This window comes from Capsicum annuum, chromosome 10 (assembly GCF_002878395.1).
Source record: "Capsicum annuum cultivar UCD-10X-F1 chromosome 10, UCD10Xv1.1, whole genome shotgun sequence".
Lineage (NCBI taxonomy): Eukaryota > Viridiplantae > Streptophyta > Magnoliopsida > Solanales > Solanaceae > Capsicum > Capsicum annuum.
The window spans coordinates 196019471-196091559 of NC_061120.1; the positions used below are offsets into that span (position 1 = coordinate 196019471).

The following is a 72089-nucleotide window of genomic DNA, read 5'->3' on the forward strand; positions in this document are numbered from 1 at the left end:
AATTAACTCATTAACAGTAATTAGTCAAGTAAAACTTAGTTCAAAGGGAGATGGTCATATTATTGATCCGTATTGTGAACAGAGTCACACGTGAAAGACAGAAAAGAAAAAAAAAACTATTGATATGGGGCAATATACAAATAATCTCAAATTTTAAAAGCATAGATCAAACTAATTTTTATTGGATCAAAAAGTTGGGTGGATTCTTTTTAATGCATCAAAAAAAAATTTAAAAAAAATAATTTTAAAAAAAATTAAAAATGATGTGGACCTCTAATATGATGCCACATGGCAAAGTTGTTTTCTAAAAATCGGCTATTAAAAGTAATGGCATGGATGAGCCAGTTTTGTAACGGCAATGACATGAATGAGCCAAACTTTTAATGGATGGCATAAATGAGTCATTTCTTATAGTTCAGTGGTATATTTGAGTCTTTTCTCTTTTAAAAATAAAACTTTCATCTTATTTAGTTTTAATTTTTTACGTGTGCCTTTCCATGATTATGCCGTATGTGTTTTAAAAAAATCTTACTACATCTTATTTAGTTTGAAATAAAAACTTTCAACTTAAGTTTGTCAAAGTAAAAGAGGATTTATTGTTTATTTCATTTCATTTAAACACATATCGCTCATATAATATATTAAAATTTATTTTAATTGATATATACCATAATAATGAATTTTCAAGTGATTAAAAAATTATTTAATTTAAAATATGTAATTCAACAATGGTGTTGATATTTTTATTATTTTTTAGAGAATAATTATTCAAATAAATTTAACGTATAATCTATTCATAAATAAAAAATATATATACGGGGGAATTAAAAGAAATACTTTATATAAGGCGAGTCAATGAAAGCGGATAATTGGAGATAATGATGAAATAAGAATTTTGAATTTTAGATTTACATTTTTGATAAATTATTATATATTACTAATAATTTTTAAATTTAAATATAAAATTAATGTCAAAATTATTAAGTATTTAACTTTTATTAAAATTCATAATTGAAATACTAGAATATATATATATAGATGTGAGAAATGAAATCATAGATTTTGAGGGTATTTTAGTCACTGTATAATTTTATACCAAAGAGAAATAGTCTTGAGATTGTTATCCCACCAATTGAGTGGATAACTTATCCCGGGACTAATTATTAGTTCCGGGATAAGTTATCCCAAATATTTACAACCAAACGTGTGATAGACAGTTTAGCCCCGGACTATTATTTTTTTTCAGGATTATTGACTTTAATACCACAAACCAAACGGCACCTTAATCCTATCACTCCTAGCAATAACTCTATTACAAGAAAAAAAGCACAGCAACTCTACTGCACCAACACACCAGCTAACTCTAACTAAAAAACTAAGCTAACTCTAGCTTGAGAATCACCTAACTCTAGATGAATACAAAGAAATGAGGATTACACCACAACACCTACTAATAATCAATCAAACAGAAGTGGGCAACATTTAACATCACAATGCAAAGACTCAAAAACAACAAGAAAAGAAAATACAACTTCATGAGCCATCAGTTCCCTGTTGTAAAATGAATCTTTGATCCAAGAGCTTCGAGATATATTTAAGTTTTAAGAATATGGAAGCTTGGTTTTCTTGTTAGAGAAGATGAGAAATATATATTATGATACAAGAAAACCAAGGAGGAATGTCATTGATTGAGACAAAAAAAATGGCAGAAGCTTTTTACCAACTTTTGTACTTGTAACCATTGTGAGGTCGGTTGTGATAGTGATAGGTAAGCCAAACCTGTTCCCTGAGTAGTAGCATCTTTTTCACACACAATATTTGAGAAACAGGTCCCCAATAGGTAGTTTGTCAAACATCAAAACTAAGGACTCAACATATTCACTTAAGGGGTATCACTAAAAACTAAGGACTTAACATGTGTAACCTGTTCTTGTATTTTGAAGGAAATTAATGATCAAATCATCACCGAGTTAGATGAGAAGGTTGATATTGATCAAATTTTTCTATTTAGGAAGTTGCATCAGAAGGAAAGAGTTCTAAAATCTTGAACCCTGGAATTCCAAACTTGCCCAGCACAGATGTTTCTCCACATAGTATAATTATCGGGGAGTTAAGAGAAAGAGTAAGCATGAGAACTCAACAAAATAAAACTAGGAAAGGAGATGATTAACATGGTTCTCAAAGGGAAAAGAGGACCATTGTCAATCCTGCTACATAGATGAAAATTGTAACCTTATAGGGCCGGTTGTTGACGTAAAACCTTCAACATTTGAAGAAGCAAGAGAAGTCACAATAAAATTATTGAGATTTTCACCAAGAAATCATTCAAGGCTTCATTTGAGTTCTTATACGACAAGCTTGGGTTAGCTTATAAAAACTTACATGGGGGAGCGGAGGCAGGGTGTGAAAAATAAAATTGGTTTTTTGGAAAAGAAAAATACTCTACATTCTTAGTGGAGGTTTCCAGAATATTGTAGAGTAGTACCTGTAATATTAGTTATATTTAATAAATATGTAAATGTTCCAGAAAGTTAGATACTTACTAATTCATGAAACATTAGTTATAGGTTCTTGTTACATAGCTAGAAGATAAAGTTATCTAGATTGTTCTTATAGAAGTATCTAAAATAGTATCTAGATTCGTCCCTACACAAATATAAATAGAAATGACCTTATTCATTTATAATCAATCCAATCAAATTTTACAAAATGTAGTAGATATGAGAAAATTAAGCCCTGCAAAGGATTGAGTTCGGCAAATCGGGGGAAAATGAAGTTGATTTATTTAGAGGACTGGAAAAATCCTACATACATAGTGGAGTTTTCTAGAATCTTGTACAGTAGTATCTTTAATATTTGTTGTATTTAAGAAATGTGTAGATGTTTTAAGAAGTTAAATATTTAGTAATTCATAGACTAGTTCTAGATTCTTGTTAAATAGGTAGAACATAAAGCTATTGAGATTATTCTCATGAAAGTATCTAGAATCATCCCTACACAAGTATAAATAGGGTTGTCTTTAGTTATTTGTAAGTAATCCAAAATCAATCCTATTCAAGAAATCTTCTTCTATATCCAAGTTCTCTTATCTAAAATTTTCCTCCTCTTTTCATTGTTTTTTCTTCTTTAATTGAATCTTTAAATCTTAGTTAATGATCTTGGGCCAGAAGAATGTCTCCCAGTTATATCTTTCTTCTACTATTCTCTACAACTATAACTTAGAATTTTAACGAACTAGGACTGAAATTCAATATGAAACTAGCTCAGTTGCCTTGACTACTCAGACTTCGCCAAGGCTTACATCCTCGCAAACCTGCATCTACTCCATACTTCCCATATACTATTTAAAATTATGCTTGTTGACCTTTAATGGGGCATATCCATCTCATTTAAGCTCAATTTCACCATACAAAAATGCTCTAACTACGATGAATAGTCCATACCACCTTGACTTCAACTTGTCAAGAAACAAGCAAAGTCATGAATTATACAACAAACCAATATCACCAGGCCGGAATACGTTTTTCTCAATCTTCTTATCATGATACAAATTTATCTTCTTTTTATACAAGGCAGAACCCTCATAAGAGTAGAGAAAAAATTCAGCCAACTCATTCATCTTACTTATCCTCAAATTTGCAACATCACTTCACTCAAAATTCAACTTCTTCAGTGACTATAATGTTTTATACTCAAGTTCGAACATCAAGTGGAATGCCTTATCATACACAAGCTGAGAAGGGAGGCACCTATGGGGTTTTGTATGCTATATGGTAGGACAAAAGTGCACAACTAGCTTCCTTGACCAATCAGTCTGATTGGCATTCATAGTCTTCACCAAAATAGATTTGATCTCATGATTGGAGACCTGAACCTGCCCACTTGTCTGTGGATGGTAAGATGTTACCACCTTATGTTTCATACTATAATTCTCAAAAAGCACCTTTATGAGTGGAAAATTTCTCACTCATTTATATCCAAATTTGAGCATACTATGATTAAATAATTGTGTATATAAGGTTAATTATCTATTGAAATGCACTAATTTTCAGTGTTGGTGATCTTACCGGAAACCTGATGAAATCGAGTTGATACAAAGCTAGGAAAGATAAATGAGAGCAAGAGGAACCAAAGCTAAAATTCAGGCCCAAGAATCGACCCTCAGGTACTGCGATCGCGGCCTGAGGGTCGCAATCCCGACCAGTCGATAAGTCAGTAGGAGGCAATCACGATAGAAAAACCACAATCGTGAGAGTCATGAACACAGTCAAGTGATAGCGATTGCGGTGACTCAAAAAATCTATAGGGGCAGAATGGGAATTTTACAAAGTGAAATCCCAAATCTGAAAAGGAAAAAACCTTGCACAATTGCGGCATATTTTAGTCAATTTTCCAATTTTGAGTAGAGTGAAAACATTCAATTTTTGGAAAAGAATAATTGTTAGTAAATTTCCAAGAGATTTTTAGTTGTAATTTGAGATTGAAGTTTGGATTATTCTTGATTTTCTTTTCAATGGATGCATTGAATGTCAACTTGGGTATATCTCTTTTCTCTAATTTCATAAGTAGCTAAATTCTTATCATGGTGTTATGTTTTAGGTGGTTAACTTTGTGTTGGTGTTAATTGTTAATCCAAGTAACTAGTTAAGTTTTGCTATTACTCTAGGTTTAAATTGATAATTATAGGTGAAAACCCCAATTGACTTGGATCCCATATCATCCTTGAAAAAGGGATATGGCGATGAGAAATAGTGAACTACACTTTGAATTATCTTCTTTCATAGCATTATTTTAGAAATAGGAATGTGGTATGGATTTAATATGTTGATAAGCACCATCTTAGAAATAAGGATGATAGTATAAGGTATTGGATTGATGATTTAGTCACTCTCACAAGGTATTTGAAAGAATCCATGAGTGAAATTTAGTGTTTTGTTGAAAGACTAACACCAATACCTTAAATCTAGCCTACCCAACCCTTAACTAAAACTTGGGCTAACTTTTGATTACCCACACAAAAATGACCCTTAAGGTAGCATAACCCCAAGGTTTCTCTTAATTTGATTTACTAGTCACTTGTTAAACACCTTATTAGTGTTATTGTATGATTTCGCTTAACAAAGATTTACACCAACCCCCCCCCCCCCCGCCCAATTTTACTTTAACGTTTTGGTTAGTTGCACATTACGGATTAACTCCTTGTTCACTCCCAACACATGAAAGGTGTAAAGATAGTTTGCACTCATTGTGGATATGACTTTGACACTTATTGGGTTTTATATTAATTATGACCTTCTTGCATTGAAATAATGGTGTAATTTGAGCATTATCAAACCTTAAGAAGATGATTAATAAAATGGGACCCACCATCACTAATGATAGCATGTGAAGTACCAAACCTAGAGAATATATTCTTTTTTAAAAATATTGTGACATTGCGACCCTCATTATTAGGAAGCGCAATCGCTTTCACCTAATTAGACACATAGTTTACTGCCATGAAAAAGTACCTAATGTCATGTGAACTCACAAATGGACCTATGAAATCAATTCCCTATACATCAAACAACTCAAGATCAAGAATTGATGTCACGATGAGTTCATGCTTCCACAATATATTCCCTTGGCGCTAGCATTGGTCACAAGTCCTAGAATAATTATGTGAATATTTATAAATAGTTGGCCAGTAGTAACCGTACTATAAGATCTTTTGGTCCTTGCGAGTACCACCATGGTGACCCGCAACTGGATACAAATGACAGGCCTTAAGAATTCTCATCATCTCAACTTTGGGAATACATCTCTAAATCGCACCATCCACGCACACCTGAAATAAGTAAGACTCATCCCAAAAAAAAACATTCATACCTCATACATAGTTCATTTTCTCTACTGAAATGACATATCTTTTGGGAAAAGATCATTTTCCAAGACACGTTCATCTCGAAAAGTATCATTAATCTTATTATCATCCCCTAATTTAAGCATTGCCTCCTTTTCTAGGTGAGATAGATGGTTTGCAACCTGATTTTCTATACCTTTCTGGTCCTTATCCTCAAATTCAAATTCTTGCAACGATAATAATTGTTGAATCAACCTAGGTTTCATATCCTTCTTTGCCATAGTACTGTATAATCAATATGCACAATGACTTTGGTCCCAATCAAGTAGGAACAAAATTTCTTAAAAGCAAACACCACCGCAAGTAACTCCTGTTCAGTAACCGTATAATTTTTCTGTGCAGAGTTGAGTGATTTGTTGGCATAGTAGATGGGATAAAGTATTTTCTCACGTCTTTGGACTAGGACAGCTCCTAAGGCCACATGATTGATGTCACACATCACCTCAAATTGAAGAGTCCTATTTGAAGACACATGATATGGGCAAAAATCAACCTTTTTAGGCACTTAATGGCCTTGATACAAGCATCATCAAACAAAAACTTCACTTACATCTCTAATAATTTTCACAATGGATTTGCAATTTTAAATAAGTCCTCGATAAATCTCCTATAAAACCCTGCATGTCCCAAGAAACTTTGAATACCTTTAACAGAAATCGATGAAGGCAATTTTTCAATCACCTCAATTTTAGCCCAGTCAACCTCTATTTTGTTCTTCAAAATCTTGTACCCCCAGAATATCCCCTCGTTAACCATGAAGTGACACTTCTTCCAGTTCAACACCAAGTTGCACTCCTCACATATCTAAAGTGGATTACCAAGTGAGCTAAAAATTCATAAAAAGAGTCACCCACGACTGAGAAATTACCCATAAAAACCTCTATAATATCCTCCACTATATCATAAAATATAGACATCATACAATGCTGAAAAGTAGTGAGAGCATTTAAAAGTCTGAAAGACGTCCTCTTGAATGTGAACGTACCATATGAACATGTGAAAGTGGTTTTCTCTTGGTCTTCAGGGGAAATGGAAATATGATTATAACGTGAATAACCATCAAGAAAATAATACATCCTCTAGTTGCAAGATGATCTAACATCTAGTCTATGAATTTCATAGGAAAGTGATCCTTCTGTATCAAAGTATTCACTTCTAATAATCTAATCAAACTCTTCATCCCATAACTAGTCTCATGGGCACTAACTCATTCTTCTCATTAGGGACCATAGTGATCCAACTCTTCCTTGGCACACACTGAACTGGGCTTACCCACTTATTGTTGGCAATAAGGTAAACCACACCTATATCTAACCACTTGATGATATCTTTCTTCACCACCTATTGCATCGGTGGACTCAAACAATGTTGATACTCAATGTTAGGTACATACTCAGGTTCTAGCTAAATCTTATGAGTTTAAATTTTTGGAGAAATTCCAGTAATATCTGTAATGGTCCAACCAATGACTTATTTAAACCTCTTTAATACTGTGGTCAAGTCCTCAACCTTTAGATCGACTAAATCTATTACAATGATAACCGATAAGTTATTGTTGGCTTCGATGAATGCATAATGTAAGTGAGAAGAGAGGGCCTTAGATTCTAATACCGGTGGCTCCTTAATAAATTGCCAAGATAGTGAAGTCACTTTATTCTTCAAGTCAAGATCCAGCTTCTTTGACACATCATAATCAGAACTTCTGCCAAAAATAGTGCTCACCATCTCATCATACTCATCAATACCGTCACTATCAATGTTCATGATCACTGCCATTAATACCTCTACACCAAGTCTCTCCTCGATGGGTACAATCAGTGCATCATCCTGTATAGTGTCTATTAAAAACACCACACACATATTTTTTGGAAGTTACATCGATTGATCCATATTAAAAGTAACATATTCATCATTGAACCTAAATTTCATATATCCGATCTCTATGTCAACCAATTCTCTACCCGTGGATAGGAAGGTCCTTCCCAAGATAATAGGGACATCAAAAATCCACCTCATAGTTGAGAATCACAAAATTAACTGGGAATATAAAGGAAGCTACCTTTACCAAAATATCACACAAAATACCAATAAGTTTCCTCACAGTCCAATCAGCCATCAATAATATCATAGATGTTGAGTTAGGTGACCCAACCCCAATTGATTGTACATAACAAGTGGTATTAGATTAATACTAGCTCCCTATTCAAATAATGTTTGAGCGAAATTCAGGGACCCAATAGTAAAAGTAATAGTGAAAGCTCCAGGTTCCTCTTTCTTATCAACTAAATACTAGGAATCAATAAAACTACAGTAGTGCATATTATCAACGGGCTCAAAACTCACCATCCACTTATTAGTCACTAAATCCTTTATGAACTTTCCATAACCAAGAATCCGCTCCAACACTTCTATAAGAGGTATAGTCATAGAAAATTCCTTTAATATCGACATAAATTTGTGATATTTCCCTTCTTTATTTTTCTTCTTCAACCTTTGAGGAAAAGTTAGGAGAGGTCCTAGAATAGTCTTCAAAATTAGTTTATCCTCCTTACCTTTTTATTTATCAGTATCAACTTGTTTCTCAACATCTATCGATTTTTGTGATGTCTCAACATTAGTCACCAACTTTTCAAACTCAAATTCAGATGTATCATCAAGATCAATAGTATCATTTCTTACCTCTTCAACTACTAGCATAGGAGGATCAATAGTATCCTTAGTACTCCAAATGGTGATGGTTAGACAATGACTGTCATTCTTCAGATTTTGAACAGTGTTACTCAAAAGAGTGCCTGATTGATGTTAAATTAAAATGGATGACATCTAACCAAAGTTTTGCACTAGTTATTTGTGATTCAAATTTCTAGCTCAGTCCCTATATATCTACCTTAATCTTCTTAAGGCAACTCTATCGACTCTCTGTACCCTTAACCAGCTTTGTAAGCCACACTTTCATCCTTTAATTAGCATCACGGTTCCTTGGTGGAACCTATGCACCATACTTTACCTTATAATCATCATTTCTCCTTCAGTTAATATCTCTTTCTTCTCTTATCCCTATATATTTCACCATAATAACTCTAACCTTTATTCCCTTCCCTTGAGTACAAGTATCATGATTAGATGTTTGGCCTTTATCTCAAAAATCTTCCATCTCTCTATCCAAGTACTTAGCACCCTCCTCAGAGTCAGACTCGTCATGTCTCATAGACTTACCTCACATGCCTACTGTATTCACCTTTTCTATATTCATGTAAATATCTTTGTAAGTAACCCTATCTTCATCCTCAACTATGCTTCCTCTCAAGACACTGTATCATCTAGGGCTCTCTGCCTACTGGAAGCACCAATAGCATAAGTACCGACTCCTTTTTCTACCTATCAAGTATGCGTCTCTCAATTGGTTTTAGAGAATCGATCTAATATTTTTGCATCTAGCTCCCAATAAAGGCTCATGAAAGCCCCATTGGTAATAGTATCAGCAATAACTTTGGTATTTATATTTAGAGCTTTATTGAATATCTTGAGCAATTTCCTCTCTGAAATTCTATGATTTAGCATAGTCATCAACTTCTCCTTGAACCTCAATAATGTCTCGTTCCATGCTTCTAATTACAATTGCCTATAATTATAAATCTCATTATTCAACGAAAGCATTCTAAAAGAAAGGAAAAATTTATCCAGGAATTGTGTTGCAACTTATTCCAAGAGGTAATGGATCCATGAGGTAGTTTACCTAACTATAATATCACCTTTCCTATAAGAGAGAATGGGAAAACTGAGTCTCAAAGCTTTCTGACTCACCCTAGGTAGATTATACAAAGTGTAAATCCAAACAAAATTTATTATGTGCATGTTTGCATCATAAATTGGAAAACCAGAAAACACACCTTTTAGATTAAGCAATTGAATCATTGCACTCATAATTCAAACTTCATCGTGTAGGAAAATTCAGGAGAAATGATAGATGCTATCTCGGTAGGCTCAACATACCCTAAATCTTCTTCTTGATTATCAAAGACTAGAAAATACTGATAAGGTAAGGGTGGTTGAGCTCTATCTCTATCAAGTGCTACTCAATGATCTTATTCCCATATTACTTTTTCCTCTTGAACTGCATAACAGACAGTTGCCAAACTTCTATTTTCTTTAGCTAATAACTGAGAAGTAATTTATGTGACTATTTCTTGAACACCATGTGAAGGTGGTGGATTGAATGGATTTTTGTCATCTTCAAAGCTTCGTGCTCATGATCTTCCATCTTATATTTCTATTGTAAGGTTCGGTCCAACTTAAGATCAAGTGGGATCAAGGGATTTCCTTGACTTAGAGTATTAGGCATACACAGCGTACGCCGTAAGAACAATAGAAAACCAAAAACCAACAACCTCAATCAATCAATTTGTAATTGTATTCCTTGGAAATGGCTCCATAATTTAGTGTCACACCTCCTAAAAAGTATAACGCAGTCTCTAATCAAATATACAACCCAACAAAGATTGAGGTCAAACCCATAGGAAATAGAACAAGTCTCTATCAAGAACTTGTAGATGTAGATGGAAAGTGCAAAAAGTAAATGGAGGATTTTGTAAGAACAATAGTAGTAGTAACAATTCTTGAACAGTTTAGATTGAAATTAATATGTAAAGAATGCTAGGATTGTGTTATTCCAAACTTTCTAACTCCATAGACTTATCTTGCTCGACACACTATCTCGATGCCTTAGATGCAGAATCTAACAAGTTATGTATCACTAACCATCTCTCGACACCTTTTGGTGAATTTCACTCATCTCTTTTCTATCTCAGAGTGTCGCATAACTAACCCTTATCCTAGATCCTAGATTAACTATCTCCTTTTGATATTAAGTTGATAAGATAAAGGTTGGTAGCTTCCAATTACTAGTATGATCTTATTTTCCTAATCTCAACCTCTCTCTCAAGTTAGTATTGAATTTAGGCCGGTTCTTAGTGATTAAAGTTGCTATGAAAGCAATCAATATGAAGAAAATCACAATACATGCAAGAAAATCAATCAAGAATGACTTTGAACTTCCTCTACTGCGTTATTCCATTAGGGTTCTCGCAACCCTATTTAAGAGCTTTTATCCACTTATGTTTGCAAGAACATCCATATAATTCATAATTGAAAGAATATGAATAATCTCACAGTAAATTAATAATAAAAACCAGAATCTCAAATTGATCTCAAATCGTAAAAGATAAGAACAAGAATTTCAAGATCAATAATGTATGTTAGAACTCAATATAATGTTGTAAGTATGTAAAGTGTGTAAGATAATAACAAAACATTAATGAGGTATATATTTTTTACATCAAGAAACCTAAAAATCCTATCCAAAACAAAGTAACAAAAATCATATTGTCACCTACCTATGACCCCACTTAGGGGTCGTAGTTGTTACCTACAGGACTTAGGAGGGTTTGTAGGTATTAAATGAAATCAATAGTATTGAAAACTCAACTTATGATGGATACCTATAGGGGTCATAGGTACCACAGCTGTAGGTACCATCTACGCCTAATAAGTAGGACTTAATTGGCCTCAAAACAAAAATCAGCTTTCAGAATCTTCCTTCTGCTACTCCCACCCAACCTATGGGTGAAAAAAATACCAGTTATAGCTCGTAGGTGGGTCTGTAAGTAGAATTTCAGCTATACTTTATCATATTTTTCTCATATTCTGCTCCAAAACCTATTTTCCTGCAACACTAACATAAAACACCTCACATCTAACAAAATGACATAAGGACTTGCATAATTTCTATGTTTTAAGCATCGAAGTTTCATGAAATCATGGTACATCACAATGTTGTTGGGGTAGTCCCTAGGGTTCTCAAGAAGTTCTCAGGACAAGTGATTAGTTAGGCAACCTACCAGGTGGCGGGCGAGGTTATTTATGTGTTGTACTTGGTAGATTAGGGGTGAAGTATTTGGATGTTATTATTACAAGTATGATCACAATGTGCCATTAGCCTACTCTTGCTTTATTTGATTTGGGATCCACTTATTCATATATGTCTGCTTATTATGCACCACAGTTAGAGTTGTCTTGGGATTTCTTATCTATTCTATTAGATGTATCTACTCTCGTGGGTGATTATTTAATAGTGGATCGAGTTTATAGATCATGTATTATGACTATTTAAGAATTTGAATCTTAGTCTAGTCTTATTGTATTAGATATGGCAGACTTTGATATGATTTTTGGCACGGATTGGTTATCCCCTTATCATGCAGTCTTGGATTATTTTGCCAAGACTGTTACCTTAGCTATACTCGACATACCCTTGATTCTTTGGCAGATATCTTTTAGCTATTTGCTGATGTATGAGACTTATATCGAGGATTGTGAGTCTTATCTTTCTTATATTGATAATGTTAGTGTGAAAAGTCCTTTGCTTGATTCTGTTCCTATAGTTTATGATTTCCCTAATTTCTTTCCTATTGATCAACATACCCTTTCCTCCTTGGAATGATATTGAGTTTATTATTATTCTTGAGTTAACCACTCAAACTATTTTATGGCACCTTATCATATGGCTCCTGCTAAGCTTAAAGAGTTGAATTCTCAGCTTTAGGATCTTCAAGGTAAGGGTTTTATGAGGTCGAGTGTGTTTTCTTTGGGTGCTTCTATTTTGGTCATAAATAAAAAAGATGACTTTTTGCATATGTGTATCAATTACCAATATTGGAATAGGTGATGGTGAAGAATAGGCACCCTATGCTTCATGTAGATCACTGGTTTGACTCTCTTCAGGGAGCGGTGGTATTCTCTAAGATTGACTTGAGATCCAGTTACCATTAATTAAGGATTCGAGCTGAGGACATCCCAAAGATAGACTTTCGAACTCGCTATGGCTACTATGAGTTCCTAGTGATGTCTTTTGGGTTGACTAATGCCCCAACCGTGTTCATAGATTTGAGGAACTACGTTTTCAGACCTTATTTAGACTCCATCGTAATTGTGTTCATCGATGAAATTCTTATGCATTCAAGGATTAGTGAGGAACATATTAAGCATTTGAGAATTATGCTCCAAACTTGAGAGATCATAGGCTTTTCAAAAAATTCTCAAAGTGCAAGTTCTAGCTCAAGTCAATTAAATTCCTAAGACACGTGGTGTATAAGACTAGGATTATGGTGGATCCAACAAAGATTGAGGCTACTTAATACTGAGCCAGATCTACATCTTCATTTGAAGTTCGTAGCTTTATTGGTTTGGCAGGTTACTACAGGCTATTCATTAAGGATTTTGCTACTATGGCAGCACTGATGACTAAATTGACCTGGAAGGAGCTTCCTTTCTAATTATCTAAGGAGTTTGAGTTTAGCATTCAGAAGCTCGAGGATTTTCTCACTTCAGCTCCTATATTAGCTTTTTTTGTTGAGGGTGAGGGTTTTATAATATATTATGATGCTTCTGGTGTTGGTTTGGATTATGTTATGATGCAGGGCCTATTTATTGCTTTTAAATCAAGGTAGATACCTCACTCATCATTTAGAGTTAGTGGTACTAGTTTTTTCACTTAAGATTTAGAGGAATTATTTGTATGGCATTCATTATGAGATTGGCACTGATTATCATAGTCTTCATCACTTCATGACTCAGAGAGAACTTAATTTAAGACAATATAGGTAGATAGAGTTGCTGAAGGATTATGACATCTCTATTTTATACTATTCGAGAAAGGGGAATACGGTAGCAGATGACTTGAGCTGAAAGGCGATGAGTATGGGTAATATGTCCTTATGTTAGTTTCTGAGAGACCATTAGAATGGGACATCCAATCCTTAGCCAAGATCATAGTGTGGCTTGATATTTCAGACATAAGGTGGATCTTTGTTAGTTGAGTTTAGGTCTACCTTATTTGAGCAGATTTAGAGTTATTAGTTTAAGGATACGGGAACTTTGTCTCATCCATGATTTGGTGCTAAGGGGTGAATCCAGTAGGCCTAACATGGATCCTGAGGGCATTTTGAGATATGATGGCCATATTTGTGTTTTGTGGGTTGGAGACTTGATTTAGTTAATATTGTGTGAGGATCACAACTCCATATACTCTATTTACCCTGGGACATCCAAGATGTATAGGGATTTAGGGAAGCACTACTGGTGAAGTGGCATGAAGAGAGATGTAGCGGACTTTGTATCTTATTTTCTATGTTGTTAGTAGGTGAAGGTCGACCATCAGAGACTAGTGGCCTTATTCAGAGATTGTCCATTCCCGAGTGGAAATGGGAGCGATCACCATGGACTTTGTTGGTAATTTACCTTACACCTCCCATAGTTCTGATGATAATTGGGTCATTATAGATTGGTTGACCAAATCAATAGATTTCCTTCCTATTCTAATTTTTTCTGTGCTGAGAGACTCACCCGTATCTATTTGCGTGTGATAGTTCTCCTACACGGAGTACCTAGATCTATTATTTTGAATAGGGTCTCGGTATTCACTTCTAGTTTTTGAAGGAATTTTCAGGAAGAGTTGGGTACTCAGGTGGGTCTTAGCATTGGTTTTCAGTCTCAAATCAATGGGCAGTTGAATCAGACTATTCAAATTTATGATGATATACTTCGGGCTTGTGTTATGGACTTTGAAGGTTTATGGGAGCAACACTTAGCATTGGAAGAGTTTTCCTATAATAATAGGTACCATTCTAGTATTGAGATGACACCATTTGAGACACTATATGATAAGCATTGTCAATCTTTGATAGGGTGGTTTTTTACCATCGAGGTTAAGCCTCATGGTATAGAATTACTTCAAGAGTTGTTGGATAGAGTCAGGGTGATTCAGGATAGGATGAGGGCAGCTCAGCATAGGCAGAAGTTTTATGCAGATCATAGACTTCGTGCCTTAAGATTTGGAGTTGGAGACTGATTATTTGTTTGTGTATCGCCCATGAAAGGCATGATGAGGTTTGAGGGGAAGGGCAACCTCTGCCTAAGATACATTGAACCTTTTTAGATACTTCGCACAGTTGGAGATGTGGCTTATGAGTTTGAATAGCCCCAAGAATTTTCTTCTATTCATCTAGTTTGTCATATTTCTATGTTATGGCTTTATATCCCTGATGAGTCACATGTGCTTCTATGGGACTCAGTTCAGTTGGATAAGAGGTTAACCTTCATGGAGAAACCAATTCACATATTATCTAGGGATATCATAGCGTTGTGAACTGGAGAGATCCAAGTAGTTAAGGTTCAGTGGAGCCACCATCTAGTGAAGGAGGCTACTTTAGAGATTGAGAGCAAGATGCTGGCCCAGTGTCCCTACCTTAAGCCTTTAGGTACATCCTAACCCTTTATATTTGCGGACAAAAGTTCTTTTAATACTAGATATTATAATGTCCCTCGAGGATATTTTTTGCATTTCCACACTTTTTAATTATTTAGAGCTTTTCTATAGTTTCCCCAAGTCATTTGAGACTTGCTGGAGCTGACAATTCGATTATCAGATAGTTTGTTTGATTTTAGCGCCAATTTCTTATTTTGAATTCGTTGGTTAAGATTGGTCATCGAGCATAACCTTTATTTTAACAATCCCGTATGCCCATTATGACAGTTCCATAAGCTCCATAAAGTTGATTTTAGGCTAGGGGGACCTTTGGTTTGGGTCCCGAGACCTCCAGAAGCATTTTGGTCTATGGGATAGATTTTGGTAAAAGTAGCCCTTGAATGTGGGGCCATATTTCATCAAAATGACTACAGATAGAAATTTTGAAAGCTTTATTGAGTCTGGAATGTCGAATTTGATAGATTTGCATTATTTTCTTATATTCACGAGATTTTGAGTGAATCTCGAGGGGTCGATGAAATATTCACAAAAATCAAGTTTCAGCTAGTGCATAGACTCAAGTGGTGCAACCGCTTAAGCGGATCTTTTGTTACTTAAGCGGTGGTCGCTTTAGCGGCCCAGGCTGGTCCTCACCCATATCGCTTTAGTAGAGGCCTGACTGCTTTAATGAGAGTTTCTGAAGTGATGTGTTGTCCGCTATAGCAGAGGCTGGCTAGGTGCAACTATCACTTAAGAGACCATGTGCTGCTTTAGCATCGATCGCTTATGCGGTTAAATGGCTTCTAAAGTGATAACTGCAGAGGCATGAAATTCTCCTCTTCACCCAATTTTATTCTATTTTCTCCAAATTCCAAGAATCATAAAACCCTAGAGAACGTAGGAAATTGGGAGATTGTTCCTTTGGTAATCGTGGGGTGCTCGTGAGATCAAGAATGTCGTTTCCTCATCGGAATCCTTGTAAGTTTTCATCTAATTCTTGACTTAATTCTCTCATTTAATCATAAATCTCTAGTTCATTGTTGGGTTGAATTGAGTTCCGTGTGAGCTCAAAATTTACTCATTCTTAAAGGTAAATGATCCTTGAGCATAGAAGGATGTGTTACCATTTTTGAAGTTGTGACTTTACAAGTGGACCACATATGAGATTTTGACTCAATTTTGGACCCAAAACCCTAGAATTTAAAATAGATATCATTATTCTCATATTAAAGTGTAGATCTAAATTTTGATAGCATGGCATGATACGGAGGCTTCTCAGAAGAGAAAATCTTTAATTTAGCAAACATATCAGGCATTCTTCAGCATCAAGGTAAGCTAGGCTTACTGTCCTATTCGATTGAGCCTTATTATAGTATTGGTATTATATTATGCTAGTATTTGGTTGGGAATTATGACTTGAAAATATAATTAGCAAAAATTAGACTATTAGTCGTTTAGAGCGCCGGATTTAGGTGGATTTGACTTAACTACCCATTCCTTGGGCTGAATTTCCTCCTTAGGACTTAATGAGACTTATGTAGCACATTGTACTAGGATTTTGTAACTTTAGTCTAGCATGCGATAGAAATTTCCTTAGAATAGACTTTTGAGGTTAGAAGAGGACCCCTTGGCCCACTTTAGCTCAAAATTATAACTAGCTCCTTGTAGGTTCAAGAGGCCTTCTTCCGTCATCCTATTTATATTCTTAAGCTCGGGGAGGATTTTGATATATTCTGATTTTTACTGGGCTTGTACCTTAGATTTATTAAGACTGATTTGAATCCAACAATTATGATATTAAGACCAGCTTGAGTGCGGCAATTGTGATATTAAGACTGGTTTTTGTCTGGCAATCATGATATTAAGACCAGTTTGAGTATGAAAATAATATAATAATACCGGTTCCAACCCGACATTTATGATGATATTATTTTTGGTTCAAGTCTGGTATTCATGATACTATTTTTGGTTCAATTCTGGCATTGAGGAATACTTTTTGATGGTTATGAAATAGGTTTGAGTCTGGTGATTATGGCATGGGAGGAACAGTTACAGTTTTAAGGTTCGGATATCGTATGAGTGTTAGAATTAATATTTTCTTTCTTGATTACACTCACTAGGCTTATAGGGTCTTAGTTGGGCTATTTATTTTTATGTATGTCTTTTGGGCTCATGGGGGCCCAGTTAGGCTATAGATAGCCATGCTATTCTTAGTAGTATTTACTCGGTTGTTTACTCTTAGTATTTGGAGCACTATTTCAGGTTTGCCCTTTTCCCTAAATTTAGTTTATTATCTTGCATTTTATTGTACTATATTACAATTTTGCTCAGTCATCTGATGATGCCTACTGAGTACCCGTTGCTTTTGTAGTCCTACTATACTTCTGCATCCTTTTTTGATACAGATCTAAATACTAGATTCTGCCGTTGATGTCTGTACTAGTGTTAGTCGGAGTTCCTAGAAAGGGTGAGCTTTTGGAGCTGGAGCAGAACTTCTCTCCTTCTATTTTTGATGATTTTTCTATTCAAGACTATTGAACATTTGACACTTATAATACTCTTATTCGTTTGCTAGAGGCTCTTGTACTGGTCTAACTAGGTTGTTGGATATTTCTACTATTTTTCTTATTTATCTTCCGTTGTGTTATCATCCTTATATTTTATGGATTATAATTTAATTACCTACATAATTTTGGTATTTACCTTACTTTCCACCAACTAGCCCATTACTTGACGTTCTAGGCTACAATTTGGCTTACCTACGGGTGGGTTAAAGTAGGTGCCATCATGACTCGTGAAATCGGGTTGTGACATTAAGTCTATGGTATTTGAATTATTTTTGTCGACTTATAAGGATGCTTAGCATACTTAGATTTCACACATTCTTGACATTTCATATTAATATTTTTAATTTTAGGCAATATTTTTAAGTTAATTATTTTTCGCAAAGTTTTATAATTGACATGTCTGAAACATTCATGCCATAAATTATTTTTCTCAAGAAAATAAGAACAAGCAGAACTTTTATTTATATCAACTGCAATTATGTAATGACCTAAATTTGGATTAGATTTCCATTTATGTGTTTTGATCATTTTACCCCTCCCCATGACTGTGCTATATGGTTTATGAGTTGCGGGAATGGTCGGTATCGTTCCCAAGGCCTTTTGAAAGGTTTTAGGTGATTTAAGGTCATTTTGAGGCTTTAAGAACTATTAGTTAATTTTGGTAAACATATCTAAATTTGAGTGTCGGATGAAAAAATGGACTATGCCAACAGATACAGAATGTCAAATTTGGGTTAGTAGCATGGTTGGTTCTATTAAGAGACTTTTAGATCCATTTTGATGCTTGATTTGAAAATGGTATAAATAGGTTCCTGAGGGTCAATTTTGTTATAATGATCTTTTTCGTAAATTTGATGATTCCATTGGATCCATAGCATGTTTTACAATCAAATTTCACCATTAGACCATGTTCATAGGGTTCCAAAAGAGTTCAAAGGGTAAAAAAAAAATTGAACTTGTTGGCGCTGGTGTGGTCAGGAAAGAGAACTTTTGATAACCTAGAGGCTATCTAGAAACCAAAAATGGACACAAAACAAAAGAACAAATTATGGAAAATAACACAGAAGAAAAGAGATGAAGAAGATTTTCATAAAGTAAAGTAAAGATAGATAGAGAGACCCTCACTCCCACCAATTATTAGCAAAAGAATGTGTATCAAATACTCAATCACACCTCACCAATGTTAGATCAAACCTCACCCTTAGGTGAACCAAAGGAATTCACACTCTCTCAATCACACCTTTCTTTCCAAATGTTCAACACAAATGAAGAACCCTTCAATTGCATTCAAACACTCAATTTTTGGATTCTCTAAGCTAAAAGAATACTAAGTTAAAATCTAAATAATAATCTTTCAATATTCTAAAAACTAATGAAAGAGAAGCTAATTTGTCTATTTATATCTATTACATTCAATTAAAAAAAATGTCGTTAATTAGTAGGTAAGGGAAGGCGCCTCTTGAGTGTCAAGATGAAATGTGGAAATTCCACCTTGCCCATGTAGAATGTAGGCCCTTCAAGTCCCTTCTTCACATATCAAAACATGTCCTCCCTTGGCCGAATGCATAACACTATAACAAGACTTTAATTACATGAATGTAGCTTGAAGTTGTTGTAGTTCCTTGGCTTGACTTTTTGTGAAAGGACTTGAGGAATTATAATTTGTATCATCCTCTCTGTCTTGAAGAAAGTTTGTCCTCAAACTTGTGAGTTCCTCAACATCAATGGTGTCCACGGGTGAAAGGCCACAAACATTGAAAGTGTTGTGAACTTGGTAATCCGAAGGTAGATCAATTTGATAGGCATTGTCGTTGATCCTTTTGAGAACTTGAAATGGTCTATCACCCCGTGGCATGAGATTTGCTTTTCTTTGATGTGGAAACCGGTCCTTTCTTAGGTGTACCCACTCCCAATCTTCGGGTTCAAGCACAAGACTCTTTCTTCCTTTGTTTGCCCTTTTAGCAACTTCTTGGTTCTTTTTTTCAAGCTTGACTGACACCTTCTCATGCATATTTTTCATTGCCTCGACTCTTTTGCATCTATCTAGACCTATCATAATATCAATAGACAAAAGAGAGATCTAAGGGGGTAAGGGGATTCATTCCATAAACACACTCAAAGGGAGTCATTCCCGTACTTGAGTGCACAACCCGATTATAAGAAAATTCCACCAAGGGTAGGTGATCTTCCCATAAAGTCATTTTACCTTTAACCATGGAACTCATAAAACCTAAGGTTCTATTCACTACTTCTATTTGGCCATCGATTTGTGGGTGGCAAAAGGTTGAGAAAAGTAACTTTGTATCAAGCCTACCCTACATGGACTTCCAAAAGAGACTTAGGAACTTTGAGTCCCTATCACTCACAATAATCTTTGGGATCCCGTGAAGCTTTACAACATGTTCAATAAATAGTGAATCTACACTAGGAGCATCCTTGGTTTTGGTACAAGGGATGAAGTGAGGCATTTTGGAGAATCTATCAACAACAACAAAAATGCTACTTCGACCCTTTATAGTCCTTGGAAGACCCAAAAAAAAGTCCATTGATATGTCTAGCCAAGGTCTAAGATGGGTGGAAAGTGGGGTATACAACCCTTGAGGAAGGAGGTGAGATTTTGCACTTCGGCAATCTATACATTAACCACAAACCTTAGCAACATCTTTGCGCATTTTTGGCCAATATAATTGCTCCTCCAAAATTCCGAGGGTTTTTTCAATCCAAAATACCCCATGAGGTGACCATCATGTGCCTATCTGACAAACATTTCCCTCTATGAACTAGAAGGAACACACAATCTCCTCCCATTGAACAAATAACCATCAAACCAAAAGTAGAAGGAATTGCCATTCTCTTTGAGCCATCGGTCCCTTTCCCACTCTTCCCATTCCCTATAAATAGTAGTAAAGGGAGGATCCTAGGGATACAACATCTGCAAGCTCTCAAATCCCATCAACCTTGAAGACAAAGTAGAAACAAGCACATGCTTTCTAGACAACTCATCGGCAACTACATTTTCCTTCATAAGGGAAAGTGTTTAGAAATTCAATCCACTTAGCATGACGCTTATTCAACTTGTCTTAACTCTTAAGGTGTTTCAACAATTCATGATCCATTCGTATCACAAACTCCTTAGGCCATAAATAATGTTGCCAATTGCCCAAAGCTCTAATAAGGGCATACAACTCCAAATCATAAGCGGAATAGTTTAGAGTTGCTCCTTTGAGATTTTCACTAAAAAAAAACTATGGGTCTTTCTTCTTGCATCAAAACAGCCCCAATACCCACTTTGCTTGCTTCACATTCAACTTTAAAAAATATATCGAAATTGGGTAATTGCAACAAGGGAGCCGAAATGAGGAAAGCTTTCAAGGTGTCAAAAGCCTTCGCTTACTCTTCACCCCACTTAAAATGTTGGTCCTTTCTAATAATATCGGTCATGGGGGATGCTATAGTACTAAATCCCTTGACAAACCTCCTATAAAAGCTTTCCAACCCATGGATACTTCGGATTTCTCCAAAAGTTTTCGGGGTCACCCAACTTTGTATAGAGTCTATCTTGGATTCGTCCATTTCCACTCCCCTTGATCTAACAACAAAACGAAATAATACCACCTTATCAACACCAAAAGAATACTTTTCCATCTATTATAGAACTTCTCCTTTCGGAGTACATCAAATACATATCGCAAATGCATCACATGTTCATCAATAGATTTACTATACACCAACACATCATCAAAGTAGACAACCACGAACTTTCCAATAAAAGGCTTCATCACATGATTCATTAGCCTCATGAAAGTGCTAAGAGAATTTGTGAGGCCGAATGGCATAACCAACCACTCATATAGACCAAACTTAGTCTTGAATGTGATTTTTCACTCATCGCCGGGTTGCATTCGAATTTGGTGATAGCCAATCCTAAGATCAACTTTAGAAAACACACAAGATCTATTTATCTCATCTAACATATCATCTAACCTAGGGATAGGATGACGATATTTTACTATTATCTTGTTGATGGCTCTACAATCTATACATATGAGTAAAGTTTCCTCCTTTTTTAGTACCAAGAGCACCGGAACCACACACGGGCTCATGCTTTCTTTGATGTAGCCTTTGTTTAGGAGATTAGTGTCCGTAGGATTGTTTCTATAAGCCGGCTTATTGGGTAGTTACAAACCTAGCAAAAAATTAATTTGGTGCTCAATTCCCTAGATTGGGGGTAATTCATGTGATAATTCTTATGGAAAAACATTATCAAACTCCTATAAAACAAGGGAAATGGAAGGAAGAAGAAGAAGAAGAAGAAGAAGAAGAAGAAGAAGAAGAAGAAGAAGAAGAAGAAGAAGAAGAAGAAGAAGAAGAGGAAGAAGAAGAGGAAGAAGAAGAGGAAGAAGAAGAAGAAGAAGAAGAAGAAGAAGAAGAAGAAGAAGAAGAAGAAAAGGAAGAAGAAGAGGAGAAAGAAGAAGAGGAAGAAGAAGAAGAGGAAGAAGAAGAGAAAGAAGAAGAGGAGGAAGAAGAGAAGGAAGAAAAAGAGGAAGAGGTAGAAGAAGAAGAAGAAGAAGAAAAATAAAAAGAAGAAGAAGAAGAAGAAGAAGAAGGGTAACTGCTCTTTCGGTGCCTCTTTGTGGTTTAACCTACTGATGTTATTATTGATATATAAATATAAATACAATAAAACCCTCTCCACTAAAATTATGTTTACACCTAAGTCTTAAGGATTAAGAAAATATCAATTTAGCCCATTAATTGCCAACTAAAATAATATCTAAAATACCAACTAATGACTTAACTCATCCAGCACACCTCAAGAATTGGTACTATCTATCTCCATATGTCATAAATCACGTATACAAACTACGAAAAGCTCTATAATAGGGAAGATGAGAAAATTTCACTAATGATCGGGCAGGTTGTTACATCAGATACCAATTAAACAATTGTTCGTCCCCGAACGGGCAAACTTAAGCCAAGAAGGGATAACAAGGAATTACCTGAATCCTCAAAAAGATATGGATACATTCTACACATGTTTACTTTGGTCTCCCAAGTGGCCTCCTTAATAGGACGATTCTTCCACTAGACCTTCACAGATGCAATCTTCTTAGTCCTCAACTTACGGACATCTCTATCAAGAATAGCAACAGGTTCCTCTTCATAAGAGAGATTTTCATCTAACAAGATCGAATCCCAACAAATTATGTAGTTACTATCACCATGAAACTTCTTTAGCATAGATACATGAAATACAGGGTGCACTCCTGACAAACTCAAGGCAATGCCAACCTATAGGCCACCGGACCTACACTCTAAAGAATCTCAAACAGCCCAATGTATCTAAGATTGAGCTTACCTTGCTTACGAAAATACATGACACCCTTCAGGGGCGAAACTTTGAGCAACTGCTCACCCTCCATAAAGTGCATATCTCTAACCTTGCGATCTACATACTCTTTTTGCCTGCTTTTAGCCATTATAAGTTTCTCCTAAATAAATCTGACCTTTCTAACGAGTCTCTTAATAGATTATACCCCACGGTCTCACCTCAAAAACATCAAACCACCCAATAGGAGATCTACACCTCTTCCCATATAATGATTAAAATAGCGCCATTTCAATTCTCGAGTGATAACTGTTATTATACGCAAACTCAGCCAAAGGTAGGAACCGATCCCAATGACCTCTAAAATCCATCACACACGAACAGAGCATATCCTCCAACACCTGAATTGTCCGCTCGGACTGCCCATCGATCTAAGGTTGAAAAGTTGTACTAAGGTCCAACCTTGTGCCCAACTCCTCATGAAACTTCTTCCAAAAGGTAGAGGTAAATTGAGTACACCTATCCGAGATAATAGAAAGTGGGACCCCATACGACCGAACAATCTCTTTAAGATAAATCTTGGCCAACTTTTCTGCATTATAAATCACCTGAACTGGAATGAAATGTGCAGACTTCGTCAACCTATCCACAATAACCCATATAGAATCATACTTTTCCAAAGTCTTGGGAAGACCAACAACAAAATCCATAGCTATCCTCTCCCATTTCCATTCAAGAATGGGCATCCTCTAAAGAGTACCACCAGGTTTTTTATGCTCGTACTTTATCTGCTGACAACTCTAGCATTTAGCAATAAAATCAACTATGTCACGCTTTATCCAACCCCACTAGTAATGCTGCCTCAAATGATGGTACATCTTAGTTGCACCAGGATGTATAGAATACCTCAAACAATGAGCCTCAGTTAGAATAGTAGAAATCAAATCATCAACCCAAGGTACACAAACTCGCCCCTTAATCCACAACACACTGTCGCCATCAAGAATAGACTCCTTGGCCTCACCCTACAAAACCTTATCACGAATTTTGCTCAACTTAGCATCCTCAAATTCTTTAGCCTTGATTTGTTCAAGAAAGGTGGACCTTACCTCAATGCTGGCTAGAATTCCTCCTCTCTCTGTTACCTCAAGTCGAACAAACTTGTTAGCTAGAGTATGAATCTTTCTAGCCAATGGACTCCTGCTAGAATTTAAATAAGCCAAACTACCCATACTTTTTGACTTCCTGCTCAATGCATCAGCGACCATATTAGCCTTCCCTGGATGGTAGAGAATGGTGATATCATAATATTTAAGTAACTCCATCCATCTATGTTGTCCTAAATTCAAATCCCTCTGGGTGAACACATACTGTAAACTACGGTGATCAGTGAACACTTCACAACAAGCCCCATACAAGTAATGCGTCCATATCTTAAGAGAAAAAAACCACAACAGTTAACTCCAAATCGTGAGTGGGATAATTCTTCTCATTGGGATTCAATTGCCTCGAAGCATAAGCAATAACATTCCTTTCCTGCATCAACACAGCACCTAAACCAGAATGTGAGGCATCACAATAAATAATGAAATCCTTACAGTTTACCGGCAAGGCAAGAATAGGAGCGGTAGTCAACAAGGTCTTGAGCATTTGAAAGCTCTCCTCACACTCATCAGACCAAATAAAAGGTGCATCCTTCTAAGTCAACCACGTCATAAGAGTAGTAATAGAAGTAAACCCCTTCACAAACCTATCGTAATAACTTGCTAAGCCAATAAAGATATAAACCTCTGTCACTGAGGTAAGCCTAGCTCAATTCTTAACTGCTTCAATCTTCTGAGGGTCTACCATTACCCCTTCTTTCGAAACCACATGCCCCAAAAAGGATACAGAAGCCAACCAGAAATCACACTTACAAAATTTTGCGTACAACTTTTTCATCTTCAACATTCCCAAAACAATCCTTAAGTGATTCTCATGCTCCTCTTTACTCTTAGAATAAACAAGAATATCATCAATAAAGATAATCACGAAAGAATCCAAGTAGGGTTTAAATATCACATTCATCAAACTCATAAAAGCAGTTGGGGCATTAGTCAACCCAAAAGACATCATAAGAAACTCATAATGCCCATACCGGATTCGGAAAGCAGTCTTAGGAATATCGGCAGGCTGAATCTTAAGCTGATGATATCCGGACCTTAAATAAATCTTAGAAAATACAAATGCACCCTGTAACTGGTCAAATAAATCATTTATACGGGGAAAAGAATACTTGTTACTGATCGTGACTTTGTTCAACTGCCTGTAATCTATACACATATGAAGACTACCATCCTTCTTCTTTACAAACAAGACAGGAGCACCCCATGGAGAGGCACTCGGACTGATAAAACCCTTACTCAACAGATCCTACAACTGAGCCTTTAGCTCCCTCAACTCAGCCGAAGCCATCCTATAGGGAGGAATGGAAATAGGGTGAGTACCTGGCTCTAGATCAATGCAGAAATCAATGTAACGGTTTGGCGCCATACCAGGAAAATCTAAAGGAAAAAACTCTTGGAACTCACACACCATAGGAACTAAATCAATAGATAGGACCTCTGTGGAAGTGTCCCAAAAATGTGCTAGGAAGGCCAAACAACCCTTCCCAATCAACCTCTTTGCATGAAGAAAGGAAATAAGTTTCATTAGAGCAGGACTATAATCACCCTCCCACATAAGTCTATCCATTCCTGGCATAGCTATGGTCATTGTCTTAGCATGACAATTTAATATAGCATGATACAGTGACAACCAACTCATACCCAAAATTATATCAAAATCTAACATGTCTAGAATCACTAAATCTGCCCAAGTTTGATACCCCATAAACATAACAGAACAAGAATGATAAACTCCATTAACAACAACAGAATCACCAACAGGACTAGGCACATGAATCAAGAAGTCAAGAAAATCATACACCATGTCTAATCCCACAGCAAAATTAGTAGACATGTATGAGAAAGTAGAATCGAGATCAAATAATATAATGTCCATCTGGTTACAAACAAGAATAGTACCTGTAATAACAGCATCTAATGCCTCTACCTCGAGCCTGCCTAGAAAGGCATAGATATGGGCCCTACCACTAGTCTGAATGTCACCTCTGCTAAGCTGAGAACCACCTCAATGGGGCTGACTACCACTTCTACCTACTTGATAACCCCCACGACCAGCCTGTGGACAACCTCTACCATTACCACGACCTTTCCTAACTATCAAAATAAGAGCTCTTGGAGCCTGTTGTTGGCTAGACTGACTATACTGCCTTGCATTAGGAGAAAACCTCCTAACATGACCCACTCCACCACACTCGTAACATGTACGGTCTATGGTAGGCCGCTGAGCTGATGAAGATGAAGCAAGGTAACCACTAAGTACGAAAATAGCTGGCTAACTCCTGACAAACCACCCAAAAACACCGACATCACTGACTGAATGGGGATGGCAGGGTATCTCTATGAACCTTGACCCCTAGAATAAGAACCACTGAAATTGCCTCCTCTGTGGGCCTTTTTTTCTGATGCCTTAGCATAACCCTCTTGCCTTATGCCCTTCACCTTCTTGACAAAATCAACCATCTCCTGAAAAAACCTACCTAAAGATGTCATCTGAAGAGCAGAAATCAGGAGATAGGTGTTCAACCCCTTCACAAAAAATGAATCTTCTCCTCCTCAGTCTTCAACAAGTGAGATGCATACCGAGACAAAGAATGAAATTTGGCCTCACAGGCCACAACTGACATGTTTCCCTACTTAAGATTAGCAAACTCATCCCTCTTTTTATCTCTCAAAGTACGAGGCACATACTTTTTTAGAAAAATTGAGTAAAACAGTGTCCAAGTCAAGGGAGGCAAAGATGGATCCCTACACTCAACATAGGCCCACCACCACATCTTAGCATCTCCCTAAAACTGAAAAAAAACCAGTTGTGCACCATAACTCTCAACCACCCGCATCTTGTGCAGTCGCTCATGACAGTCAATAATAAACTCGTAGGCATCCTCTGACTCAGTTTCGTGAAAGACAGAGGGCTTCATCTTTATAAACTTATAAAATAACTCATGCTCATCTCCGATCATCACCGGACCCATAACTTGTCTTGGAAAAATATCAGCTCCTGCCGCTTCTTTCATCTAAGGGGGTACAACAGCAGCATATTGTATCCCATTCTGGACTATAGGTGTTGCGGGCATATTCCCTGATCCTACCAAACCACCCAAAAAATTCAAAACTTATTGAATCACAGCGGAAGACATCTAAATCGGAGCTACACCTCCCTGAGCTGGTGCAACCCCATTATGAATCGGCACTCGTTCATCATGTACTGGCATAGCTCCATCCTCTGCAACCTCAGGAAAATCCTCATGTGGGGGAGGAGATCCTGGCCTCCCTCTAGTTGGCCCCACAGCCTAAGCCCTGCCCTTGACGGGCGCGGCTCCCCTTTTTTTGCCACATCCTCCTCTTGCCCTATTCTTTCGTGTTCTTACCATCTGCGAGAATAAGCGTGAAAGAAGTCAGATACCAATTGGAATCATCATATACCAATTGAAATCAAGTAATAGAATGTAAGAAAGAAGAATTTGAATTTTCCTATTGCCCTATAGCCTCTCGAAGAAAAGTACAGACGTTTCCATATCGTTCTGCAATACTCTACTAGACATGTTCTTGTACGACAATAGCGATGAACCTAGAGCTCTTATACCAACTTTGTCACGACCCAAAAGGCCATGAGTGACACCCACACTAATCTTCCTATAGGAGAACCATCTAAACCCAACCTTTACCCAAGCACTTAGTCAATATTAAGATGATGTTATCATAAAATCAACATAATACTAATAATTGAGGACTATTCGTTATTAATGCGGAAGTCAAATAAAATACTTGCTAAAATCCCCAAGACCCGAAAGTCACCGTACAAGAACTACTAACAAATCCTCTACATAAAGTAAATAAGGAATGTTTCATTGCCCGAAAGATGGACAATAACAAATAAGATGACCCGTGGCAGCCTGAAGATGGAGTGCTCACCCTTCGGATCAAGATCTGCTATCAACTCTAGAGGTGAGGTCGTGTCTGAGCCTCTGGAAAACTTTCTGCACTCAACAAAAGAAGAGTACAGGGTAGTATCAGCACAAACTACTAAGTACTGGTAGGCATCATAGGCCACCTCAACTTAATAGGATGTATACAACATAATTAGAAAAACAAGTAGATAGGCATCATCGAATAACAAATTCTCATTGAATCAATAATATAACAATAACAGGTTAACAATGCTTACAAATAAGCCCCATAACTATCAAAAGTATCAACCATATGGTAAACATCCACAGAATCAACACAAGTATGTACACACATGCTATGAGATTTATTTTTGCCCGAATAGTCATGACCTGCAGGGAACAATCCTATGTTCATGTACCGTACTGGCGTGCTACCGAATCTAACATAAATATAAATGTACCGGTGTGGTACCCGATCCAACATAAATATAAATGTACCAACGTGGTACCCGATCCAACATAAATATAAATGTACCGGCGTGGTACCCGATCCAACATAAATATAAATGTACCAGCGCGGTACCCGATCCAAAATAAATATAAACAAGTATTATCAATATCAATTTACACAACCTCACAACATACAACACAATGTACCAAGTTTACAAGTACACTTAAAGTCATAAGACAATTCCATCAAGTTAATTTTCAATAAACATTTATACACGAATCAACAACCCAACCATCAACAATTTCAAGCATGTCCGAATATCAATCCTCAAGTATCCAATTTAGGAGCATACACATAATTAAGTCGAGTCTAAACTTCAATTAAACCATAACCTATCTCAATCAAAAAACTAAATATCACTAGTCCACAAGCGCCTCGCCCTTCCTCGAAATTTTAGAACGTTCAAATCTATTCAGGTTTGTAATCCTACGAGAAAGAGTAGCAACAAAACCACTTAATGACATAGAATTCCTTAGCATATTACTATTCCAGCTTTGACCTAATGATTAATGCCATTATTAATTGATTATTAAGTAATCATTACCCACTTTAGTTTTCAAAACTACAGAATCACGTACTAGTGCAGTACTAAGAATAGAATCCAACTTATTCCTTATCATACTAGCTTAATAATAAGACCTTTATAATGTTAACACCAATGCTCAATCACTAAGCCATCATTACTGCCAATAATTTTCCAACTACTAACCATTTTTTTTTTGGTCTTTATTAAGGGTTGGATTTAACCCATACTAATCAATTTGTTTAATTAAGAACTTTGTTAAGATACACCTAATTTCAATATGAGAACTTGACAATAATCCATACAACGTCATTATTTGCCAATTCGTACTAAACCAATTGTACTAACTTACGCCAAATCACCATTGTTATGTCACTTACACCCAACTAACAATCTTAACTATTAACTAATTATATTAATTATAGCAGATTCGTCCCACAATCGAATTCAGTTTTTTTTGAAAACCAACAAAGCATGCATATGAAATTTGCGCCATTATCTCCATTACTACTTATTCAAAGCTTATTCTCCAAATTACATGTTACTAACATTAATAACGTTAACAATTTTTACAATTAACCTGTAGTAGAGACTCTCCGATGTAATGAAGAAGAAAAAGGGTAACTGCTCTTTCGGTGCCTCGTTCTGGTTTAACCTACTAATGTTATTATTGATATATAAATATAAATATAATAAAACACTCTCCACTAAAATTATGTTTACACCTAAGTCTTAAGGATTAAGAAAATATCAATTTAGCCCATTAATTACCAACTAAAATAATATCTAAGATACCAACTAATGGCTTAACTCATCCGGTACACCTCAAGAATTGATACTATCTATCTCCATGTGTCATAAATCACGTATACAAACTACGGAGAGTGCTATAATAGGAAAGATGAGAAAAATTTACTAATGACTGGGCGGATCGTTACAGTTGTTTTCGATAAATCTTTTAAATAAATATTAATTAGAGCTACCAACTTAATATATAAATGTGATATAGTGTTTAATCACATCAATTTATAAACATCCAAAGAGACAAAAAATTTTATTGGTCAATTTGAATTTTAATATTTTCTTTGATCAATATCTTAATTATGATTGAATACTGTCCTATTTCAAAATAAAAATAGAAGTAAATTAGTATAAAATTCATTTTTTACCTTTACAAATCAAAACTAAGAGGCAACACGGGCGCACACTTCACACCACAGAGCTATTTTTTTAAAAACATAGCATAAAGATCTTATTTACATCATCTAGGATGAGTGCATGTACACCATGAGTCTTAATATGTGTCTGTTATTATTTTAAAAGTTTTAAATAATATTTAAAAGTAAATTTTTTAAAATATTTGATAAGAAAAAAAATTATAATTAAGGAGTTTTGAAATATACATTAAGAGATATTACAAGAATTTGTCGCGAAAAGAGTTTTTTTGTTGGTAAAAGTGTTTCATATTAGTTAAATTTTTTTGAAGAACCACATTAACTATATATTATGATTCTTTTACTTTTTATTTTTGGAGGGGGGGGGGGGGTTAATAGAGTATTACTCTATTCGTAAAATTATAATTTAATTTTTCTCTTAATATTTTAGAACTTTAAAACCAATTAAAGTTATATCTATTAATTTTTTTATCTATTTGTAAGAGATAAAAAACTCATAATATTTAGGGTAAACAATATAAATATCCACACGTTGCTACCTAATTACCCTCTCTCCCAACTTTTATATTAATTACTTAATATCCTGGATATGATACATAAGTTTGGTCCAGATACATAACCAACAGATACTTAACTACCAAACTAATTTACTATAAAAAAAAGGAAAATAATGATATGAAATTAAATAATAGAGAAATTAATGGGATTTTGATTGAGAGATGTCTCTTGAATCCCTAAAAATTAGTAACAACTTCATAATTAAAATTTGAATCACCATAATTAACATTCTCCAGTCATAATTCTCCCAAATGCTCTAAAATCAAAATGCTGCACAAAATACAAAATTAAATCAACAAAAAGGATCAGAAACCTTAGACTATGTATCAGAAAATATTACAATGTCTTATGTATCAAAAAAAAACTACAATGTCTTATGTATCAGAAAAACTGCAATGTCTTAAATCAACAAAAAAGGGCACAAAAAACTGCAATGTCTTATGTATCTGAAACCTTAGACTATGTATTAAACTCAGTAAAGTGAATGTATCAGATTTTAAAAAAGAACCTAAATCACATATAAATTTCAGTATATATTGGAAAGCATGTAATGTCTCAGTGCATTATACTTAAGTATCAGATTCATAATATGATACATTACGTTAATAAGAACACGTATAATTCATACCTTTGATAAAAAAAAAATTCTAACAAAATAATACATTACGTTATCTTTGATGCCAAAACGATGGGCTCCTAGCATGTCCCATGGTTTCTTATTGCTACGTAATGTATCTTTGATGCTAAAACGATGGGCTCCTAGCATGTCCCGTAGTTTCATATCTTTGATGTCATAACGATACATAACGTGCTATCTTGCATGTCGCACTCATGGAGTATTTGTGCTACCATTTCCACCAGTAATGACAACACATGATTTTCCTAAATTATCATTAGTTTTATTTTCCTAAAAAATAAAGTTAATGGTAAAAAGATGGAGTTGTTATATTTAATTTAGTAGATGAGAATATGGTGAAAATTCAAAAAAAATTAATAAAAATTGTAACTTGAATATTGAAGTAAAAGATGAAGATGAGAACATGGTGGAAATTCAAAATGGGTAAGTTGAGAAAATTGTGGGATATATTTTCTTATTTTGGGGCTTGATTTATGGCACAATAAGGGGTTGTGGGTGATGTATCTAAAAAGAGGCAACTATTTTGAGTAAAAAGAGATTTTTGTAATTAGTTTGGTTGGATGAGATTTTAAGTAATAATAGAAACTTAAGGTGTGGTTATAAGTAATTAATCCTAATATTTATTACTTTAAAATTGGCAAAAATTTTATCTTATTCATATAAGTTACTAATTTGAATTATATAACATAATTATATTTATTTATCGCTCTTCAGAAATACAAATATAAGTTGTCAAAAATCGAGTAACTTTAACGAGACCTCTTTTTTCCGTAATTGATTGTTCTTCTTTTCTTTCTTTCGGAACTTACACATTTTTTATTTAATTTCTATTTTATAATTCAAAATTATCGTTAAATATAATTAACAATTCTTAACTGAACCTATCGCGTAGGGTTACTGAAAATTAACAATTCTGAACTGAACCTATGGCGCGACACACCAGAATCGCAGACCCTTACTGGAAGATGACAATTGTTGTTTACATTATCTCCGCGATGCGCTAAGTTTCAGAATGATGAGGTTTTTCTACTGAAACTTAAAATCGCCATAACTTCTTACTCGATTATCGGATTTGAGAAAATTTTATATCGTTGGAAAGCTAATTGAATTTTCTACGCAATGGTACGCTCTAAACTGATAAATAATGAGTGTTTCAAAAATTTTATATACGAATACTCATGTATTGGGACTTAGATTATGCTAGGGAAATATGAGGTGTTACATGAACTTTGGACACATGAATGTCTAACCGCTACCTTGGAAGCTCCAACAATTGACCAAGTCAAGAAAGTTGAGGCGCACTTAATCTTGGACTTGTACCGAAAGGGCGCAGTAGGCTTGAGTACGATCCACTTGTACTCATAGGTATTATAGGCCGACCAAGTAAAGTAGTAAATAAAACATACAAAATATACACTAAGGGCATGTCACCTGCAATTAGAAAATGTCCCATAATGGTAGTCTATGCCGCTTTCTCTAACAATTCTAATATATCACGTACACACAAAGATAGAACACAAGCATGCATTATGTCACATATAAGTATAATAAGGGGGAACATGCATCTACAAGTTCATCAAATACAGTAAAAGAAGATAAGACATTTAACTAGATGGCAAGTCAGTACGACAATACAACACAATAAAGTAAGTGCAATGTATATAATGATGATGATGATGCAAGAGGTCGTCGCACAATCCCCATATACACCTATGAAGCTAAAGTTTGCCGACATAGAACCCATGGAGGTTTTGTCAACCCATATACAATCCAAATATTTCATATCTCCTTTTCGGCATATCCCTCAAAAAGGATTTTATAAGATGTTACAATATCTCCTCCCTAGCACATCCCTTTGGAAGGGTTTTTAAAAAGGTGTAGCCAATGTTACTCAAATGTTGTCATGGTGGTACTAATATTTCATGAATGAGTTTGATATGAGGATGTAATGCTCACAACCAATCAAAATAAGTATTTTCACAACCAACTACATGATATATATCCACAACCAACCACAATGATACATTTTCACAACCATGTGAGCCAATATTCACTCATTATTTTCATTCATCCATGAATTTCCACATGTCTCATATTCCAATAAAGTATTAATATAATCACAATACATCAATGGTACCACATTAAGCATTTTAACAACACAATATAATTATTCACATGTATTTAAGGTTATCAATGTCACATAGGACCTTACATGGTCTCACATATCGCATAATATCTTAAATTCGACTATTACATCACATATCGGCCCCCAAACGGGAACAACACATAGATAGTCATTTTTCATGATTTGTTCCCATCCTTAACATGCATTTTGTATCATCATTTACTACTCATCCCGGTTTGAAAGAGTTAAGCTATAACCTACCTCAAAAGCCGAAACCAATCCGTTACACTTCGAACCCACGATCTTACTTTTCACAAATAATCTTGAACTCCACTAAATATATCGAATATGTAATCTACACGTCAAAACAAAGCCAACGACACTCATATTGACCTCTTTTGGTTCGTGGTCAAAACAGACCTCCAGAATGGATTTTCAAAAAACGAAGGACAAAATTGGAAATTTAATTCAAAAACATGTTTTCCATATTTTTAGGATCCTACAACTGAAAAGTCAAGTTAAATCTAGTAAAAGCCTAGGTTCCAATCGAAGAAAAATCATTTTTGAGCTTTACCGGATAAAATCTTTGAAATCTGGGTTAAAATCAAGAATTGGGCTTGTTTTGAAGGTTAAATTGATGAAAAACTAGTAATTATAAGATAAAAATATTATTCAAGTGAAAAGGAGTGGAATTGGAGTTTAAAATCAAGCCCTAAGATTTTTTGGGTTTTGAGAAATTAATTAAGAAATTACTAAGAAAAGAGTTGAATTCTTACCTTAAATCCGTAATAATCAAGAAATATATGTTAATCTAGCTTTCTACTTCTAAGCTCTCACACTATTTTAGGGTTTAACTCTCACGAGGAAGTTGAAAGAATGAGCAAAAACCGATAAAAAAGACTATTTATATTGTACCCGGGTTACCAGACATTTAACACATAACTCCAATCCTCAATACCGATTTACCCTTTATGTATATGGTTGCACCAGAAACCTAGTGCACCATATATTTTTAAGTCGAAATGGACTTCGACGGGGTGCTCGGAATTTAATTGGAGTTCAATATACACAAACAAACTATGTAACCACTCTAAATTTGATGCTCTGAATTCAATGGCTATATCAGAATTTCAAAAAAACATCATTTTCACAAAGTCGACCCTTGAAATTCAAAATTATAATTTTTCAAACCGAGGATCGAAATGAGGTTTGAAAGCAGTAAAATTACACCAAACATGTCAACACTCTAAAATAGATGTTCTAGATCTACTGGATGAAGTAGGACTTTTCATCCGAGGTCGTTTCGACCAAATGTGGATCCCACACCCATATTTTTAATTTTTCAACTTTTCGACCAATAGGTTGAAATGAGCCTGGGTGCACCGAGACCCGAACCAAAGGTCTACCCAGCCTAAAATCGATATTCTGAAGTTGCTGGCATAGTCCATTCAGTCATCCATCGCACAGATGAAAAGATATCCCATAAGTCTAAAATAAGGCTCCCGAAGCCATCAAAAATCACAATATCACATAAATGGTATCAAAATGCATCGAAGACCATGCCAATCACTCCCACACCTCAGAAATACCATAGTGCAACTACGAAGAGGGGTAAAATAGTCAAACCATATAAAATCATAAATTTCACATATTTCATCAAATTTTTAGATCGTTACATAAAGACTTTATCTAAGACTTCACAATAGATTTAAACGAAAGTAATTTGAAGTTAAGTTTATGTAGTATGATTTTATATTACTTTACTTTCTATTTTATAGCTTAATTATAATTAATGTAATACACACGTATAAAATACGCTCACTTGACTAGTTTTAAAAAAAGTTGCACTAATGCATTACTCCTCGCTATATGTGAGGTTTTGGGAAAGGACTAGCTAGATAGTTTACAAGAGACTATTATATGCATTCTTACCTTGTATTTCTACAACAAGTTATTTCTACCCTCAAACTCTTAATCTCTTGATCACATAACAATAATTTTACCAGTTACACAATTTATATATATCTAATAAAAAACAATGATAATGGAAAGATAGAGGTAACTAGAGTGATGGGTGCCATGGTAAAGTGGGGGTGAGGCTGTGGGGTTGGGTAGACGTGGGAGGTTGAGGGTGAGGGTTGGGGTGGAATGCGATTATTTTTCTTATTTCTATTAAATAAGTTATTTTTCTTATTTTCAACTAGCTTATTTCTATTAATTAAGTTATTTCTCTTATTTTCAACCAAATTATTTTACTAAAGAAAAATATTTTTCAAAAATTCTAACCAAAGAAGCATGGAAAAAAGAAAGGCATTTTACGAAAAACATTTTCATTTCATACGAAGCACATCCTAAGTCATAATTGATCCATGTTCCAGTGTAAATAAAAATACTATTAGTAAACCATATAAATCCTTTCTATAGTGAAAGTATTTACATATATTCATGTCAGATTTTTTCTCTTCATAATTTGTAAAATATACTTATACATTAGGTAGATCCTTATACATTGCCGGAATATATGATAAAACAGATTTGTCTATATTTGTGGAAAGAGAAATCAGATACTATCTTTGTCTACCTTAATTAATGTCATTAATTACCTAACATTATGTGGTGGATGATTAAATATAGTAACTGAAATTTAAATTCAAACAAATTCTTAAACATCACTATTAATTGTTCTCATTGTTGAATTACGTTCTTGAAAAAAAAAGGCGTCGTCTTCTTTCTTCAATTCTTGAAAAAAATTATGAACCTCCCCATATTATTGTGTCATTCCGGTATTTGGGAGTCAAAAATTATTTATCAATCCTACAAAAGTGACGCAATTATTATTTTGGAAAGTATAATCTTCTTGAAATTGATTGCTATGATCATGATGGAATTGAATATTGAAGAACTTCGTAAAAAAATTAAAGTAAAATACATTGTTGAAGGTAATTCTTCTCCCATTATCATAAGGAATGACAATGGAGTGAGGGTTTACATGGAGTTGAAGAAATAATTTTTGGGATTTGTCAATACGGTATTTTGTATCCTGAAAAAATAAAAGCAGACTCAACTTAAGAGAGAAAAAGATAGCAACAAACTGATATGTATTAAAGATAATATTATACAACAATTGCACATGTATGTGGACACATTATACATTTAAAAAATGTTTGCAGTAATGTACAATGTCATATTATACATTAAGTATTAACATTAAACATGTATACTTTTGTATCCTTATCAGAAGGTACAATGTAACCTTATACAATATTAATACTTTCTAATTGTATAATATCAAATAATACATAAAATGCCTCTTAAATGTAATAAGAACTTCTTAATGTATAACATAATGAAATATATAGCAGAAAAATTATATTATACATTAGTCTTTCAAAAATAACTAATGTATAATGCCTTAAAATATAATCTTCAAAAATGTATAATATCACACTATACATATAAAATATTCTCCTTATATATTAATTATCGACAAGAGTATAATAATTTTAAGAAAAAAAATTAGTGTTATTGTAACATTATATTGGCTACACAATAATAAGGAAAAAGAATGATTCAATTTCCTTTATTACTTGAATTAAAAGTGTACATCTTCAATTCCAATTATAAAAGTAACGCAAATAGTAGGGGATGAGAGAACAATAAACCAATAAACTATCTCTTAATTTTTTGAATTAGAAAAGTAAAATTGGATAACTTTTTTTAATATAATAAATGATTATTTTATTTATTATTTTTGTAGGAGTATTGGACAAGTAGTTGAGGGAGTCTAGAAACCTAACATTGGAAGCATCAACTACAATGATTTCTCCAAACCTTACCTTTTTCCCGATATATATATATATATATATATATATATATATATATATATATATATATATATATATATATATTTTGAAAAAGCAGACAAGTGAAATAGTTTATTGATTTCTCTGTGTGAGATTCCTTTTCACCGCTATCGAATTATTGACTAACATTAATATTATATTAGCTTGATTGTAGACGTAAATAAGGAAGCACATTTATGGAGCAAAAATTAGTGCACTAAAATATGAGCAAAATATGATATTTTGATATGTATGAGGGGAATGAGAGAGAAAGAGTGAATTTAAGAGGTTTAAGTAATTACTTTGAAATTTTTGTAATTTCTTTTCCAATATGGGATTTTATGTAATAAGGTAAAGTTACCTTGTGTATATATGTAATTTTTAGAAAAACAGTAATATAAGAAAGAACAATAAAAATAATAATTAACCACAATGTTATAGTTCTATGTATGGTAGGAACCAAAGTACTTAACCACTAATTTGAATGCGTGCCTTAATTAGTCTTACCAACACCTTTAAGTTTAGGGATAATTTTAGACATTTTTCCTTATGTTTCATTTTATCACACTAACATCCTTCGTGATTTACGGTAGTAAACTTACTTTTTAGTTTTTATTGCAAATTTTCTATAACATTTGTTTTAAACTGTTTATTAGCAGTGAAAAATGATTACATTAAACCAATTTACCCTTTCAAATGTCAACGTTTATCTTCGTCTCAAATTATTTATCAAGTCAAAATTAATTATGTTTTTCATTTTATCCATAATTATTTTTGAAGGTTAATACCTACATAGAATAGATATTTAATGAAATTATATTATATTATATTATATTTATATTTAAGATATAAATAAGGCTAAATAGTTAAATATTTTTTTCAAATTTAATTTTTTTTAAAGGAGTGTGTAAATGAAAAACACGATATTTTGAGATGGTGGAGTGTACTTTATCTACTTTTCGAGGTTGATAATTTGAGGTTAAACCACTTTGGGGTTTTTTAATGTCCATTAATTACAGAAATAAACAACATTATTTCATGGTCCATAGCTGTTAATTGGAATCTTCAATTAATTAATCTTGCATTATCATTTGCGTATTTTTCCCATTTATTAGGGTAACATCTCTACCTTTACTTATTTATTTATTTTTTGACAATTATGACTTCTTTTGTTTAAAGGGTAAAATTCATAAATAACATACTTAACACCATAATTATGAGATTCATAACAATACTTTCATAATTACTTAAACTAATAACTTGTATTTTGTATTTGAACAAACTATTGATATAAAAATACATATACAAATCAATTTACTGCTCATATTTAACTCAAATCAATTGAGTTAAATATAGTATAATTAGCCATTAATTAAACGTGGAGATTCCTTTTTCATTAAAACCTCTGAATTAATATAATTTTCATTATTTGTCACCAACTGAAATCAAAATTCAAATTTCTGTTTCACATTATCGTTTTCATCCCAAAGAAAATCAAAATCAAATTCAACTGAAACTTTTTTCGTTCAATATCTTCAAATTCAAATTAAACCATTACTTTTGTTGAAGGTATTTAATCGTAATATTATTTTCTTATATGAATTTCATCAGTTGCTTGAAATCGATCAAAAAATTTTCGTTCTGAATTTTTTTTGAACCATTATTGTTATTTCGTTCAAATTTTTTTGAGCCATTACTTATGTTTCATTCAAATATAGTGATTAAAATCGATTTTTTGTTAAATTATTTTTGAATATTTTGAGCCATTAACGATTTTTCGTTAGAGTGATCAAAATCAATTTTTCATTATGTTGTACAACTTAACAATTTATTTCATTAAATTATTTTTGAATATTTTGTAAACGAATTTAAAAAAAAAAGTAATGCAATAGTAAATTGAACTGATTGAACAATGTAGGGATTTTCAAGCTGCTCAAACTCAATTTTTCTTTCTTTTTCGCTTCTCCTTTTTTGTTTTTGTCTTCTTTTATTTTTTTATTTTTTTACTCTTTTATCTCTAACTTTTATTTTAAAAAATACAAATATGTATATCACATACACATATTTAGAAAATATACAAAGTACATAGCTATACAGATCTGGATTTGTATTTACAATACAAAACATACATATGTATCTGCACATGTATTTATAAAAATACATATCTCACTCATATGTATATATAAACATATAAGACACAAAATCTCCATAACAAAAACGACAACTATATATATATATATACATACATACACACACACACACACACACAAACACACACACATAGGTAGTCAATAAATACATGATACATATCCTATATCTATATAATATATTAAAAGTGTGAAGACCCTTAGAAAAGTGATTTGAACTATTTGCCCTTCATTAAAAGTCTCCTCTTTAGACAGAATCGTCTTTTCACTATTTTCCTCAAATTATTATTTAGTTATTATTAATATTAGAAATTTGAAATTAACTAAAATCCTTACATGAGTTAGGAAAGAAAGTTCTAAATCAATTCAAATCTTACCTTATATGTAATTTATTAATAAATTAAATAAATAAAAAATAATGTTAATTTGAATTGAAAAGAACAAGAAAAAGAAGGTCCAAAGCAAAAAAGAGAACAAAAGAAGAAAAATACATAATTGGAAAGAAAATTTAATTGAATTGACAAGGAAAAAGAAAAAGAAAAAGTGTGGAGGAAAAAAAAAGAAGAAGAAAGAAAAAAAAACATAAAAACAAAAAAGATATACATTAAATAAATACAAATTGAATTGACTAAGAAGGAAAGTAAACTAAACCTAAAATTTCTTATAAATTGAGAATTCTTCTTTTCTACAATAATACGTCCACAATATAGTTCTTAAATAGTTTTTTCCTTTATTATCGTTGTTCATAAATTTGATTTTGATTCAAGGTATGTTTTCTAAATTTTTTGTTTTTGATGTTTACAATCTTGATAATATCTATGATTAAATAAATAAATTTGCTCGTGATTTGAGGTAAGTTTTTAAAATTTTAATTAGTATGTTCTTGAAGTTTATAATAATAAATCATCATGTATCCGTGATAGACAATTGCTAATTGAGAAGTTTTTAGTGAAATATTAATAGTATTTATAATTGAAGAGACAAATTTTCTTGTGATTTGAAGTAAGTTTTCTAAAATTTTAGTATGTTTTTAATTTTATAAAAATAAATTATCATGTATTTTTGCTAGACGATGTTTTTTGTGATTTTTTTAATAATGAATTATACACAATATATAATTTAAAATTGACTTATTTACAATTTTGGCCAAATTCTTTGGTTTATATTTCATCATAAGAAATTGGTTAGCCACTCTAATTGTATACGAATTTCTTTTTTTCCTTTTATCCACGTGAGATATTAGGAGATTTAGTTAAATTAACAATCTAACTTTTAGAAAAGTACTAACTGAATTGAATTCTAATGATTTCATATAATTTTATCCAAAAATAAAATTAAAAGAACTGAAAGTAGAATTTTAATCCAATGACTATATATTTATAGTATAATTGGCATGTTTATTTATTAATCAAGATATATTTATATTTTACACGTCGTAGATAAACTTATAGAGGGTAGATTAATTTACATGTGGTAGATGAATGTCAGTCGGCTTTGAGAATTTTTTTCAAATAAAGGTTAGGTTTAATTGTATTGTATTTATATCTCTGTTTTGAGAATTATTTTGTGTAAAGGTTAAGTTTAGTTGTATTATTTTGATATCTCTATTATCGTATTATTTTGTTATAATTCACAGGTGCTAGATGAGTGTCAGACGGCTTTGAGGAAATTTTGTGTAAAGATTAGATTTAATTATATTATTTTGATGTTTCTATCATCATATTGTTTTGTTGCAGTTTACAAATAGTAGATGAATGTCGATCGGCTTTGATAAATTTTTTTGGTAAAGGTTAGGTTTAATTAATTAAATCTCCAAAAGATGTTGAATTTAATTATTGTATTCTTTTATTATGAAAACAAAAATCTCATTTAGTGCAATGTTTGAACTCAATAAAGTGAGATACACACGCGAGGTGCGTACACCTAAACTAATATTTATATATACATGTGAGTCAGATATGTAATTTTGTAAATACATATGCAAATATATATATATGTGTGTGTGTGTGTGTGTGTGTTTTATCGTAAATACATATACAGATCTGTATGTCTATTTATTTTGTATATTTTTTAAATATATATATACATATATATATATATATATATGTGTGTGTGTGTGTGTGTGTGTGTGTGTGATATAGATATTTATCTTTTAAAAATAAAAAATAGAGATAGAAGAGTAACAAAATGTAAAAAGAAAAGAAAAAGAAAAAGACAAAAACGAAAGATAAAAATATGAAAAAAAGAAGTGAAAGGGAAAAAAAAGAGAAATAGAAACTAGAAATAAAAGTGTAAAAGTAAAATAAAAAAAAAGAAAAAAAGGAGAAGAAAACGAAAAAAATATGAGAAAGGAAAAAAAAAATGAAAAAATAAAAAAAATAAAAAACGAAAAAGGAAAAAAAAGAGAAGTAGGAGGGAGAAAATAAAGTGGAAATAAAAAAATGGAAAAGAAAAAGAAATTAAAATAAAAAACAAAATAATAATAATAAAAAAAAAGAAAAAACTAGCAAGAAAAAAAGTTACAGATATAAGAGAGTGATATTTTGAAATTTTGAATATCATGAAGATAATAATCCTCATAATTAATTTTGATTTGCAAAGGAATCTATTTATTTAAATAGGAGTAATTTATGAAAAAGAAAAAAAATTAAAAGAGGAATCTAAGAGATTTCAAACAATAAAAGGTAAAGTCAAAATCAGATAAAGAAAATAGAAGTGACATGAAAAAGAGAACTTTATACATGGTAACTTTTCAAATGCGGTAAGTGGAAGATCACACTTAAAATAATGCTATGTTTGCTACATAATATAATTTCATTAAAGTGTTGCTATTTTTCATAGTTTAAGTCTTAAGTATGCTACTTCTTGTATTTTTTCCTAAAAAATTCTACCCAATGCGTATAACATACATATGATGTAACTTTATTTTTATTTATATCACAATTAAAAAGCCGGAACTATATTGAATTCTCATACTATATTTTCCATCCAGTGTTTGAAATTGAGATTGAGACCTCGATTAATTGAATTCGCCTTATGCATATAGAGTCTTTTTTTTTAGTTTTTCATCCGGTGTCCTATACACACATTGGAGTCCGACTAATTCAGATTCGCGCCGCGTAGGGCCCCATTCGGGGGGGCAGGGCCCTATTTGAGGGCAGCGCTCCCTACCAAGAATTTTTTCATACCTAGGGCTCGAGCCCGAGACCTCTGGTTAAGGAAGAAACAGCTCCATCCGCTGCACCACATCCTTTTTTGGTTATGCATATATAGTCTAATAGAAAGGAAAACATTTCTTACCACAATTTCTTTTTATATTCATAATTATAAACCAAAACTTCTTTGATAACAAAAAAAAATTAAATTGATTAAAGTAATAGGAATCTTACCCTTCCAATGTCCCCATACCTCCTCTTTGTTTTTTCCCAAAAAATTGAACTTATTCTTGCTCACGCTTTCTTTTTTTTTTTCCCAAAAAAATTGAACTTATTCTTGCTCACGCTCTAATATTTCACCAAAGAAAAAGAAATGTAAAGATACACTTTTTTCTTTTATTTCTTTTTTGTTGGCTAAGGAGATTTTTTATCTTTTCTTTTGAAATATTATTCCCAACAACTATTTAAATATACAATTGGTATAATTTTTCTAAATTCTGAAATTTAACAAACTCTTAAAAAATTACCAAACTTGGTACCTGATGCTGGTGGGAGGTGAGAAGTATCTTGGGGTTTAGGCCGCAAGTAACAAAAGAGTTTTAAAATGAGGTGTAGGTGACATAAGTCTTAATTATTAGTTGGAGGTGACAATTACTTTATTATGGATTAAGAAAGTTGGGGAATTTTGAAAATAACCCATAAATTTTTAAATTTATACTTTGATCCCAATGTATACCTAAAATAACGAAAAACGGAGGGAAAAAAGGCTCCTTTCTCTCTCTTCTCATTCATTGTTGTTTTCTCTCTCTTAGAGATTTTTGTTGTTCATTGTTTCCGTTTTTGTTGCTTTATTAATCAGCTTCTGCTTAATTATCATCATCTTCTACTTCATTATCATCTTCATCTTCTTCTTGTTGACCATTTGTTGTTGTTGGTACAGTGCTACTGCTGCGATCTGACCAATTTCTTAGGTCAAATTTTGTTTACTACATCACTTTTCACTTTGGCATTACTTCATAGGTGACTTTGGTAAGTAAAATTATGATTTTTATTCGTATTTGTCATCTAGGTACACTTCTATTTTTCTAACAATAGATAGAACCCCGATCATGAATCCAGCATAAGTGCCCACAATTTAAACAGGTCAATCATCTGGTGCATTAGATGAGTAATCTGTTGCATCAGAAGATTTATCTGTTGCATTAGACTGTTTATCTGTTGCATCAGATGTATTATTTGTTGCATCAGACGTATTATCTGTTGTATCAGGATGTTTATCTGTCACCAAACTAATTATCTGTTGCATCAGAATGTTTATCTGTTGCACCAGACTAATTATCTATTGCAATGAATGATTAATCTATTTGAAACAACACAAATCAACCCCTGCCACAAACCCAACAGATAACCAATATGTTTTCAACTCTCGCTATTTCTACTGGATTCAAAATTATTCCTTATGTCCAATTACTCGTCCCAAATTTTCTAATTTGATTTCTCATTTTACTTGTCTTTTTCATTAATCAAGAAAAGATTAAAAAAATTCATGTTTTACCTTTTGCATTAATCACTTTTTCTTCAAATTAAAATGGAAACATCATTTAATAGGGGGACTATACGCCGACCGACGTTAAAAGCTTTCTTCTCTTATGAAATTTCGATTGAATAGCAAACAATAGTTATTTCAAACACGTCTACTGTCCCACCAACTGATCAGTGGGTTACAGTAAACTAGACATGTTATTAATTATTTTTCTTAATCAGTGTGGCATCTCAATTTGGGACAGGTAATTTAAGACGGAGGGAGTATGAATTAAAACATCAGAGCCAAGAAAAGCAACAAACTGGTCATCTGTTGAAACAAACTATTTATCTGTTGCATCAAATTTTTATCTGTTGCAACATGAGTAATCTGTTTTGCAAAATACATCAACCCCTGCCACCAACCTAACAATAAATCTTGCTATTGCTACTAGATTCTAAATTATTCATTTTTACTTCAAATCGTCGACATGTTTGTTGAGAAGATAATAGACACAATGAAAATTAAATATGGATTAAAACATCAAAGATCAAACATAATTTATTTATTAAACAAAAATAAATAAAAATACATATAATAGACTAAAAGAAAAATAATAATCTAATTATTATTATTATTATTATTATTATTATTATTATTATTATTATTATCATCATCATCATCATCATCCTCATTGTCAGTCGGTCAATCTTCAATCGGAAGTAGCAAGACCCTCATAAGCCTGTATATCTCGCAGAATATTCTTGCTCTAACTTTTTCCAGTTCCCATTGTAGGTCACGAACTTGATTCCGAAGTTCATTCACGGCACCCACACTGGGTCAGCCATAATCTTATCTTCTAGAGTGTAATATGAAAGACGAGATGTAATAAATAAATAGAGTGTAGTTGAATGAACGATTGAGTAAGGAGAGACCTATTTATAGAGGATGGAATTTGAATGAGAGGCAAAAAAGGGTGACTATTCACCTCCATAATTAATTATATTTTTGATTAAATTAAGAAAATAAATATCATGATATAAGTCATTACTTTTCAGATTATTATTATTAATTAGTTCTTTTGAAGAATCATTTTTATTGAGTTGTGGCAAGAGATTCTATATTTATTGCATCAGACAACACATCTGTGACAACAGATAGATTATCTGTTGCAACAAATATAAAATATGTTGCATCAGATAACCTATCTGTTGCAACATATAATCTAACTCTTCACCTTTATTTATTAATTACATTATTGATTAATGTGAAAAGTAATGACTTAATTAAATTAAGAAATATTGCGATAAGTCATGACTTTTCAGATTATTATTATTAATTAGTTCTTTCCAAGAACCGTTTTTATTGAGTTGTGACTCGATATAGGTTGTATCAGATAAATCATCTGTGACTATATCATCTGTTGCAACAATAGTGAACCTGTTGCATCAAATAATTTATTTGTTGCAACATATAATCTACTTTTTTTTAAAAAAATAACTATCATCATATCACTAATCCAAATTTGCTTACTTTTTTATTTTATAAATAAAAAAAATACCTTTTCAAATTCCTTAATAAAATAATAACCATTTTATTATATAATAAATAATTTTAAAAATAAATTCAAAAATAAAAATGGTAAAAAGTCACGATCAGTAACTAAAATTGTGGTTATAAATTATGTTTAGCATTTATTTTCTTATTATTTATTTACGAAAATTTTTTCATATTGAATAATCGGAAAGTCATGTCTTTTTCTTTTCACCCTCTCAAATAACCTTTTTTAATTAATAATCGCTAGATGCAACATATGATCGGTCAGTCGTAGTAGATTAACCTCTGTTGACATAAATTGCTGCTCAATCCCTACCACCAACCGTTGACATGTTGAGACCAAGGAATAAATGGAATGATTATTATTAAATACTTAATAAGAATTAAAAATTCAAAGTTGACAATAAAATGAAATGAATGTTCATAGATTTTTGAATCCCTTAGGTAGATCCGATATACAAAAGGAACAAAATACATATATACACTAAAATAAAAAACATTACCTAATTATTATCACTACTACTATTATTATTGCTAATCGGACATTTTTCATCCGGCAGCCTTGCTCCAAAGTCAGCCAAATCTCTCTGGAGTTCATCAAACTGCCTTTGAAGTTCATGCAAGGACTCAATATGAATATTCTTGTATGAATCTGGATCATCCATATTTGTAAGAAGGGACCTATTTATAAATTATTGTATCTCTAAAAAAAAAAGAAAATTGCGTTAAAACAAATCTAACAGATGGCTAATCTATTGCAAATTATATTCTTTCTGTTAGATAACTTGCAATACAATATACTGGCAATCTTTTGCAACAGATGTATATATCTATTTGATTTCTGCAACAGGTTGATCAACGTCGTAACATATGTCACCAATTGTTTGATAATATAAACAGATGTGTCATCTGTTGCAACTAGCTAGTCATCTATTTATTCAATTTAAGCCATAGATGTGCTAGGAAGAATAAGGTACGTGCAGATGAATCTGCTATCATATGTGTGGAGTTAAGTATGTATTATTGATAAGGTCACCGGGACAACACACATAAAGTACAATGTTTTTATGAATGCAGTTTTTAACCGATTAGGCATTAATCATTCAAACAAGATCCTGCATTATACCATTAAGTTTGATGTGTTCGAAATTGATAAGGCTGAAGACCTCATAAAGATAGTGTAGATACCCTGTTACGAATTACTGACGGTTTTTTCTCATGTTTATGCGTGTCAAGTTTTGAGAAGGGATCAATATTTGTCGTCACTGTAGAGAACCAATAGCGATTGGACTTAACTTTCAGTGTGCATTGGGCCCTTAGAGGACCCTCGAAGCCTCGCATTGCATCAAACAAGAATGGAAAACCAATATAATTATTGCCCTGGCAAAAATTTATATGGTTGGGTTACTTTCTCGGGGTGATGATTATTTTCCAGAAGATGTGGTAGGAGAATTCTTTCGAGGGACAATGGGTGGTTGATGGAAGACTATATCATCTGAGAGCTAATTGAAGAAGAGACATAGGGTAAAAAATAACTTCTAACGAATCTGGCCCATGGAATTATCTTAACAGATGCGAAATCTGAATGAAGTGCAAATATGAAAGTGTATCCGGTAATGTAATTTCGCCTGTTGTGTCTCTGAAAGAAAAATAATGCTGATGGACACTTTGCTAGGGAGCTGCATGGTCGGGATTATTACCTAGGTAGAAAATAGGAGAAGACCAACAAAGCAGCCTCATGGGCATCAAGGGTTGAAATGATATTCAGCAAGTCTAGAAAACTTACGCCAACAACAACTGCAATTAAAATATGGAAACTAAGAAAAGGCAACATTTCTAAATTTTAAATTTTATCCCATGCCTTCTTGTTTGTGTTTTCGATCAGGTCCACTGTCGTTGACCTGATCAAAACCACAAACGAGATCGAAAGGCAAATAGAGTATCATTACTTCCTTAGCAATATGGATTAATTGATTGTGTTTTCTTGCCTTAGATGCTTTCAATATTTCTTGGAGAAGATCAGATGCTAGCTGTAGTATGTGAATCCCGATAATTTTCATACTTGCCTCCAGCTTGCTGATTCTGTATTTAAGCTGGTCATTGCCATCTTCGAAGTTAGTAAGGAGTTCCTCTTCTTTTGGGAGCTCGATTAGGAACACTACCTTCAAAGTTGTGGCATTCTAGAAGCCCTTTATAAGACTTTCTTTAGAATCCTTAAAGGATACATGGAGGATCGCTGTATTTGTTTTAGGTCAAAATATATTGATGCATATTGAAGATATGGTCCCAACAGTTGAACAACACACTTTTATCGAGCGTTGCTCCATGCATCTTGCTAAACTAATTTGATAAATTAGTAAGCATGGAGTTACGTAGTGCATGATCTAAATCGGTTCTACCAAGCTATCAAATGTTACATAACTCTGAGCTCATTAACCTATCAAAAAATATGCCCAAGTTAGTGCACAAATCAAACAAGACTAATCTGTCAGCCTTTCTGCTGATCACTCTTCTCCAATATAGATAATGAGATACCTGCTATGAAAAAGTCTACACCATTGCTAGACATGCTTGCCTAGGAGTAATTCTTCAAAAGACATCAACAGATATCTTCAGAAGAATTACTCCCAGGCAAGTATGTCTGGCGACGGTGTAGACTTTTGCATAGCAGATATCTTGTCATCTATATTGGAGAAGAGCAATCAGCAAAAAGGCTGAGAGACTGAGCTCGTTCGATTTGTGCACTAACTTGGTCATATTTTTTTGATAGGGTAATGAGCTTAGAGTTACATAACATTTAATAGACTTGATAGAGACGGTTTAGATCATATGCTACGTAACTCCATGCTTACTAATTTATCAAATTGGTTAAGCAAGATGCATTGAGCAACACTCGATAAAAGTGTGTTGTTCAACTGTTGGGACCACATCTTCAACATGAATCAACATATTTTGACCTAAAACAAACACAGACCCTTCATGTGTCCTTTAAGGCTTCTGAAGAAAGTGTTTTAAAGGGCTTCTAAAATACCATAAATTTGAAGGTGGTGTCCCTGATCGAGCTCACAAGAGAGGAGTAACTCCTTACCAACTTAGAAGATGACAACAACCAAATTGAATACAGAATCAGCAAGCTGGAGGCAAGCTTGAAAATTATCGAGATTCACATACTATAGCAAGCATCTGATCTTCTCCAAGGAATGTTGAAAGCATGTTAAGGCAAGAAAACACAATCAATTATAACTATATTGCTAAGGAAGCAATGATACTCTATTTTCCTTTCAATCTCGTTTGTGGTTCTGATCAAGTCAACGACAGTGGACCTGATCGAAAACACAAACAAAAGGCATAGAATGAAATTTAAAATTAAAAAGTTGCCGCCTTCGCTTAGATTCCTTATTTTTACTACAGTTGTTGTTGGCGTAAGTTTTCTAGACTTATTGTACATTATTTCAACCCTCGATGTCTGTGAGGCTTCTTTGTTGGTCTTCTTTTATTTTCTATCTAGGTGATAATCCCGACCGCACAGCTCCCTAGCAAAGTATCCATCTGCATTATTTTTTTATGTAGACAACAGACGGAATTACATTACCGGATACCATTTCAAATTTGCACTTGATTCAAATTTTGCATCTGTTAAGATAATTCCATCGGTCAGATTCACTAGAAGTTACTTTCTACCCTATGTCTCTTCTTCAATTAGCTCTCAGATGATATACTCTTCCATCAACCACTCATTTTCACTTGAAGGCATTCTCCTACTGTACCTTCTGGCATATGATCATCACCCCAAGCGAGCAACCCAACCATATAAATCTTATCCAGGGCAATAACTATACTGGTTTTTCATTCTTGTTAGATGCAGTGCTAAGCTTCGAAGGCCCTCTAAGGGTCTAATGCACCCTAAAAATTAGTCCAATCGCTATTGAATCTCTTTACAATGACACCAAAACTAAATCCCTTCATAATGCTTGACAAATAAACATGAGCAACAACTGACATTAAATCTTAACAGAGTATCAGAACCATATTCATGGTCCCTCAGCCTTATCAGTTCGGACCTACCAAACTTAACTGTAAAATTGCAGACATCTTGTTTGAATGATCTATGACTAATCAGTAAAATAACATTCACAAAATTAGTGCACTCTATGTGTGTTTCCATGATAACATTATCAGTAATACATACTTCACACATATGAATTGGTTCCATCTGCAAGCAGCTTATTCTTTTGAACCCATCTTTACTGTAACATCTTGTGATAGTCCATCAAAAGTTGGTCAACTGTCAGTTCCTTATATCTACAAAGAAGAGGAAAAAAATTAATGTCACAAAAAGAACATTATCCATCTGTTGCATCAGATGTGGAGTCTGTTGTAACAGATGTGGAGTCTATTACAACAGATGTGGAGTTTGATGAAATACATCAAACCAGCTTTTCTAGTGGTTTGATTTGTTCTAATAGTTCCTCCATCTGTTGCAACATCAACAACAGCATAAACATAAACAACAAAGAAATAACAACATTTGTTCCAACAAAATCATCAACAATAAATAAGCAACATCCTTTATTCCAGAACCATCAACAACACCACATCACAAGTTCCAACAATGCCAACCCCACCAACAATATCAATAACTGCATCAACAATAAAGAAACAAATAAAATACATACAAAAAAAATGATACTGCCAACAAGACTTTTAAACTTCTCCCAACAGATGACTTTTTTTGCATATTGTAATAAAAATTCTCAATTTTTTTATTCAACACTTAAAAGTTTCTTCAAATTTTTTTAATAAATATGCTATGGGTAAATAGTAATTAAATCAAAAAATAGATATAAATAGCTTGCAAAGAAGAAGACAAGAATGAAAGAGCAATAGTAAAACATACCTTAATATCAAAAAAGAGATCAAAATAGAAAAAAGGTTGTGACCCTAAAGAGGAGAGAAAGAAAAAGATGAGAGTTGAATAAAATAAACTGCAGCTGAAGAAAGAGATGAGATAATTTCTATAGATGAATTGTGTACGTAGACGTGGTGGTTTTCAATATTCATTAACTAATATTCATTAATTTCATTAATAATTTGAGGGGAACGAGGAAGACTAAGACTAGTTAAATTGAAAAGACAAGACAAGACTGCTCAATGAACTCACTTTTAAGATATCCAACAAATATTTTTTACCGCCTTTAGTAGTAAGTACTACTTCTTGATATTTTCTACTTGGACCAGAAGCTTGCTTTAAAATTAAAAGAGAAAAAAAAATTTCAAACAGATATGTCATCTATTGCAACATATATAAATATCTATTTAGAAATCTGAACAGCTCAGTTATCCATTATAATAGATATAAAAATCTATTTAAAAATCCTAACAGCTCAGTCATATGTCACAACAGATGAAAATATTCATTTGATAATTAACTACATCTATTTTGTTATTTGTTACAACAGATATAAATATCTATTTGAAAATTTCCAACAACTCAGTCATCTGTCACAATAGATGCAAATTTCTATTTGATAATTAAATCAGATATGTCATCTGTTGCAATAGATATGAATACCTGTTTGAAAATTTTCAGCAGCTCAGTCATTTTTTACAACAGATTTCATTACAATTGATTTAGGTGGAACTAGGGATGAATGAATGAGCTCACAGGATCAACTACAAATCCAATCGAGTCTTTACAATTGCATGGCATTGGTATTGCGTTCATCCCAACCTGAGTCGTCGATCGATCACTTTGAGTTGAAATGAGTTCTCATCAACTCAATGTTAGGATAGTGATAGTACCTACTTGATTTAGGTGGAACTATGGATGAATGAATGAGCTCACAGGGTCAACTACAAATCTAATCAATTCTTTGCAATTGCATGGCATTGGTATTGCGTTCATCCCAACCTGAGTCGTCGATCGATCACTCTGATTTGAAATGAGTTCTCATCAACTCAATGTTAGGATAGTGATAGTACCTACTTGATTTAGGTGGAAATATGGATGAATGAATGAGCTCACAGGGTCAACTACAAATCTAATCAATTCTTTGCAATTGTATGGCATTGGTATTGCGTTCATCCCAACCCGAGTCATCGATCGATCACTCTGAGTTAAAATGAGTTCTCATCAGCTCAAATTAGGATAATGATAGTACCTAAGTTGATTTAGGTGGAATTAGAGATGAATGAATGAGCTCACAGGGTCAACTACAAATCCAATCGAGTCTTTGCAATTGTATAGCATTGGTATTGCGTTTATCCCAACCCAAGTTGTCAATCGATCACTCTGAGTTGAAATGATTTCTTATCAACTCCATGTTAGAATAATGATAGTACCTAAGTTGATTTAGGTGGAATTAGGGATGAATGAATGAGTTTATAGGGTCAATTATAAATCCAATTGAGTCTTTACAATTGCATGGTGTTGGTATTGCATTTATCCCGACCCGAGTCGTTGATCAATCACTCTGAGTTGAAATGAGTTCTATCAACTCAATGTTAGCATAGTGATAGTATCTAAGTTGATTTAGGTGGAATAAGAGATGAATGAATGAGCTCGTAGGGTCAACTACAAATCCAATCAAGTCTTTGCAACTATATAACATTGGTATTGCATTCATCCCGACCCGAGTCATCGATCGATCACTCTAAGTTAAAATGAGCTCTCATCAACTCATTTTAAAAAATATGTCTTTTAAAAAATTTATAATTAATTAAGATCAATTTGGACCAAATTAGCAATTTCAAAACTTGTCATTCTTTTCCGAAATTATAAATCAACCCATACAAATCATCCATTTACGCAAAAAACTTTTCATTTCAAAGCTTAAGTTCTCGATCTTCTCTCTCTCCTTCTCTCTCTCTCTCTCTCTCTCTCTCTCTCTCTCTCTCGGGGTCTCCTCTCCCTCTTAACAATACAAGCAACAACTACTCAACATATTTCTCAACCCTTCAAACATGTCGATTTTCTTCCCATTTACGACTGCATATAGTTGTTTTTTTTGACTTTTTTTTGCTTGTATCTGTCGTTTTCTCCGTCTTCGTAGGTAACTGAGTTCGATAAGAGTTCTACATTTGTTATTTATTCTAAAAAGTAAGGCTTTTTAGTTAATGATGAAAAAGAAGACTTTTAGTTGTATTATCTTTGAGAATGAGTTAACAATTTTGAGTTTTGATGCTAATAAAGTAGGAAGCACCCTAGAAAACCCTAGTTTTTCTCTCAGTATTTTGTTGACTATTGTGGTATTGTTGGATGGTGTTTGTGGTGTTATTGGTGGTTGTTGGTGGTGGTGTTGGTATTTGTATTTTTTGGCGATGGTGTCGGTGGTCTTGGTGGCATTGGTGGTGGCATTGGTTGTGGTGGTGGTGGTCTATCTATTGTAATGGGTGAAAGATCTGTTGGGAGACATTAAATAGGTCTTCAAACAGATTTCCCATCTGCTCCAACTGATGGGTTATCCATTGGAGTATTTTCTTGTAATGTGGCATAGAATAATTTATTAAAATTTATCCATCTGTTGCAATAGGTGGAATATCTGTTGGGAGATATTAAATAGGTCTTCAAACAGATTCGGGTTCCCCATGTTTTCCAATTGATGAGTTGTCCATTGGAGTGTTTTTTTTGGTTATGTGGTAATAATAATTTATTAAAATTTGTCTCACCTTTTTTTAAAAAGTTATGCAGACATCAAATGTAATGTATTTTTTGTTTTTCTTTTGTTTGTAGTTAAAAGATGTATCCCAAAAGGAAAGAAACTGAAAGTGGAGAAAGTGGATCAACTTCTGATCACCAAACAAAAAAGGCTAGAGTATAGATAGATTCGGAGGAACTTCCAGAACAATCTCAGTCAGGGTAAAATAAAATAGAGGAAAGTTATAACTCCTCCTCACCAATGGGGCGTGAAATAATATCAAAATTCCAGCATGATTCTGTCAAAACCATTAGTATTGACAAGTTTTGAGTTGCGATGCCGATGAATAGACCTAAAGTAGTATTTGGTGCTCTTGTACTTAAATGTCAGTTAAGAAAACCTTTTGACAAACTTAGGAGTATTATGAAGAAGGAAAATATAGATGGACTTTTTAGGAAGAGTTGCTTTTCACACTTTCTTCAGCTGTCTGGGCCCCTCCCTCTCCGTTTCTTAATGATCATGGTATATGTCCTTCTCAAGCACAGGATCAAGTATGCAGGGGATGATGAAGCTCCAAAGGAGGGCGGAAAAAATATAGATGAAGTCTGGATCAACTACTGTGGCATGCCGGTTTGTTTTGGATTGAAAGAGTTTGCCATTGATCCGGGCTTGAGATGCGATCGTCCAGAAGTACCTCCCATCAAGAACACCCCACAAAGGGTCCAACAAATGCAAGGAAAAAAAATGGGTTGTTGGGCATTGTTGGACTTAGCTACAAAGTGGAGGATTTGATGGCGGATCTCAAGAATAAAGACATACCAAAGCGCTACAGGGAGAAATTATACTTAGTTTGGTTTGTCCATTCCGTTTTATTGACAAGAGATGTTAGAAAAGTCATAGAACATGATCTATTGGCGCTTGCTGATGATTTTGGGAAATTCAATGATTATCCCTGGGGATACGACAGCTACTACTTGACTGTTAAATATTTACTGAAAGAGCTAAAGCCAAAGACGACCATATTATACGGCTTTCCTTGGGCTTTCATGGTAAAATTAATCACTATTTTTACTCAGTCATTAATTTATATTGAATATACTTGTGACCTTTTTTTTGCTTGCTTCCTGTTTACAATTTTTAGGCTTGGGCATGTGAAGCTATTCCTCTCCTCCAAAAGTATTTCAAGGATTTCTCGGATAAGGTTTCTCATCCAAGGATCCTTAGGTGGTTGGAGACAGTAGAGAGCAATAAAAAAAATATTAACGAGGCTGATCTCTTTAATCCTCCGAATAATGTAGTACATCTTTTTTCAACTAAAATAATTTGCCTTAAAGAAAGATATTGAAACAAGTGTTCCATATATTATGATAGATGGGTCGTCTATTGCAACAAATTACCTATCAACTGCAACTAGTGAAACAGATAGGTAATTTGTTGTGACAGACGATCCATATTTCACAAAAAATTAACCATATGTTGCTCTTGTCTCTGAACCCTACTCAACAGAGTACCCATCTACTGCAAATTATGCAACAGATAGGTAATCTGATGCAATATATTATTAATTTATTTCAACATACAGATCAGCTATTGCGATAGCTAGATCTTCTATTGCATAAGTTGGTTGTGTTAACATAACCCGAGCCCCATGTAACCCAACTGACTGCATATTATTATTATATAATTTAAATTCCTCCTGTCTTTTTTATAGGTTGTGCATCCTTTGATCGTGCCTACCATTGATGAGATGGGGATGACTTTTTTTCTAACTCTGGGTCTTGTTGATACAAAAGAAGACCCAATGGTAGATTTAATAAGAAGGAGTTGGATGAAGCAACATCAATAAGAAGAGAAGTTAGGCAAGGTCAGCCTAATTTTGAAGCTCTTCATGACCAACCTCAAACTGCAATAGATCCAGTACTTCTTCTGGGGGTGTTGCTAGTGGAGTTGTTTGTGATGGTGGCAGCCATCCTGCTGCTGCTTTTGCTGCCAGTCGTGATTATAAGCATGTTAATGCTCAACAAAAAATAAATATGTTTGAAAACACCCCTTGCACAGGTCCTCCTTCTCACCCATACACCGGTCCCTCTTATCCTTATAGTGGTCCCTCTCACCCCTCCTCACCCTTATATTCTCACTGTAAATGCAAAGCGTGCAAGGACAGAGGGGATAAACTCCTTGAAAAGCTAGAGGCTATTGCTGAAGCTGCTGAGGATTTGAAATCCATGAAGGGTGTCATACCATCTAATGAGGTGAGGGACCCATGCACTTCTACAGTGGAGGTTAGGAGGAAGAGAAGAAAAATTACACAAATTTTCTCCATTTTGAAATGAATAAAAATTCCAACTCCCCCCGCTCCAATAGGTGTTGAAGTTCAGGGGCCGCCGAAGAAGGTGGACATATTCGCAATGCTTGGCAAGGAGAAGAAGAAGGAACTGGAAGAATTCATCAAGATGAAGGTTCAAAAAGAATACACCATGTATTCATTTGTCGTCAAAGACTTCTCGAATATGAAAAATATGTGCGTGTGGTACGAGGACAAGGTAAGTTTACTTTTGCTAACCTACTCTTCCAGTCTACTCCATGAAGAAGAATCTACGCAGTAGATGTGTAATCTGTTGCAAAACTTGGTATTCTGTTGCAACATAATACACATCTGTTGCATAAGTTACGTTGGCTGGGTAATCTGTGAACTGATTCAGAGAACCCTCTGCATTGGATTCTTTCGACTGTGTTTTTATTAGTTACAATTACTAACCTATTTAAAAATTGTCTTCTTATATCACAGTATGTTGATGAAATTCTCTACCTCATGAGGGGCAGGAAATTAGCGTACCCGGATGCTTATGATGATGTTGATAGGCTAATGGACCTCAACTTCTACAACAATTTCAAGAATAGGTACGCTAAACTCTGTAAGATAGCTGATTTTAGTAGCCCAGGATTTGATCAGTTAGATTCTACATTCTAATGGGATTAAGAAGTAATTAAATATGTTAGAGGGAAAAGGCCATATCCACACGGCAAGAGCTGGACCAAGGCAAACAGAATCCTTGCAGTCATGACCGTGGATGTCATACATTATCTCAATATTGAGATACTGCTATACGAGGAAAACATTAAGGTTTATGACTGCAACTTACCTGTCTTCAGCAAGAAGATGTTTTTAACCCACATGCAACCACTTTTAAAGTTGTTGACGCAGAGTAAGCTGATGGATCATTTGACGATTGAAGTCTTGGCGAAGAAATCAAGAGATTTTGAAGGTTGAAATAAGAACATCCAGCTTCCAAGAAATACAACCGGTGAAGCATGCAGGCCGTACTCGCTTGCATACATCGATTGTTTGCTGACCGGCACACAAATGACTGGTGTGTGCGACACCATTGTAGGAAAGATGCAATGGGTCTATGCATATGGGGTACTAACTAAATGGTTGGAGCCCATGTATAAGAAAATATGTACAAAGACAAAGACGAACACAATAACAAATTTTCATTTCAAGCCAATTCACTTTACATATAGTGGCACTAATTTTCATGTCTGGCCAAGTTGAATTTTTTTAATGCAATAGATTTTATATCTGTTATAACAAATATAATACCTGTTATGATAGATTGATTATCTGTTGGAATAGGTTGGTCATCTATTGCGTTATGCAGATGTTCCCAGTCTGTCTGTCGCAACAGATATACAATCTGTTGTAACATATAACTTATCTGTTGCAACTGATTAGTAATCTGTTGGAGTAAATAAAAAAAGTAGGAAGACCTGTTATATAATTTTCAGTAGATTACATGTTGCATCTCATGTCGCAATATATGTCTAAATCTGTTTGATAAGATATGTCATCTGTTGCAGCAGATGTATTATCTATTGCAATATTTGAATCTAGTACTCCATTTCAATTAATATGTTCAAAACTAAGGATTAATTATATTCATAGACAGAATAAAATAAATCAAAGCCTTCGAAAATTACATGAAATAACTCAACAAATAAATAAAATGTAAAAAAAATCATTATGGGTACAAACGATCTACTCTACAAATAAATCAACAAGTTAAACCAAGGAGGATAGGTTATTACATTGACGGACTCAAGCTATAAAGATCTAATCATTAAGGACAAGTTGTTCTTCATCTGGTGCTATGAAATTTGGTTTTGGTCATCGTGGATCTTTTACGTCGGTTGCGTACGGCTTCTGAGCTTTTGCTTCTCCGTATTTCTATAAAAGAGCAGCATATCTTTTGTAGATTAATCCGGCATCAAGTCCATTATTTGTTACTTGTAATCCATCACTAAAATACTCAGCATAGGTGAAACAAAAGAACCGCAATCCTTGCGTTATAAAAAAATAGATAATCCATATCTTGCAGTTCATGCAAGCGTTGTGAAATTTGTTAAATGAAACTAAATCATGACACTTAAACTTACAGGATACCAATGGTTTGTTGAGAAATTCCATCAACATATTTTACATTAAATGGATTAGCCATTTTATCCCGGTATACTTCAATCATCGATCAATCAGTATGAACCTTTTGGTCCAAAACGCCACTCATATCAAGGTAAGTAGCCAATATTTTGGCCAACTTTTGTATCTCAGACGACGGCTCAGAACGTCTCCTTCGTGACATCGAGTCATAAACTCGGATGTGCCTCTCTTTTAGAACTACGACAACCAACATCCAATGGAATTCATCGCCATAATTGATTAGACTATACACTTCGTCGACCAAATGCCAAGGTAAGCCAGCCGAATACTAAAACCTTTGATGATGTTGATTAAGAATTCCTCGTTTCGCGAAACTTCCGGCTGTCGTTGACAATACCTATAGTAGGCATTATTGATGTAAACTTTGTACAAATAATTTCCTGTTGTTTATCTATATTGTTCTAGTGTTTGCAACTTGGCCTTCTTTTGGAAGTAGTAAAAAATGACATTGATGTGTTGCACATATTATCAAACATTTTAAATTATGTGACAAAAAAATCAATACGCAAATGCAATTAAATAAAGTATTAATTAATAGTAATATGTATGTAATTTAAACTCATCATTCCAGCAAGTTTGGGGCTGTGACATCAAATAGAACCAATTCTTCATTTCGGAATGTGCAACAACAAAGTCAAATATATCAAAACCAAGACTCGATTCATTCACTTTGTAGCGCTCGTCATTTGATTTTCTACATGATGATTTATATGTGTTAATGTCAGGTTCTTACAATAAGAATTGTATAAACCAATATCTATAAAATTGATTTATGTACCTGCCGGCATGATGCTTTAAAACCCATCAACAATTCATTCTGAATAGTCGTTGATCAACTCTGTTAGTTTTTTTAGAGCCTCATCCGATATGTTGAACCCTTCAAACGGGTAATTCTTTCATTCTCCCAAACTGACAGGCTCCACTTTTTCTTCATCTTTGGAAGCAGTTGATGGATTATCAACTGTGATTTATGATCTTCGGCAGTAGCTGTGATATCTACCTAGAAAGACAAAATTATCAATGCTAAGTAGAGATATACAACAGATTTTACATCTGTTACAACAGATGAGTCTTATGTTGCATCAGATGGATTATCTGTTGGGACAAATTCGAATAGGTAAATCAGAGTAGTGTGATATTTTCGAACAGATGACCCATCTGTTGCAACATAAGACTCATCTATTGAAACAGATAATGAATCTGATGTAACAGGTTAGAAAACAGTTACAATAGATGTATATATCTGTTTGATAATTTTCAGCAGACGTATCATCTATTGAAACAGATATGTACCTGTTTGCTTTTTGGAACAGATAATGTACATTCACCTTCTTCATCTCATGCTGCTCTTCTGTGGATCTTGTACACTGAACATCGGTACAAAACAAAGACAGAGGCATTGCAATTTTTCTTTTTTTGATGAGTGATGATGCCTTGGAAGTGTCTTTCCTTCTCCACTTAGCCTCCTTGATCTCTAGTGGAGTGTTTGGATATGAAATCCTCTTTGATGGAATGACACCCCTCTTAGATATTATTTTCTTTACAGAAGCAGTTAGTGCATTAATAGCATTAATCACTCCATCATGTTTCGCCTTGAAGTCTTGACATTTGCATGAAGAACATTCGCTAAATGCGGCAAAATCTTTACAACTATTATTATCATAATAATAATGGCTTATTATTTCAAAAACTGTAAGAAGAACATCATTAGCCCTACCCTTCAAAATTATTTTTCTGGTGATGGTTGTTGCTCCAAACAATTCCATTTTTATTCTATCAACAACCTTAGGGTCCGATAAAATTTGCACGGACCGTAAAGTAAGAAAAATGGCATCTTCAACTCTCGGTTGGTCGGAACAAGCCACAGATGGACAATCTAAAATAAATCGATACATATATTAAGAATGATAATGAAATCATTTAATCATTAATTAAAACAAAAACTCGATTAGAATTGGACTTACTGCTTCCTTGGGGGGATTGAAAAGATCAAGAAATTTTACATTTTTATCGGTTTTGGCCGACAACCATCTCAAAATTCTTGGACAGAAAACTTCTTCCTAGTAGTTCACTTGTTTTCTCAAATAAGGATTGGCTTCAAATTCCCAAGTCTATAACATAACGCCAATAAATCAAAAGCATTTTGGAATAAAAAATGATGAATCATATCATGATAAAATAAATATTTACCATAAAGGCCTATAAAAAACCATATAAGTTGACTGTTTTTGGCGTTAACGGAGTCAACAAATATTCAAAAATTATTTTGAAGCTTTCATAACCCCAAGGATAGCTGTTAAATGCCTCAAGATTCTTGGAGAGATTTATTAAACCGAGGCTTATGTTGCTGTTAATGTCTCTTGCCCAACAACATTATGTACAAACCAAACCAAGCATAATGATTGCTTGTACTTCTTTGAACGTCCTTTATCTTTCAATGCTTCTATCAGATTTTTATTTTTGAAGCTTGGACCAACAATGGACACCAGGTCATTACGATCACTTGACTTGCCTTCTCCTTTATTGGGTGTGCGGGGTGGTTTTTTTGGGTCAGAGTAGGTATAACTTGATAAGGAGAAGGAGGATAATATTTTAGTCCGGTAACTATGGCAAACTCCTTCCAACCAAAACAAACAGGCATGCCACAATAACTTATCCATACCTCATCCATCTTATCTTTGTTTTCATACATAAACCTGCACTTGAGAAGATCATATACCATTTTCATCTGGAAATGAGCATTGTTGTCCTCCGGCAAATCAAGATATTGCCTAAAGCAGCTTTCCCTAAAATAAGAATCCAATTTTTATTCTCAAAGTATTTTTCTGAAGGCGTTGAAAGATTTTCTCATGAATGACTTAACTACGAGATCACCCGTTAAATATGTGGCACCATCACATTGTATTCTCACAGGATAATGATCAATGCTAAAGTTTTTGACCAACTCTTCGGCAGAAGGGCTATTAGCATTTAGATCATCTCTTTTGAAAGATTCCTTCTCCCCGTGTTTATTATCTTCTGCTCCTGATTGAGATAACGCTTGTAAAGCAAGCTCATAGAGTGATGGATGTAGGTGAGCTGCTGCACTTGTTTCTTTACTTGGACTTGATTTGATTTCTTTTTTTTTTGGGAGCCATGTTATCTTAAATTAATAGGAACATAACATAGATTATAATTGATTAATGCATAACAACAATATAACAGTTCCAACAGACAACTAATCTATTGCACCAGGTATGTTATCTGTTACAACATATAATCGACCTGTTGCAATGGATGAGTAATCTGTGGAAAACATAAAAACAGTACTGATTTGTTGCACCTGGTATTTTATCTGATGTAATATATAACTGACCCATTTCAACGGATGAGTAATCCATTGAAAACTATAAAAATAGATCACTAATCTATTGCACTAAGTATTTTATCTGTTACAACATATAACCGACCAGGTTCAACAGATGAGTAAACCATTGAAAAGAATAAAAATGGATCACTAATCTGTTGCACCAGGTATGTTATCTATTGCAACATTTAACCGACCTGTTGCAATGGATGACTAAACTATTGGAAAGAATAAAAGTAGTCCTAATCTGTTGCAAAATGAAGTGTAAAACATTGAATAGAATAAAAACAGATCACTAATCAGTTATCTGTTGGGTCAATATTGTTTAGATTTCTTCCAAACAGAAGAGTCGTCTGTTGCAACAGATGAATGATCTGTTAGATTGTTCACCTGTTGCATTAGATTTTCATATGTTGTGTCATATGTTTCATCTGTTACATCAGATGTTTCATTTGTTGCAATACCATTTTTACCAAGAAAAATAATAAATCAACCCAGCAACACCAATACATCAAACGCACACACACACTAAGAACATCATTATGACAAAAAATCACCAACAAATTCGAATCAATAGTACGACAACAAGAAGAAGAAATGCCAGAAATTAGGATTTTATTCAGTCCACATTTCAATACTAGAAGAGTAGTTGGCTCAAGTTCCTCTATTTCTTCATAATTTTTTACCTGTGAAAAAGAAAATGGGACGACGAAGAACTCGAAGTTGTTGTCGCCGGAGAAGTCTTCACGTCAATTGACGGTTGAAAGTCAAAAAGAAACTTGCTCGACTATTTATCACCAAAGGTTGAAGGGAGAAATTTTACAGAACTGTTGGTTGGGAGAGAGTTGAGAGAAGCTGGAGAGAAAAATTGGTTGATTTGGATTGAAGAGGGGTGTGGTTAGGTTGATTTGTATTTTTGAAAAGATTAGAAAGTTTTGGAAATATTAATCAAGTTCACAATTAACTTAATCAAGTTTCCTAATGATGTTTGATCCTTTAAGTTGGTCAATGTCACCAATCCTTCATTCAAGACTTAAAAGGCACCTTTCCTTTAATTTTCTCAAGTATCTTGTGGAATTAGTCAAAATGTGCGCAAACTGACTCAAACACCACGATTATAAAAAAAATTGATACTATAATTTTTGTAAATTCTGAAATTTAATAAACTCCTAAGAAATCCAAAATAAATCAAATTTGTATTCATGTTTGTTTCCTTAGCATGACCCTTACTCAAGAATGACATACACAAATTGAAGTAGTGGTCCAACTTTTTTTTAATTCATATCCAAGTGCAATTCAATTTTCAAATGCTATTTTCAACCTTTTCCCACATACTATTTTTTTCAAAATTCATCATAAAGAAAAAACATTACTTTTCAACTTTCATAATCCACAACATCATCAACAACACTAGAAGTACACGATGATAACATCATTTTAAAAACACCACACAAAGCCTTAGCATAAATTTTCTTTACTGTCAATCCTCCTCGTCATATGCCTCCGTCTTCTCCTACCGGTTTTCCTCTTTTTTTACCGCCTTTCGTCATTCTCTTTGTTACTTTTTTGAAACACTTTTAGTTTTTTGAGGGATAGTTTCTTTTCTTGAGAATGTATATGAACTATGCAAGTATAATTGCCTATAAGACACGGTGTCTACCACCGCAGGAGGGTGGTAGAGTTGCCGTCTTCTGTCCCCGGACATATCCTGAGAATTTGTCTTTAGGACCTTGACGTTAGATGAAGTTATGGTTATTTTAGTGAACTTTTTGTTTACACTTTTTTCCTGTGTATGAATGGGAATGAAAGAATTTTGTAAGAAAAGAGGTCTTATATATATATATATATATATACATAAAAGAGAAATATAATTAAATGTTTAACGCATCGACAATGTAGGATTTTTCGGTAGTTTCCTAAATTGGGTTGCAATTATGTTTTATTTCTTTATATAAATGATTTAATTTATGGAAAAGAATTTTACCATATTTGTTTTTTTCTTAAAGGTGAAGTTTAACATTTTTATAAATCTTAGAGAAAGATTAAGTCTCTTAATAGTTTTAGAGTATTTTATATATTAGTTAATTGTCCATACTCATATCATATCATAAAATATTTTTTATAATGTTTTTGAGAAAATACCCTATTACCCCCTAAACTATACCCAAAACGGTTGTGACACACCTCAACTTAAAGGGGGTCCTATTACCTCTCTAGACTAATTAAAAGTATAATTTTGACACCCTTAGTGCCTACGTGGAATATACGTGGCACACACGTGTGCTACATGGACACTTCAGTGTTTTGTGCTACGTATGTGCCACGTAGGCATTAAGGATGTTAAAATTATACTTTTAATTAGTTCAGGAGGTAATAACACCCCCTTTAAGTTGAGGTGTGTCTCTGCCATTTTGGATATAGTTCAGGGGGGTAATAGGGTATTACCTCAATGTTTTTTGGTTGATGAATTGACATTAAATTTTATTTAGACAACCGAACTACTATTTGTTCTAATTAAGCATGTGAACATATGATAATGTGTTCATAGATACTTTCGGTTGAAATATTAAAAAAAATTGTATACATTCTCAATTATTTACTAGATAGTTAAATTTAACATCTAAAATATGTCGTCTTCATTACTTACACATCAGTTTTAGTTGAAACTGTCACGACCCGAACAAAGGTCATGCCCGTGACAGGCATCCCGAACCATGAAGTCCCAGGTGCCCTTTTCTATCTGACAATCATATACGCTATTTATACAATATAAAGAAATGTGAAAAAATAACAAAATGGAAACATGGTAAATCTCTTACTCTACTGAACAATATGGAATTTATTTCATAACATTTAAAATACATGACACCAGTCTATGAAATCTCTAACAACACGAAAACAATATATGTCTGAAAGTTGGGATAAGGCGGCCACCAGTCGAACCATAAACATAAAACCAAATAACAATATTCCACAAACAAAGTCTTCCGAAATAATTAGGGAGGCTCACCAACAGTAAACTTCTGACACATCAATCTACTGCTTAGTGGGACCCCAGGACTAGGCCTCAGATCCTGAAATATAGGGGTCAATACAATTTTACTGGTACGTAAAGCAGTCCAAAATAATGTACTTTTATATAGCATAAGTGAGAGCAAATCATAAAATTATTTTTACATAAGATATATGAAAACATATGGGCATACTTAAAGGACTTTGAAACATTTCTTTGAAACCACGACTAACTCTTTATCATACTTCTGAGCTAGGTGGTACACCCTACAATTCTACGACCCCACGGGCTATATGGAGTCCTTCCTTGACTCGGCGGCCAAGCCCCCAACCAAAGTTTGCCACAAGGATTGGAGTTTCTAATTCTGATACGCCGCAGGGCACTAGGCCTGCGTATAATCCCTCTTTGGGTATATAATAACCCGTATCGGCAAAATATGATTTCGGAAAATAAGTGTCTAAACTCATGCCTTCTTCAGGTAACTACCTAACTCTCTTTAGGCTTATTTTTAACCTTTTTTAAACATGCATCGTTCTGAATTCAAAATCTGAAAATCTAAATGAAATCTGTGTTCTGTTCTGGGTTTATCATAGCATTATCAGTTTTGGTATCGTCATACCAGAACTTGCAAGTCGTATATCTAATCCATACAATATCATGTTACAATCTTTTTACTCAAAACATAATGTTTGTACCACCAAATTCATTCAAATAATACAAGAGAATTTGTACATTAAAATTCATAAAAACTTATGCAAAGATTCTCTTCTTCAATTAACAAACATGTGGTGGTCAATTACTTTGTAGCAAAACTATCATACTCTTTAAATCATTACTTTTCGTCTATGTAAACAAGAAAACACCCTCTCATCAGTTCATCACCAATATCAAATCCTTAAACAATAGTAAAGACATTTATATCATGCTTCTCAATATGAAATTGAATAATTCATGATATGAAAATCAAGTGGCTTCATAACAAGAGAGCGAGTACAAATCTTCATGCTCTTAATTCAATTTTGAAAACTCAAATCGCATGCATACATAAATACGAACAAGAACCAAATTTAAGGGAAGGACTCAAGACCAAAACATTTTTATCAAAAAGGATTCACAATGCATGCTTGTTAATGTAAATTCAAGAATCCTTCGTAAAATATATGACTTCGGAACTTTAAAACTTACTCAAAACAATTTTTAATATTTCCATCAAATTTAGGAAAATCCCACGTACCTTAATAATGAAGAAATCATAAAGAAATTTGACTCTTTAAGCTTGAATGCCCAAACCCTAAGTTGATTTTCTCTTCTTATGCTTAGGAAAGATAAACTAGGGATCTGAGAGTGTTTAAACGTATTTAGGGACATTGAATTCGTGTAAGTATGTTTAAGGACGATTAATGGATGCAAAATACTTTGTTGCCCTTGAATTAACTTAAAAACGAAGCCCTTATACCTTAACACATCAAGGGGCGACGCCCAACCTATAGCATAACCACAAGTAGGCGGCGCCTAGCCCATGGCCTAATCAAAAGTGGGCGATGACTAGGCCATCGCTTAACCCTTCTAGTGAAGGTAGGCGATAACAATATGATGCCTAGCCATCACCTAAGCCCTACTTTGCGACACTTGCTTAGTTTTGAGGTTCTAGATCACCCCAACACCTCCCTCAACGTCAATATGTGATCTATGAACACTACGAGGGTCCAAAAATTCATTTTTAGGCATTAAAAGAGGGTTACAACTATGAGGTGTTACAGAAACATCCTTGAGATTCTCTAGCTTATTGAGGTTAATGCATATAACTAAAAGAGATGAATTATTTTAATTAGTGATTAATTTATCTACATAATGATCGTTTAATAATACATACAATCTTTTTAAAAAATAAAGTGAAAGTGTCTAATCCAAATATTTTATCATATTGTAACGCCCCAAGTCTGCACCCCGGACGTCACATAGTACTCATAACCCCAAAGGACCACAAGCCAACCCATGAATGGTACCTGCTGTAATCACTAAATAGTGATACTGCATAATGCAGAAATTAGGCAGATAAGGTTCAAAACTGGAATCAAATGCTGAATACTAAAAATCAATACTGTAAACTAAACATCTATCTAAAATACTCTAGTCTAAAAAGCCTCTAACTAAACTATCTGAAAGTGGAGTTGTGGGACAAGCCCCCAACTAACTCCAACTATTGAAGTAATAATAAACCAATATAATACTCTGTCCTCAACCTATGAGGACTCACCACTAAATTAGTTGTTGATGATCTGGGTTGCTAAGTACAGTCAAGAGCCCATGCATCTGAACCTATTATATAAGATATCATAGCACAAAAGAAAGGTATGTGTCAGTACTTTGAATGTACTGGTATGCTAGGTGACGTAACGCTGAATGCATAGGTTTATATGCATGAACAATAACTGACTGAATGGTATGAACAAAACTAAATGAGAGTACATGTATATCAAAAACTACTGTGAATACTGATTATGCAATGCTATGCACATAACTAGGAATCTGTAACTGAGATTTCATTAACACTAGATTATTACTTTAAAAAAATTAAATGACTGATATCTGAGTTTACTGATACTGTATTAGTGTTAACTGAGTGATTATTTCTAACAGTCCTAATTCTGTAGAACTGAACTGTGTTCCATACTGAGATGGGTGACTGTATCTAACAGTCCTGATTCTGAAATTGATCTGAGATTTTATACTGAGTCTGAAACTGAAACTAAAACTGTGAGAGTGTTGATCTAACTGACATTCCTCGATTATGAACTGAGCTGGGGTCCAATCTATGACCTTAGTTGGAAGGGTGTTAGCACCTTGCCAAGGGATACTAACAATGGCTATCAATTAAGCCTCTCTAACAGAAAGCCCTTTCATCAACCCGCACTGGTAGGAAAACTCGTACGAGATGTATCAACCCTGGAATGGAAGGAAGATATCTCAAACTACGCTGGCTATGTAGTTTTGTAATGCAGGGACTGCTACTAAGGATAAAACTCTTTACTAATAGGAATGCCTTCATCCTTAGGTTCACTCGGTGCTGATTTCTACTCCTAACTGAATAGACACTATACTAATTTCTAGACTGTAGTAGGCTTGACTGAACTGTTACTGATTGTGCTGTCTATCTAAACTGGATTGAGTTCATTGAGTTTTGATAACTGACTGAATACACTGAGTTTTATTAACTATTGAATATACTAATATCTATTATCTAACTAAGTACTACTGTACATGACATGACTAAGACTATTCTGAAATTACTATAAAACTAGTTAAACAGCTAGATTATCGGGTATTAGATACCCCCAGGACTTGATTACATAAATTGTAAAACATAGAACTATCTTAAAAGCCTGATAGCTAGACACTTTGTCACAATTCATTCATTGAGACATTTTAGCAAACATTTGCATGTCATGAACTTGTATACATACTAACATGATATGATTTCATTACTCAACTCATATGAACAATTCATCAAACACCTGGGGAGCATAATTTATACACATGACTATACTACAACATAGAAGCATCATGATCAAAATCCCAAACTCACAAATTCAGGGGATTTTAACATGCAACCATAAAACAACACACACATGCTATTTATTTCTCAAGAAACTTACAATTAATCATGGATTATAAACCCAACTACATCATGATCATGAATACAATCAAATTCAACATGAATTTTGTGAAAGAAATCAACTTGTAATTTGAAAAGGGTTCTTGAACTCCAAGGGTGAAAGGAAATCCTTGGATGAACACCTAACATACTTTGATACTTGAATTTGTGAAAATTGATGGTGAATTTCTTGAATCTTGATCTTGACTTGGTGGACTAAGGTTTGTTCTTGAGATGATTTTAGTGAATAATAAGAGTATTTTGCCTTTTGAAGGGTTTAATCTCGTGTTTTGGGGCTAAATAGAAGTGCGGAAAATATCCCAAATACCACTCGGTTTAATCTTGTGTTTTGGGGATAAATAGAAGTGGGAAAAATGTCCCAAATACCTCTATGGACGCTGATTTAATTAGTGAAAAGCATGCCCAGCGATGCGCATACCAATGCATCACATTGATTAGATCAACGCGATGACCAATACAACTATGTTCAGTTTGCGTTGGTTCACTGGAATTGTACTAAAAGCTAGGGAAAATTATCTGTCTACATAATCGGCAGCACAATGCATCGAGATCACGTCGAACCATTGTTTTGGTCACCTGAATATGATTCACACAAGGTCTGAAAAATCCAAAACTCATTCGGAGTGACCTATTGATACACCTGATCATGATTCAATCCAAGTATTGACGTTTTAAGGTCATAAGGGTTGTAAAATAGGATCACCAATTTATGAAGGCTAAAATAATTCTTAGTATAAAACTTAGCTGAAATTTCTAAGTCTGGGACCTCTTCTCAAGCTTTAACGGACTGAGTTAAGCTTAGGATTTTGTGGGGTCTTACAATATCTCCTCCTTAGAAACATTCATCCTCGAATTAGACTGACTAAGTTGAGAATACTGATAGACTTCATTTATATATACTAAACATGCACAACTGAAGCATAATTACATGACTGAAAGTACTGATATACTAAGTTATCATACTAACATGCATAACTGAAGCATGGATGAGTTCTGAAAACATGACACATGACTGAGATGTTTCATGAAGGTATGTATGATAGGAGAATGCTATGCAACTGAACCGATATATATTTGTAAAAATAATTTGAGCATGGAACTAAGTAAATTCAAGAAAAACTGTTACCTTGAGCTGAGTCTAATTTTGCGGAGAAGAGATGAGGATACTTGGTTTGTATATCTGCATCTGCTTCCCAAGTATCTCCCTCAACGGACTGATTCCACTAAAGAACTTTGACTAGAGGAACCTCTTTGTTCCTTATAAGAGAGGCTATTCTTGACATCAATGCCTTCTATCGGGACTACAACTGCTGGGTCACCTCTGTACTTTTTTAGTAAGGAGACATGAAACACTGGTGCACTGAAGCTAAGTCTTAAGGCAACTCAAGCTCGTAAGCTACCTTTCCAAAACGGCTGAGAATTTGGTAAGGACCGATACATTAGGGACTAAGTTTCCCATTCTTGCGAAACCTCTTCACTCCCTTCATAGGAGAGATTTTCAAATAACTAAGTCATCAATCTTAAACTCAAGATCCTTTTTCGCACATCTGCATACGATTTTTGTCGTCTCTGAGGTATCTTAAGCCTTTTCCTGATCAACTAAACTTTTTCTAAGGCATCAAATACCAAGTCAGGTCCTACCACTGTAGCCTCACCCACTTTAAACCAAATAGAGGGAGATCTACATCTTCTCCTACAGAGCGCCTCAAACGAAGCCCTCTAAATGCTGGAATGAAAACTTTTATTATATGCGAACTCAATCAAGGGCAAGTGGTCATCCTAACTACTCTTAAAGTCAATGGCACATGCCCTTAACGTATATTTCAAAGTCTGAATGGTCCTTTTTACTTGACCATCTATCTGAGGGTGAAAGGTTGTACTGAGGTAAACTTGGGTACCAAGACCTTTTTTTGAAGGCTTTCCAAAAATGAGAGGTAAACTAGGTACCTCTATCTGAGATAATAGATATTAGGACTCTGTGTAACCTGACCAACTCTCTGACATAGAGTTTGGCACAGTCCTCATCTAAATAAGAGGTATGAACTAGTAAGAAGTGAGTTGATTTGGTCATCCTATCTACAATGACCCAAATTGAATCATGCTGACGACGAGTATAGGGCAAACCCATCACAAAGTCCATGTTCACTTCCTCCCACTTCCACGTAGGAATACTAAACTCCTGCATAGATCCATTGGTATTCTGATACTCAATCTTAACCTACTGATACGTATAACATTTAGCTACAGACTTTGCAATATCCTGCTTCATCCCACTCCACCAATAGATTTTTCGTAAATTGCGGTACATCTTCGTGGCCCCTGGATGAATAGAGTAATGTGCACCATGCACTTTTGCAAGAATTTGCTGCCTCAAGTCATCTACAATTGGCACGCAACACACTATCTCCCCCTTGGGAGAAAACCTCTACTTTTTTATCTCTGACAGACTCTTTCAACTTGACTAAATTGGGATCACTATCCTGCTTTTCCTTCACTTTAGAAACCAAAGATGATTCTGAACTATTCTGCTCCCACACACTACCTTCTGTTAAATCGACTAAGCAAATAACTAGTCAGGCAAGCTAGTGAACTTCCTAAACTAACTTTTTTTTACCATCCTCCACGTGAGCAGCACTACCAATAGACATCCTACTGAGGGCATCAACCTCTACATTAGACTTTCCCAGATGATACAGAATACTCATGTCGTAGTCTTTTAACACCTCTAACCATCTTTACTGACGTAGGTTCAGATCTTTCTGAGAAAACATATACTGCAAGCTTTTGTGGTATGTGAACACATCTACATATACCCCATACAAATAATGCCTCTAAATCTTTAAGGCAAATACAATAGCTGCTAACTCAAGATCATGAGTGGGGTAATTCTTTTCATGGAGCTTAAGCTGTCTAGAGGCATAGACTATGACCTTACCTCTCTGCATCAAAAAACACCCCCAAACCCACTCTGGAAGCATCACAATATACCATAAACCTATCTGAGCCATCTGGTAAAGTCAAAACTGAGGTTGTATTGAGTCAAGTCTTTAACTCCTAAAAACTCTTCTCACAAGAATCTGACCACTGGAACTTGAATTTATTCTGAGTCAATCTGGACATGGGGGATGCAATGGACAAAAATCCTTCAACAAACCGTCAGTAATAGCTAGCCAAACCCAACAAACTTCTGATATCTGATAGAGAGATAGGTTTGATCCAGTTTCTCACTGCTTTGGCCTTTTGAGGATCAAATCTAATGCCATCACCAGAAATTATATGACCAAGGTAAGATACCGACCTTAGCCAAAATTTGCACTTACTAAATTTGGTGAACAACTAATGGGTTCTGAGAGTTTTAATACTATTCTGAGATGGTCTTCATGATCAAGTTCACTGCAAGAGTAGAAAAGAATGTCATCAATAAATACTATGATGAACATGTTCAAGTACTGCTTAAACATGTGGTTCATCAAGTCCATGAAAGCTACTAGAGCACTGGTAAGACCAAATGACATGACTAGGAATTTAAAGTGACCATACTGAGTTTTGAAACCTGTCTTTGGAATGTCACATTCTCTGATTCTAAGCTAATGATAGCCTGATCTGAGGTCTATTTTAGAAAAGTAGCTGGCACCCTAAAGTTGGTCAAACAAATTATCAATTTTGGAAAGTGGATACTTGTTCTTGATCATGAATTTATTTAGCTGACAGTAGTCTATACACATTCTAAGAGAACCATCTTTTTTATGCACGAATAGAACTGGTGCACCCCAAAAGGGATACGCTAGGTCTGATGAATCCCTTATCTAGGAGATCCTGCAGCTATTCTTTTAACTTTTTGAGTTTTGTTGGGGCCATTCTATGAGGCATAACAGAGATAGGCTGAGTATGTGGAAGAAGGTCTATTCCAAAGTCAATTTCCCATTCAGGAGGGACTCTTGGAAGATCTACGGGAAACACATCTGGGAATTCACATGTTACTGGAACTAACTCAAGATTAGGGGTCTTTGAACTA

At 34.0% G+C, this 72089-nt stretch overlaps 1 pseudogene; it reads right to left on the minus strand.

Annotated features, from left to right (window-relative positions):
• Positions 1–19358: 19358 nt before the first annotated feature.
• On the minus strand, positions 19359–27279 carry LOC124887861 (annotated as a pseudogene).
• Between the last annotated feature and the right edge of the window lie 44810 nt (positions 27280–72089).